The 72,089-nt window shown below is 31.5% G+C and overlaps 2 protein-coding genes across 2 annotated transcripts; both read left to right on the plus strand.

The window, feature by feature from the left end:
* Positions 1–3,975: 3,975 nt before the first annotated feature.
* Positions 3,976–29,768, plus strand: LOC143241748 (uncharacterized). The gene is made up of 10 exons (XM_076484971.1): positions 3,976–4,284; positions 13,745–13,844; positions 16,078–16,230; positions 19,009–19,090; positions 20,580–20,715; positions 22,194–22,240; positions 26,309–26,423; positions 27,736–27,842; positions 28,759–28,861; positions 29,742–29,768. Exons 2-10 carry the CDS (start codon positions 13,787–13,789, stop codon positions 29,766–29,768), a joined length of 828 nt encoding a protein of 275 aa, XP_076341086.1. The 5' UTR covers positions 3,976–4,284; positions 13,745–13,786.
* A 201-nt stretch (positions 29,769–29,969) lies between these two features.
* LOC143241807 (uncharacterized) lies at positions 29,970–50,333 on the plus strand. The gene is made up of 9 exons (XM_076485067.1): positions 29,970–30,346; positions 39,749–39,815; positions 40,210–40,276; positions 43,639–43,712; positions 46,506–46,635; positions 46,970–47,011; positions 48,198–48,245; positions 48,625–48,652; positions 49,531–50,333. Exons 1-9 carry the CDS (start codon positions 30,253–30,255, stop codon positions 50,136–50,138), a joined length of 1,158 nt encoding a protein of 385 aa, XP_076341182.1. The 5' UTR covers positions 29,970–30,252; the 3' UTR covers positions 50,139–50,333.
* The last annotated feature ends 21,756 nt before the right edge of the window (positions 50,334–72,089 follow it).

Raw genomic sequence — 72,089 nt, forward strand, 5'->3', positions numbered from 1 at the left:
TTTGTCTATCAACGGTACATCAACAGTGTTTACAACGATTATAACTTGGAGGTTAGTTCTATTTGTCTATCAACGGTACATCAACAGTGTTTACAACGATTACAACTTGGAGGTTAGTTCTATTTGTCTATCAATGGTACATCAACAGTGTTTACAACGATTACAACTTGGAGGTTAGTTCTATTTGTCTATCAATGGTACATCAACAGTGTTTACAACGATTACAACTTGGAGGTTAGTTCTATTTGTCTATCAACGGTACATCAACAGTGTTTACAACGATTATAACTTGGAGGTTAGTTCTATTTGTCTATCAACGGTACATCAACAGTGTTTACAACGATTATAACTTGGAGGTTAGTTCTATTTGTCTATCAACGGTACATCAACAGTGTTTACAACGATTATAACTTGGAGGTTAGTTCTATTTGTCTATCAACGGTACATCAACAGTGTTTACAACGATTATAACTTGCATGGTTAGTTCTATTTGTCTATCAACGGTACATCAACAGTGTTTACAACGATTATAACTTGGAGGTTAGTTCTATTTGTCTATCAACGGTACATCAACAGTGTTTACAACGATTATAACTTGGAGGTTAGTTCTATTTGTCTATCAACGGTACATCAACAGTGTTTACAACGATTATAACTTGGAGGTTAGTTCTATTTGTCTATCAACGGTACATCAACAGTGTTTACAACGATTATAACTTGGAGGTTAGTTCTATTTGTCTATCAACGGTACATCAACAGTGTTTACAACGATTATAACTTGGAGGTTAGTTCTATTTGTCTATCAACGGTACATCAACAGTGTTTACAACGATTATAACTTAGAGGTTAGTTCTGTTTGTCTATCAACGGTACATCAACAGTGTTTACAACGATTATAACTTGCATGGTTAGTTCTATTTGTCTTTCAACGGTACATCAACAGTGTTTACAACGATTATAACTTGCATGGTTAGTTCTATTTGTCTTTCAACGGTACATCAACAGTGTTTACAACGATTATAACTTGGAGGTTAGTTCTATTTGTCTATCAACGGTACATCAACAGTGTTTACAACGATTATAACTTGGAGGTTAGTTCTATTTGTCTATCAACGGTACATCAACAGTGTTTACAACGATTATAACTTGGTTCTATTTGGGTTAGTTCTATTTGTCTATCAACGGTACATCAACAGTGTTTACAACGATTATAACTTGGAGGTTAGTTCTATTTGTCTATCAACGGTACATCAACAGTGTTTACAACGATTATAACTTGGAGGTTAGTTCTATTTGTCTATCAACGGTACATCAACAGTGTTTACAACGATTATAACTTGCATGGTTAGTTCTATTTGTCTATCAACGGTACATCAACAGTGTTTACAACGATTATAACTTGGAGGTTAGTTCTATTTGTCTATCAACGGTACATCAACAGTGTTTACAACGATTATAACTTGCATGGTTAGTTCTATTTGTCTATCAACGGTACATCAACAGTGTTTACAACGATTATAACTTGGAGGTTAGTTCTATTTGTCTATCAATGGTACATCAACAGTGTTTACAACGATTATAACTTGTAGGTTAGTTCTATTTGTCTATCAACGGTACATCAACAGTGTTTACAATGATTATAACTTTGAGGTTAGTTCTATTTGTCTATCAATGGTACATCAACAGTGTTTACAACTTGGAGGTTAGTTCTATTTGTCTATCAACGGTACATCAACAGTGTTTACAACGATTATAACTTGGAGGTTAGTTCTATTTGTCTATCAACGGTACATCAACAGTGTTTACAACGATTATAACTTGGAGGTTAGTTCTATTTGTCTATCAACGGTACATCAACAGTGTTTACAACGATTATAACTTGGAGGTTAGTTTTATTTGTCTTTCAACGGTACATCAACAGTGTTTACAACGATTATAACTTGGAGGTTAGTTCTATTTGTCTATCAACGGTACATCAACAGTGTTTACACCGATTATAACATGCATGGTTACTTCTATTTGTCTATCAACGGTACATCAACAGTGTTTACAACGATTATAACATGCATGGTTAGTTCTATTTCTCTTTCAACGGTACATCAACAGTGTTTACAACGATTATAACTTGGAGGTTAGTTCTATTTGTCTATCAACGGTACATCAACAGTGTTTACAACGATTATAACTTGGAGGTTAGTTCTATTTGTCTATCAACGGTACATCAACAGTGTTTACAACGATTATAACTTGGAGGTTAGTTCTATTTGTCTATCAACGGTACATCAACAGTGTTTACAACGATTACAACTTGGAGGTTAGTTCTATTTGTCTATCAATGGTACATCAACAGTGTTTACAACGATTACAACTTGGAGGTTAGTTCTATTTGTCTATCAATGGTACATCAACAGTGTTTACAACGATTACAACTTGGAGGTTAGTTCTATTTGTCTATCAACGGTACATCAACAGTGTTTACAACGATTATAACTTGGAGGTTAGTTCTATTTGTCTATCAACGGTACATCAACAGTGTTTACAACGATTATAACTTGGAGGTTAGTTCTATTTGTCTATCAACGGTACATCAACAGTGTTTACAACGATTATAACTTGGAGGTTAGTTCTATTTGTCTATCAACGGTACATCAACAGTGTTTACAACGATTATAACTTGCATGGTTAGTTCTATTTGTCTATCAACGGTACATCAACAGTGTTTACAACGATTATAACTTGGAGGTTAGTTCTATTTGTCTATCAACGGTACATCAACAGTGTTTACAACGATTATAACTTGGAGGTTAGTTCTATTTGTCTATCAACGGTACATCAACAGTGTTTACAACGATTATAACTTGGAGGTTAGTTCTATTTGTCTATCAACGGTACATCAACAGTGTTTACAACGATTATAACTTGGAGGTTAGTTCTATTTGTCTATCAACGGTACATCAACAGTGTTTACAACGATTATAACTTGGAGGTTAGTTCTATTTGTCTATCAACGGTACATCAACAGTGTTTACAACGATTATAACTTAGAGGTTAGTTCTGTTTGTCTATCAACGGTACATCAACAGTGTTTACAACGATTATAACTTTGAGGTTAGTTCTATTTGTCTATCAACGGTACATCAACAGTGTTTACAACGATTATAACTTGCATGGTTAGTTCTATTTGTCTTTCAACGGTACATCAACAGTGTTTACAACGATTATAACTTGCATGGTTAGTTCTATTTGTCTTTCAACGGTACATCAACAGTGTTTACAACGATTATAACTTGGAGGTTAGTTCTATTTGTCTATCAACGGTACATCAACAGTGTTTACAACGATTATAACTTGGAGGTTAGTTCTATTTGTCTATCAACGGTACATCAACAGTGTTTACAACGATTATAACTTGGAGGTTAGTTTTATTTGTCTATCAACGGTACATCAACAGTGTTTACAACGATTATAACTTGGAGGTTAGTTCTATTTGTCTATCAACGGTACATCAACAGTGTTTACAACGATTATAACTTGGAGGTTAGTTCTATTTGTCTATCAACGGTACATCAACAGTGTTTACAACGATTATAACTTGCATGGTTAGTTCTATTTGTCTATCAACGGTACATCAACAGTGTTTACAACGATTATAACTTGGAGGTTAGTTCTATTTGTCTATCAACGGTACATCAACAGTGTTTACAACGATTATAACTTGCATGGTTAGTTCTATTTGTCTATCAACGGTACATCAACAGTGTTTACAACGATTATAACTTGGAGGTTAGTTCTATTTGTCTATCAATGGTACATCAACAGTGTTTACAACGATTATAACTTGTAGGTTAGTTCTATTTGTCTATCAACGGTACATCAACAGTGTTTACAATGATTATAACTTTGAGGTTAGTTCTATTTGTCTATCAATGGTACATCAACAGTGTTTACAACTTGGAGGTTAGTTCTAGGAGAAATAAGAGTGCACAAGGGAACAGAAGGTTGTAAACATATATGTAAAAGACGAATGATATGTTAGTGAGAAATTAAAACGTATAGTTTCTGTTTATAGAAGAAAACCGTAAAATTAAAAATCACCATATTGTGTTAATTGATTCTGTACAACTTCATGAAATTTAATATGACTATAAGGTAATAAATCGTATATAAGTAAATAATTTTGTGATATCAAAGATCTTTATTAACCAGAATATCTGATTTCAACAGGTGATAGTGGACATCGTTTCTGTTCTACTAGATCATCCCCGTCTCGTTCACAAACAAAGTGTGAGTACATTAATACACTGATGTTCAGAGACAAAGTGTGAGTATATTAATACACTGATGTTCAGAGACAAAGTGTGAGTACATTAATACACTGATGTTCAGAGACAGACTGTGAGTACATTAAAACACTGATATTCAGAGACAGACAGTGAGTACATTAAAACACTGATGTTCAGAGACAGACTGTGAGTACATTAATACACTGGTGTTCAGAGACAAAGTGTGAGTACATTAATACACTGATATTCAGAGATAGACTGTGAGGACATTAAAACACTGATGTTCAGAGACAGACTGTGAGTACATTAAAACACTGATATTCAGAGACAGACTGTGAGTACATTAAAACACTGATGTTCAGAGACAGACTGTGAGTACATTAAAACACTGATGTTCAGAGACAAAGTGTGAGTACATTAAAACACTGATGTTCAGAGACAAAGTGTGAGTACATTAATACACTGATATTCAGAGACAGACTGTGAGTACATTAATACACTGATGTTCAGAGACAGGCTGTGAGGACATTAAAACACTGATGTTCAGAGACAAAGTGTGAGTACATTAATACACTGACCTTCAGAGACAAAGTGTGAGTACATTAATACACTGATATTCACAGACAGACTGTGAGTACATTAAAACACTGATGTTCAGAGACAAAGTGTGAGTACATTAATACACTGATGTTCAGAGACAGGCTGTGAGGACATTAAAACACTGATGTTCAGAGACAAAGTGTGAGTACATTAATACACTGATGTTCAGAGACAGTCTGTGAGTACAATAATACACTGATGTTCAGAGACAAAGTGTGAGTACATTAATACACTGATGTTCAGAGACAGACTGTGAGTACATTAAAACACTGATGTTCAGAGACAGTCTGTGAGTACATTAATACACTGATCTTCAGAGACAAAGTGTGAGTACATTAATACACTGATGTTCAGAGACAGACTGTGAGTACATTAATACACTGATATTCATAGACAGACTGTGAGTACATTAAAACACTGATGTTCAGAGACAAAGTGTGAGTACATTAATACACTGATGTTCAGAGACAGGCTGTGAGGACATTAAAACACTGATGTTCAGAGACAAAGTGTGAGTACATTAATACACTGATGTTCAGAGACAGTCTGTGAGTACATTAAAACACTGATCTTCAGAGACAAAGTGTGAGTACATTAAAACACTGATGTTCAGAGACAGACTGTGAGTACATTAAAACACTGATGTTCAGAGACAGACTGTGAGTACATTAAAACACTGATGTTCAGAGACAGACTGTGAGTACATTAAAACACTGATGTTCAGAGACAGACTGTGAGTACATTAAAACACTGATGTTCAGAGACAAAGTGTGAGTACATTAAAACACTGATGTTCAGAGACAGACTGTGAGGACATTAAAACACTGATGTTCAGAGACAGACTGTGAGTACATTAAAACACTGATATTCAGAGACAGACTGTGAGTACATTAAAACACTGATGTTCAGAGACAGACTGTGAGTACATTAACACACTGATGTTCAGAGACAGTCTGTGAGTACATTAATACACTGATCTTCAGAGACAAAGTGTGAGTACATTAATACACTGATCTTCAGAGACAAAGTGTGAGTACATTAATACACTGATGTTCAGAGACAAAGTGTGAGTACATTAATACACTGATGTTCAGAGACAGGCTGTGAGGACATTAAAACTGATGTTCAGAGACAAAGTGTGAGTACATTAATACACTGATGTTCAGAGACAGTCTGTGAGTACAATAATACACTGATGTTCAGAGACAAAGTGTGAGTACATTAATACACTGATGTTCAGAGACAGTCTGTGAGTACATTAATACACTGATGTTCAGAGACAGACTGTGAGTACATTAATACACTGATGTTCAGAGACAGACTGTGAGTACATTAATACACTGATGTTCAGAGACAGACTGTGAGTACATTAATACACTGATGTTCAGAGACAGACTGTGAGTACATTAATACACTGATGTTCAGAGACAGACTGTGAGTACATTAAAACAATGATGTTCAGAGACAGACTGTGAGTACATTAATACACTGATGTTCAGAGACAAAGTGTGAGTACATTAAAACACTGATGTTCAGAGACAGACTGTGAGTATATTAATACACTGATGTTCAGAGACAGACTGTGAGTACATTAATACACTGATGTTCAGAGACAGACTGTGAGTACATTAAAACACTGATGTTCAGATACAGACTGTGAGTACATTAAAACACTGATGTTCAGAGACAAAGTGTGAGTACATTAAAACACTGATGTTCAGAGACAGACTGTGAGTACATTAAAACACTGATGTTCAGAGACAGACTGTGAGTACATTAAAACACTGATGTTCAGAGACAAAGTGTGAGTACATTAAAACACTGATGTTCAGAGACAGACTGTGAGTACATTAATACACTGATGTTCAGAGACAGACTGTGAGTACATTAAAACACTGATGTTCAGAGACAGACTGTGAGTACATTAAAACACTGATGTTCAGAGACAAAGTGTGAGTACATTAAAACACTGATGTTCAGAGACAGACTGTGAGTACATTAATACACTGATGTTCAGAGACAGACTGTGAGTACATTAAAACACTGATGTTCAGAGACAAAGTGTGAGTACATTAAAACACTGATGTTCAAAGACAGACTGTGAGTACATTAAAACACTGATGTTCAGAGACAAAGTGTGAGTACATTAATACACTGATGTTCAAAGACAGACTGTGAGTACATTAATACACTGATGTTCAGAAACAGAATGTGAGTACATTAAAACACTGATGTTCAGAGACAAAGTGTGAGTACATTAAAACACTGACGTTCAGAGACAGACTATGAGTACATTAAAACACTGATGTTTGTAAAATCTGCATGATTTCTTCACATTCTTTTCATTTCATTTATCACAGTAATGAATCCACTCCGTTGATGTAGTTTTAAAAAGCTCATGTTTCTCCTCTAGTATAATAAAACAATAATCTGTTTTAACCACCAGATGAGAACCTCTAGTATAATAAAACAATAATCTGTTTTAATCACCACATGAGAACCGCTAGTATAATAAAACAATAATCTGTTTTAATCACCAGATGTTTCTCCTCTAGTATAATAAAACAATAATCTGTTTTAATCACCAGGTGTTTCTCCTCTAGTATAATAAAACAATAATCTGTTTTAATCACCAGATGTTTCTCCTCTAGTATAATAAAACAATAATCTGTTTTAACCACAAGATGTTTCTACTCTGGTATAATAAAACAATAATCTGTTTTAACCACAAGATGTTTCTCCTATAGTATAATAAAACAATAATCTGTTTTAATCACCAGACGTTTCTTCTTTAGTATAATAAAACAATAATCTGTTTTAACCACCAGATGAGAACCTCTAGTATAATGAAACAATAATCTGTTTTAATCACCAGGTGTTTCTCCTCTAGAATAATAAAACAATAATCTGTTTTAAGCACCAGTTGTTTCTCCTCCAGTATAATCAAACAATAATCTGTTTTAATCACCAGATGTTTCTCCTCTAGTATAATAAAACAATAATCTGTTTTAACCACAAGATGTTTCTACTCTAGTATAATAAAAAAATAATCTGTTTTAACCACCAGATGAGAACCTGTAGTATAATAAAACAATAATCTGTTTTAACCACAAGATATTTCTACACTGGTATAATAAAACAATAATCTGTTTTAACCACAAGATATTTCTACACTGGTATAATAAAACAATAATCTGTTTTAACCACCAGATGAGAACCTCTAGTATAATGAAACAATATTCTGTTTTAATCACCAGATGTTTCTCCTCTAGTATAATAAAACAATAATCTGTTTGAACCACAAGATGTTTCTGCTCTAGTATAATAAAACAATAATCTGTTTTAACCACAAGATGTTTCTACTCTAGTATAATAAAACAATAATCTGTTTTAACCACCAGATGTTTCTCCTCTAGTATAATAAAACAATAATCTGTTTTAATCACCAGGTGTTTCTCCTCTAGTATAATAAAACAATAATCTGTTTTAACCACAAGATGTTTCTACTCTGGTATAATAAAACAATAATCTGTTTAACCACAAGATGTTTCTACTCTGGTATAATAAAACAATAATCTGTTTTAACCACCAGATGAGAACCTCTAGTATAATGAAACAATATTCTGTTTTAATAACCAGATGTTTCTCCTCTAGTATAATAAAACAATAATCTGTTTTAATCACCAGTTATTTCTCCTCCAGTATAATAAAAGAATAATCTGTTTTAATCCCCAGATGAGAACCTCTAGTATAATAAAACAATAATCTGTTTTAACCACCAGATGAGAACCTCTAGTATAATAAAACAATAATATGTTTTAATCACCAGATGTTTCTCCTCTAGTATAATAAAACAATAATCTGTTTTAATCACCAGATATTTCTCCTCTAGTATAATAAAACAATAATCTGTTTTAACCACCAGATGAGAACCTCTAGTATAATAAAACAATAATCTGTTTTAATCACCAGATGTTTCTACTCTGGTATAAAAAAACAATAATCTGTTTTAATCACCAGATGTTTATTCTCTAGTATAATAAAACAATAATCTGTTTTAACCACCAGATGAGAACCTCTAGTATAATAAAACAATAATCTGCTTTAACCACAAGATGTTTCTACACTGGTATAATAAAACAATAATCTGTTTTAACCACCAGATGAGAACCTCTAGTATAATGAAACAATATTCTGTTTTAATCACCAGGTGTTTCTCCTCTAGTATAATAAAACAATAATCTGTTTTAATCACCAGGTGTTTCTCTTCTAGTATAATAAAACAATAATCTGTTTTAAGCACCAGTTGTTTCTCCTCTAGTATAATAAAACAATAATCTGTTTTAAGCACCAGTTGTTTCTCCTCCAGTATAATAAAACAATAATCTGTTTTAATCACCAGATGTTTCTCTTCTAGTGTAATAAAAGAATAATCTGTTTTAATCACCAGATGTTTCTCTTCTAGTGTAATAAAACAATAATCTGTTTTAACCACAAGATGAGAACCTCTAGTATAATAAAACAATATTCTGTTTTAATCACCAGATGTTTCTCCTCTAGTATAATAAAAGAATAATCTGTTTTAACCACAAGTTGTTTCTACTCTAGTATAATAAAACAATAATCTGTTTTAACCACCAGATGTTTCTCCTCTAGTATAATAAAACAATAATCTGTTTTAACCACAAGATGTTTCTACTCTAGTATAATAAAACAATAATCTGTTTTAACCACCAGATGAGAACCTCTAGTATAATAAAACAATAATCTGCTTTAACCACAAGATGTTTCTACACTGGTATAATAAAACAATAATCTGTTTTAACCACCAGATGAGAACCTCTAGTATAATAAAACAATAATCTGTTTTAATCACCAGATGTTTCTACTCTGGTATAAAAAAACAATAATCTGTTTTAATCACCAGATGTTTATTCTCTAGTATAATAAAACAATAATCTGTTTTAACTACAAGATGTTTCTACTCTAGTATAATAAAACAATAATCTGTTTTAACCACCAGATGAGAACCTCTAGTATAATAAAACAATAATCTGTTTTAACCACCAGATGAGAACCTCTAGTATAATAAAACAATAATCTGCTTTAACCACAAGATGTTTCTACACTGGTATAATAAAACAATAATCTGTTTTAACCACCAGATGAGAACCTCTAGTATAATGAAACAATAATCTGTTTTAATCACCAGATGTTTCTCTTCTAGTATAATAAAACAATAATCTGTTTTAAGCACCAGTTGTTTCTCCTCTAGTATAATAAAACAATAATCTGTTTTAAGCACCAGTTGTTTCTCCTCCAGTATAATAAAACAATAATCTGTTTTAATCACCAGATGTTTCTCTTCTAGTGTAATAAAACAATAATCTGTTTTAACCACAAGATGAGAACCTCTAGTATAATAAAACAATATTCTGTTTTAATCACCAGATGTTTCTCCTCTAGTATAATAAAAGAATAATCTGTTTTAACCACAAGTTGTTTCTACTCTAGTATAATAAAACAATAATCTGTTTTAACCACCAGATGTTTCTCCTCTAGTATAATAAAACAATAATCTGTTTTAACCACAAGATGTTTCTACTCTAGTATAATAAAACAATAATCTGTTTTAACCACCAGATGAGAACTTCTAGTATAATAAAACAATAATCTGCTTTAACCACAAGATGTTTCTACACTGGTATAATAAAACAATAATCTGTTTTAACCACCAGATGAGAACCTCTAGTATAATGAAACAATATTCTGTTTTAATCACCAGGTGTTTCTCCTCTAGTATAATAAAACAGAAATCTTTTTTAATCACCAGGTGTTTCTCCTCTAGTATAATAAAACAATAATCTGTTTTAAGCACCAGTTGTTTCTTCTCTAGTATAATAAAACAATAATCTGTTTTAAGCACCAGTTGTTTCTCCTCCAGGATAATAAAACAATAATCTGTTTTAATCACCAGGTGTTTCTCCTCTAGTATAATAAAACAATAATCTGTTTTAACCACAAGATGTCTCTACTCTGGTATAATAAAACAATAATCTGTATTAACCACCAGATGAGAACCTCTAGTATAATGAAACAATATTCTGTTTTAATAACCAGATGTTTCTCCTCTAGTATAATAAAACAGAAATCTTTTTTAATCACCAGGTGTTTCTCCTCTAGTATAATAAAACAATAATCTGTTTTAAGCACCAGTTGTTTCTTCTCTAGTATAATAAAACAATAATCTGTTTTAATCACCAGGTGTTTCTCCTCTAGTATAATAAAACAATAATCTGTTTTAAGCACCAGTTGTTTCTCCTCAAGTATAATAAAACAATAATCTGTTTTAATCACCAGATGAGAACCTCTAGTATAATAAAAGAATAATCTGTTTTAAGCACCAGTTGTTTCTCCTCTAGTATAATAAAACAATAATCTGTTTTAAGCACCAGTTGTTTCTCATCTAGTATAATAAAACAATAATCCGTTTTAATCACCAGTTGTTTCTCCTCCAGTATAATAAAACAATATTCTGTTTTAATCACCAGATGTTTCTCCTCTAGTATAATAAAACAATAATCTGTTTTAACCACAAGATGTTTCTACTCTAGTATAATAAAACAATAATCTGTTTTAACCACCAGATGTTTCTGCTCTAGTATAATAAAACAATAATCTGTTTTAATCACCAGATATTTCTCCTCTTGTATAACAAAACAATAATCTGTTTTAACCACAAGATGAGAACCTCTATTATAATGAAACAATATTCTGTTTTAATCACCAGGTGTTTCTCCTCTAGTATAATAAAACAATAATCTGTTTTAATCACCAGGTGTTTCTCCTCTAGTATAATAAAACAATAATCTGTTTTAAGCACCAGTTGTTTCTCCTCCAGTATAATAAAACAATAATCTGTTTTAATCACCAGATGTTTCTCCTCTAGTATAATAAAACAATAATCTGTTTTAAGCACCAGTTGTTTCTCCTCTAGTATAATAAAACAATAATCTGTTTTAACCACCAGATGAGAACCTCTAGTATAATAAAACAATAATCTGTTTTAACCACCAGATGAGAACCTCTAGTATAATAAAACAATAATCTGTTTTAATCACCAGATGTTTCTTCTCTAGTATAATAAAACAATAATCTGTTTTAAGCACCAGTTGTTTCTCCTCCAGTATAATAAAACAATAATCTGTTTTAAGCACCAGTTGTTTCTCTTCCAGTATAATAAAAGAATAATCTGTTTTAATCACCAGATGTTTCTCCTCTAGTATAATAAAACAATAATCTGTTTTAACCACAAGATGAGAACCTCTAGTATAATAAAACAATATTCTGTTTTAATCACCAGATGTTTCTCCTCTAGTATAATAAAACAATAATCTGTTTTAACCACATATTGTTTCTACTCTTGTATAATAAAAGAATAATCTGTTTTAACCACAAGATGATAACCTCTAGTATAATAAAAGAATATTCTGTTTTAATCACCAGATGTTTCTCCTCTAGTATAATAAAACAATAATCTGTTTTAACCACCAGATGTTTCTCCTCTAGTATAATAAAACAATAATCTGTTTTAATCACCAGGTGTTTCTCCTCTAGTATAATAAAACAATATTCTGTTTTAATCACCAGATGTTTCTCCTCTAGTATAATAAAACAATAATCTGTTTTAACCACAAGTTGTTTCTACTCTAGTATTATAAAACAATAATCTGTTTTAACCACAAGATGTTTCTACTCTGGTATAATGAAACAATATTCTGTTTTAATAACCAGATGTTTCTCCTCTAGTATAATAAAACAATAATCTGTTTTAATCACCAGGTGTTTCTCCTCTAGTATAATAAAACAATAATCTGTTTTAATCACCAGTTGTTTCTCCTCCAGTATAATAAAAGAATAATCTGTTTTAATCACCAGATGAGAACCTCTAGTATAATAAAACAATAATCTGTTTTAACCACCAGATGAGAACCTCTAGTATAATGAAACAATAATCTGTTTTAACCACCAGATGAGAACCTCTAGTATAATGAAACAATAATCTGTTTTAATCACCAGGTGTTTCTCCTCTAGTATAATAAAACAATATTCTGTTTTAATCACCAGATGTTTCTCCTCTAGTATAATAAAACAATAATCTGTTTTATCCACAAGTTGTTTCTACTCTAGTATTATAAAACAATAATCTGTTTTAACCACAAGATGTTTCTACTCTGGTATAATGAAACAATATTCTGTTTTAATAACCAGATGTTTCTCCTCTAGTATAATAAAACAATAATCTGTTTTAATCACCAGGTGTTTCTCCTCTAGTATAATAAAACAATAATCTGTTTTAATCACCAGATGCGAACCTCTAGTATAATAAAACAATAATCTGTTTTAATCACCAGGTGTTTCTCCTCTAGTATAATATAACAATAATCTGTTTTAAGCACCAGTTGTTTCTCCTCCAGTATAATAAAACAATAATCTGTTTTAATCACCAGATGAGAACCTCTAGTATAATAAAAGAATAATCTGTTTTAATCACCAGATGAGAACCTCTAGTATAATAAAAGAATAATCTGTTTTAATCACCAGATGAGAACCTCTAGTATAATAAAACAATAATCTGTTTTAAGCACCAGTTGTTTCTCCTCTAGTATAATAAAACAATAATCTGTTTTAAGCACCCGTTGTTTCTCCTCTAGTATAATAAAACAATAATCTGTTTTAACCACCAGATGAGAACCTCTAGTATAATAAAAGAATAATCTGTTTTAAGCATCAGTTGTTTCTCCTCTAGTATAATAAAAGAATAATCTGTTTTAATCACCAGGTGTTTCTCCTCTTTTCAGTATTTCGTCCACATTCATGAACTTCTTCTGAATCATGGTTTGATGAAAGGTTCTTTCACAACAGCTGGTGAAACTCTAGTGTTTGCCAGAAAATCCCTGGGTGAGTAAGTTAAGTGAAACTATTCAGTTTATTGATAAAACTGTAGTGTTTGTCACAGGTGTCCTGTATGAGTAAGTTAGCTCATACTATCCAGTTTATTAATAAAACTATAGTGTTTGTCAGAGGTGTACTGTATGAGTAAGTTAGCGGACACTATCCAGTTTATTAATAAAACTATAGTGTTTGTCACAGGTGACCTGTATGAGTAAGTTAGCGGACACTATCCAATTTATAAATAAAACTGTAGTGTTTGTCAGAGGTGTACTGTATGAGTAAGTTAGCTGACACTATCCAGTTTATTAATAAAACTGTAGTGTTTGTCAGAGCTGTCCTGTATGAGTAGGGTAGCTGACACTATCCAGTTTATTAATAAAACTGTAGTGTTTGTCAGAGGTGTCCTGTATGAGTAAGTTAGCTGACACTATCCAGTTTATTAATAAAACTGTAGTGTTTGTCAGAGGTATCCTGTATGAGTAAGTTAGCTGACACTATCCAGTTTATTAATAAAACTGTAGTGTTTGTCAGAGGTGTCCTGTATGAGTAAGTTAGCTGACACTATCCAGTTTATTAATAAAACTGTAGTGTTTGTCAGAGGTGTCCTGTATGAGTAAGTTAGCTGACACTATCCAGTTTATTAATAAAACTGTAGTGTTTGTCAGAGGTGTCCTGTATGAGTAAGTTAGCTGACACTATCCAGTTTATTAATAAAACTATAGTGTTTGTCAGAGGTGTCCTGTATGAGTAAGTTAGCTGACACTATCCAGTTTATTAATAAAACTGTAGTGTTTGTCAGAGGTGTCCTGTATGAGTAGGGTAGCTGACACTATCCAGTTTATTAATAAAACTGTAGTGTTTGTCAGAGGTGTCCTGTATGAGTAAGTTAGCTGACACTATCCAGTTTATTAATAAAACTATAGTGTTTGTCAGAGGTGTCCTGTATGTGTAAGTTAGCTGACACTATCCAGTTTATTAATAAAACTATAGTGTTTGTCAGAGCTGTCCTGTATGAGTAGGGTAGTTGACACTATCCAGTTTATTGATAAAACTGTAGTGTTTGTCAGAGGTGTCCTGTATGAGTAAGTTAGCTGACACTATCTAGTTTATTAATAAAACTATAGTGTTTGTCAGAGCTGTCCTGTATGTGTAAGTTAGCTGACTCTATCCAGTTTATTAATAAAACTATAGTGTTTGTCAGAGGTGTCCTGTATGTGTAAGTTAGCTGCACTATACAGTTTATTGTAGCAGTGTTTTACGTAGCCGGTGTTGTAATGATATCAGGTAATATATTCAGTGGTAGAGTCAACTAAGATTTACATGTACCATTTTATTTTCTATGTAACCTCTTCTATGCCCTTATTGTTTTACCATAGGAGGTAATAATTATTCATTACGGTAAAGTTTCCTAGTGTGTTTTATTACAGTAAATTGTTTCCTGAAGGTTCTTTGTGAGACCCTGTAACAGCATGCTTACAGTAATGAGTTTGTTATGGTATTTTCTGAGGTCCTGTAACAGCATGCTTACAGTAATGAGTTTGTTATGGTACTTTCTGAGGTCCTGTAACAGCATGATTACAGTAATGAGTTTGTTATGGTACTTTCTGAGGTCCTGTAACAGCATGATTACAGTAATGAGTTTGTTATGGTACTTTCTGAGGTCCTGTAACAGCATGATTACAGTAATGAGTTTGTTATGGTACTTTCTGAGGTCCTGTAACAGCATGCTTACAGTAATGAGTTTCTCATGGTACTTACTGATACTTGTATTTTTGATATTTGTATTGTACTTGTGTTACGTGTATTTTATTTGTGATACTTGTATTGTACTTGTGTTACTTGTATTGTATTTGTGTTACTTGTATTGTGTTTAACAGCTACATAAATACCTAACATTGTAGTTACATACATATGATAATCGAACTTTGTTAGAGGTAGTAAATCAGACAAAAACCATTTGCAAAAGTTGGGAGAAATGTTAAAAATCCACAGCCAGGTGATACAAAAACTGGCATTTTGTTCATTGTAGAAAGTGTCTTAGTTGTCTTGCAACATTCAAAACCTTTAAGTTGTATTCACATTAAGTAACTTTATGTTTACCTGGAATGTATAATTGAATTGTTTTGAGATTAACATGTGTAGTTTACAATATTGGTGTCTTTCAGGCTTTTCTAACAAAACCTACTGAGTATCTAATGCTTTTCTATTTCATTTGATTGCAACACTTTCTTTATTACAGTTCTTGAAATTAAACGAGTCATAGGAGTCTCCAGACATGTTCTTACATTTTCCAGTCTTGAAGCAAACCACCAAAATAACAGGACGTCTGAGTGGTTGAACAATAAGCTCAGTATTACCTTCAACACACAACATCTAAGGCCTTTAAAAAATAGTATGACCTTTCTGAAAACTTTTAATATAGAATTACTAGATTGTTGGGTAAAACATGCCCACAGAGCTTGTATTACAACCACAGGTTTTACAGCAAAGGCACTGTATTTCACACCGACATTACAGGTGACACCATGGTGATACTAAATGAAATATTATGAAACTTATAACTGTTTGTTTTTCACTCAGTTCTGTAACTTTAGATGTTAATTTAATGTTCGAAAGCTTACTAACCCATGTGTTAAAAAACAAAAGTAATACTCAATATTAAAACCAGGTAATGCTGGGATGATGCACATTAGATACAGTCGAAATTAAAACTAGGTAATGCTGGAATGATACACATTAGATACAGTTGAAATTAAAACTAATTAATGCTGGAATGATCCACATTAAACACAGTCGAAATTAAAACTAGGTAATGCTGTAATGATTCACGTTAGATACAGTCGAAATTAAAACGAGGTAATGCTGGAATGATACACATTAGACACAGTCGAAATTAAAACTAACTAACATTCCAGCTAACTAGCTAGTATGGTACGTATTAGATATAATCGAAATTAGTTAAGCACAAATCTACATAGTAGGCTATGTTTGCTCTGCCTATCACAGGTATCAAAACCTATTTCTAGCATTGTAAATCCTCAGAAGAACACCAAATTGATGTTTAAAATAATGGAAGGATTCAAAGTTTCTTCTACCTCACCTGAATGAAACTGTAAATAAATATTTATCTATAAATGTAATGTTTGTAACTATTTATTCTATTTTATTCTCTTTTAACTTGCTGTAAAACCAAAGTTATTTGGTGTTGTGGTATTCACTATTAATTTTTTGATGTGTGTTATTTTTTGGTTGTACTCTGTAATATTCATTTGAATAACAGTGCTTCATATATATATCATGTTTTGTTTAACATCTATTTGAATACCAGTACTTTATACATATATTATGTTTTATTTAACATCGATTTGAATACCAGTTCTTTATACATATATTATGTTTTGTTAACGTCCATTTGAATACCAGTACTTTATACATATATTATGTTTTGTTAACGTCCATTTGAATACCAGTACTTTATACATATATTATGTTTTGTTTAACGTCCATTTGAACACCAGTACTTTATACATATATTATGTTTTGTTTAACGTCCAGTTGAATACCAGTACTTTATACATATATTATGTTTTGTTTAACGTCCATTTGAATACCAGTACTTTATACATATATTATGTTTTGTTTAACGTCCATTTGAACACCAGTACTTTATACATATATTATGTTTTGTTTAACGTCCATTTGAATACCAGTACTTTATACATATATTATGTTTTGTTTAACGTCCATTTGAATACCAGTACTTTATACATATATTATGTTTTGTTTAACGTCCATTTGAATACCAGTACTTTATACATATATTATGTTTTGTTTAACGTCCATTTGAATACCAGTACTTTATACATATATTATGTTTTGTTTAACGTCCATTTGAATACCAGTACTTTATACATATATTATGTTTTGTTTAACGTCCATTTGAATACCAGTACTTTATACATATATTATGTTTTGCTTAACGTCCATTTGAATACCAGTACTTTATACATATATTATGTTTTGTTTAACGTCCATTTGAATACCAGTACTTTATACATATATTATGTTTTGTTTAACGTCCATTTGAATACCAGTACTTTATACATATATTATGTTTTGCTTAACGTCCATTTGAATACCAGTACTTTATACATATATTATGTTTTGCTTAACGTCCATTTGAATACCAGTACTTTATACATATATTATGTTTTGTTTAACGTCCAGTTGAATACCAGTACTTTATACATATATTATGTTTTGTTTAACGTCCATTTGAATACCAGTACTTTATACATATATTATGTTTTGCTTAACGTCCATTTGAATACCAGTACTTTATACATATATTATGTTTTGTTTAACGTCCATTTGAATACCAGTACTTTATACATATATTATGTTTTGTTTAACGTCCATTTGAATACCAGTACTTTATACATATATTATGTTTTGCTTAACGTCCATTTGAATACCAGTACTTTATACATATATTATGTTTTGCTTAACGTCCATTTGAATACCAGTACTTTATACATATATTATGTTTTGTTTAACGTCCAGTTGAATACCAGTACTTTATACATATATTATGTTTTGTTTAACGTCCAGTTGAATACCAGTACTTTATACATATATTATGTTTTGTTTAACGTCCAGTTGAATACCAGTACTTTATACATATATTATGTTTTGTTTAACGTCCATTTGAATACCAGTACTTTATACATATATTATGTTTTGTTTAACGTCCATTTGAATACCAGTACTTTATACATATATTATGTTTTGTTTAACGTCCATTTGAATACCAGTACTTTATACATATATTATGTTTTGTTTAACGTCCATTTGAATACCAGTACTTTATACATATATTATGTTTTGCTTAACGTCCATTTGAATACCAGTACTTTATACATATATTATGTTTTGCTTAACGTCCATTTGAATACCAGTACTTTATACATATATTATGTTTTGCTTAACGTCCATTTGAATACCAGTAGTTTATACATATATTATGTTTTGTTTAACGTCCATTTGAATACCAGTACTTTATACATATATTATGTTTTGTTTAACGTCCATTTGAATACCAGTAGTTTATGTTGTTTGGAATTCTTTCTTTCCCAGTCACGTTTATTGAATATTCATCTTTTCCTCACAGTGAAAGATAATGTAACTGTAGCTGCTGTGTTCTACAGAAATATGACATACTTTCTTCCAACCAGAGTCCAGACCTTAAGAAAGTAAGATTTTTGTATACTAATTGAACGTTTTCTGTTTTATATTTTCAGAAATTCTTTTGTAATAAAGTAGAATGTATAATTATGAGTTTAAAATAAATATTGTGTTCACTCACCGAGATATATAATTCTAGAAGTTTTAAGGATATAAATAGTTTTAGTTGTACTGTAATAAATCCGTTATTTTATTATGTTGTAAACAGTACTCAGTGCTTACAATTGTTACAGTAAAGTGACACTACGAACTGTTAAAACATAAATATGACACTACCAATTATTTAAACAGTAACATGACACTATGAACTGTTAAAACATAAATATGACACTACCAAGTATTTAAACAGTAACGTGACACTATTGTTATCACAGTGTATTAACTGTAACAGTACACTGCCATTATCATGGTGTATCAACTGTAACATGACACTATCAACTTCTTAAACAGGAACATGAAACTGTCTTTATTAAAGTGTATCATTTGTAACATGACACTATATTTATCACAGTGTATCAACTGTAACATGACTCTATCGTTATCACACTATATCAACTGTAACATGACACTATCTTCATCACAGCGTATCAACTGTAACATGACACTATCTTTATCACAGTGTATCAACTGTAACATGACACTATCTTTATCACAGTGTATCAACTGTAACATGACACTGTCTTTATCACAGTGTATCAACTGTAACATGACTCAATCGTTTTCACACTATATCAACTGTAACATGACACTATCGTTATCACACTATATCAACTGTAACATGACACTATCTTTATCACACTATATCAACTGTAACATGACACTATCTTTATCACAGCGTATCAACTGTAACATGACACTATCTTTATCACAGCGTATCAACTGTAACATGACACTATCTTTATCACAGTGTATGAACTGTAAGAGAACACTATCTTTATTACAGTATTCAAATAGTAACTTGACACTACCAATTGTTTAAACTGTGACATGACACTGTCTTTATCACAGTGTATCAATTGTAACATGGGACTATCTTTATTACAGCATTTCAACTGTAATGTGACACTATTTTTATTACAGTGTATCAACTCTCATATAGCATTATCTTTAACACTGTGTATCAGATGTGTAATCCAAGTTTGACCCTAAAGAAAAAATGTCCACCTTTCAAAAGCACCTGGTTTATAGTGTTTGGTATCAAGACATATTGAACCTATAAATTTTTCTGACATCATGAACACTACAAATATATCTTTATAGCCTGATCTCAGTTTACCACAGGTTATAAATTTCAATATTTATTTTGTATCTTTCTTGTATTAAAATAAATAATAAACTGCAAACATTGTTATGATCTCACAAGAGCTGATTAATATGTTCAAAAATTATGTGTTTGTTTCTTTATTTCTGTTGAAAAGTTGTTTATAAAGTAGGAAAATTATGTGAGTTGAGATCTGTGTATTAAATTGTGAACTAAAAAATGATACTGTTTAGCAGAATAGAAGACCAAGCAACACATGAACCATTTTCACAAGTAGTGGGTGTAGCCATGATGATGGGAAGGAATTTCAAAAAACCTGAAGCTGGTAGTGTGAAGTTACAGTTAAGTCTTCAGCCTAAGAAAGAGGTTCTGGTATGTGGATTAATGTGAAGCTAAGCCTAATAAGGAGATTCTGGTATGTTGATTAATGTGTAGCTAAGCCTAATAAGAAGGCTCTGGTATGTGGAATAATGTGTAGCTAAGCCTAATAAAAAGATTCTGGTATGTGGATTAATGTATAGCTAATTCTTCATTTCCTATAAAATATTTTTCATGTGTTTTATCATAAGAATGTAGTGCATTAATCAGTATAACAAGGATATCTAACATACGCATGAATCAAGAAATAGCAAATAATAGGGTTTGTTGGTTAAACTTTGTTTAGCAGGGCTTGACCTCTAAAATGTAAATTGTTCATGCCTTTTTAATTTGTATCTATGCAGAGATATTCTAATTAATATCAGAATGATGTAAGACATAAGTTGTTCATGAGAAATGAACAAGGTTTAGGTAAGTACAAAAACATTATTTCTTCACTTGTACTGAATGGTGAGAACAAGAACAGTTTTTTTGTTCACTTGCTAATGAATGGTGAGAACAAGAACAGTTTTCTGTTCACTTGATAATGACTGGTGAGGACAAGAATAGTTTTCTGTTCACTTATTAATGAATGGTGAGGGCAATAATAGTTTTCTGTTCACTTGCTAATGAATGGTGAGAACAAGAACAGTTTTCTGTTCACTTGATAATGAATGGTGAGGACAAGAATAGTTTTCTGTTCGCTTGCTAATGAATGGTGAGGACAAGAATAGTTTTCTGTTCGCTTGCTAATGAATGGTGAGGACAAGAATAGTTTTCTGTTCGCTTGCTAATGAATGGTGAGGACAAGAATAGTTATCTGTTCGCTTGTTAATGAATGGTGAGAAAAAGAATAGTTTTCTGTTCGCTTGTTAATGAATGGTGAGAACAAGAGCAGTTTTCTGCTCACTTGTTAATGAATGGTGAGAACAAGAACAGTTTTCTGTTCGCTTGTAAATGAATGGTGAGAACAAGAATAGTTTTCTGTTCACTTGTTAATGAATGGTGAGAACAAGAACAGTTTTCTGTTCAATTGCTAATGAATGCTTCACAGAAAACTGTAGACAAAGTACAAACGTTTTGTGGAAAAGGGACTGTCAGATATGTTCTAAAACCAATATTTTAATTTAATATTCGGTAATATACGTAATTTAGAATAAATAGAAACGTTAGCAGTATTTTAGTTATTCGTCAATGCTTTGCATAACTTTCATTCAGTGTTAGCACAAGATTGGTCGGTATACCTTCATCAAATAAAACTGAAACTACAGCTTACAAATGTGTTAAAAGGTATTTGTGTCCAATTCTGAGAGGTGGCTGAAAAAAGTGAATTTCAAGAATAATTTTCTTACAGTTTTTACAATCATAATAAATTAGTCAAGTATTCTGTACTATACGCTGTGTCAGTAACACTCAAATAAGAGTAAACATGAACAAATAGTAAATCTATTTTAGTTTTGCATTCACACTAACATAAATATCTATTATTACAGGGATCAGCTCATAACATCACATGTGGACGAATTGATTATTCACAAAAGTGAGTAAAAAGTTTTAACAAGTTTCAGAACCTGACTTAGATCAGAGCTACTACCAGCCTTATTTACTTGTTGTGGTTATGACATACATACCTGTAACCAGTCTTCTTTATGTGGTGTGGTCATTAAGTATATATCTGTAACCAGCCTTACTTACATGTTGTGGTTATGAGATACATATCTGTAACCAGTCTTCTTTACGTGGTGTGGTTATTAAGTATATATCTGTAACCAGCCTTACTTACATGTTGTGGTTATGAGATACATATCTGTAACCAGTCTTCTTTACGTGGTGTGGTTATTAAGTATATATCTCCACCAGTCTTCTTTATGTGGTGTGGTTATTAAGTATATATCTCCACCAGTCTTCTTTATGTGGTGTGGTCATTAAGTATATATCTGTAACCAGTCTTCTTTATGTGGTGTGGTTATTAAGTGTATATCTGTAACCAGTCTTCTTATTGTGGTGTGGTCATTAAGTACATATCTGTAACCAGTTTCCTTTTTGTGGTGTGGTTATTAAGTATATATCTGTAATCAGTCTTTTTTACGTGGTGTGGTTATTAAGTATATATCTCTAACAAGTCTTCTTTATGTGGTGTGGATATTAAGTATATATCTGTAACCAGTCTTCTTTATCTGGTGTGGTTATTAAGTATATATCTGTAACCAGTCTTCTTTATGTGGTGTGGTTATTAAGTATATATCTCCAACCAGTCTTCTTATTGTGGTGTGGTCATTAAGTATATATCTGTAATCAGTCTTCATTATGTGGTGTGGTTATTATGTATATATCTGTAACCAGTCTTCTTTATGTGGTGTGGTTATTAAGTGTATATCTCCAACCAGTCTTCTTTATGTGGTGTGGTGATTAAGTATATATCTGTAACCAGCCTTACATACATGTTGTGGTTATGAGATACATATCTGTAACCAGTCTTCTTTACGTGGTGTGGTTATTAAGTATATATCTGTAACCAGCCTTACTTAATTGTTGTGGTTATGAGATACATATCTGTAACCAGTCTTCTTTACGTGGTGTGGTTATTAAGTATATATCTGTAACCAGCCTTACTTACATGTTGTGGTTATGAGATACATATCTGTAACCAGTCTTCTTTACGTGGTGTGGTTATTAAGTATATATCTCCACCAGTCTTCTTTATGTGGTGTGGTTATTAAGTATATATCTCCACCAGTCTTCTTTATGTGGTGTGGTCATTAAGTATATATCTGTAACCAGTCTTCTTTATGTGGTGTGGTTATTAAGTGTATATCTGTAACCAGTCTTCTTATTGTGGTGTGGTCATTAAGTACATATCTGTAACCAGATTCCTTTTTGTGGTGTGGTTATTAAGTATATATCTGTAATCAGTCTTTTTTACGTGGTGTGGTTATTAAGAATATATCTCTAACAAGTCTTCTTTATGTGGTGTGGATATTAAGTATATATCTGTAACCAGTCTTCTTTATGTGGTGTGGTCATTAAGTATATATCTGTAACCAGCCTTACTTACATGTTGTGGTTATGAGATACATATCTGTAACCAGTCTTCTTTACGTGGTGTGGTTATTAAGTATATATCTGTAACCAGCCTTACTTACATGTTGTGGTTATGAGATACATATCTGTAACCAGTCTTCTTTACGTGGTGTGGTTATTAAGTATATATCTGTAACCAGCCTTACTTACATGTTGTGGTTATGAGATACATATCTGTAACCAGTCTTCTTTACGTGGTGTGGTTATTAAGTATATATCTCCACCAGTCTTCTTTACGTGGTGTGGTTATTAAGTATATATCTCCACCAGTCTTCTTTATGTGGTGTGGTTATTAAGTATATATCTCCACCAGTCTTCTTTATGTGGTGTGGTCATTAAGTATATATCTGTAACCAGTCTTCTTTATGTGGTGTGGTTATTAAGTGTATATCTGTAACCAGTCTTCTTATTGTGGTGTGGTCATTAAGTACATATCTGTAACCAGTTTCCTTTTTGTGGTGTGGTTATTAAGTATATATCTGTAATCAGTCTTTTTTACGTGGTGTGGTTATTAAGTATATATCTCTAACAAGTCTTCTTTATGTGGTGTGGATATTAAGTATATATCTGTAACCAGTCTTCTTTATGTGGTGTGGTTATTAAGTATATATCTCCAACCAGTCTTCTTATTGTGGTGTGGTCATTAAGTATATATTTGTAATCAGTCTTCATTATGTGGTGTGGTTATTATGTATATATCTGTAACCAGTCTTCTTTATGTGGTGTGGTTATTAAGTGTATATCTCCAACCAGTCTTCTTTATGTGGTGTGGTGATTAAGTATATATCTGTAACCAGCCTTACTTACATGTTGTGGTTATGAGATACATATCTGTAACCAGTCTTCCTTATGTGGTGTGGTCATTAAGTATATATCTGTAACCAGCCTTACTTACATGTTGTGGTTATGAGATACATATCTGTAACCAGTCTTCTTTATGTGGTGTGGTTATTAAGTATATATCTGTAACCAGTCTTTTCTAAGTGGTGTGGTTATTAAGTACATATCTGTAACCAGTCTTCTTTATGTGGTGTGGTCATTAAGTATATATCTGTAACCAGTCTTCTGGTTTTTGTGGTGTGGTTACTAAGTATATATCTGTAATCAGTCTTCTTCATCTGGTGTGGTCATTAAGTATATATCTGTGACCAGTCTTCTTTACGTGGTGCGGTTATTAAGTATATATCTGTAACAAGTCTTCTTTATCTAATGTGGTTATTAAGTATATATCTGTAACCAGTCTTCTTTATGTGCTGTGGTTATTAAATATATATCTGTAACCATCTTCTTTATTGATGTGGTTATTAAGTATATATCTGTAACCAGTCTTCTTTAAGTGGTGTGGTTATTTAGTATATATCTGTAAGCAGTCTTCTTTAAGTGGTGTGGTTATTTAGTATATATCTGTAAGCAGTCTTCTTTAAGTGGTGTGGTTATTTAGTATATATCTGTAACCAGTTTTCTTTACCTTGTGTGGTTATTAAGTATATATCTGTAATCAGTCTTTTTTACGTGGTGTGGTTAAGTATATATCTGTAACCAGTCTTCTGGTTTTTGTGGTGTGGTTACTAAGTATATATCTGTAATCAGTCTTCTTCATCTGGTGTGGTTATTAAGTATATATCTGTAATCAGTCTTCTTTATCTGGTGTGGTCATTAAGTATATATCTGTAACCAGTCTTCTTTATGTGGTGTGGTTATTAAGTATATATCTGTGACCAGTCTTCTTTATGTGGTGTGGTTATTAAGTATATATCTGTAACAAGTCTTCTTTATGTGCTGTGGTTATTAAGTATATATCTGTAACCAGTCTTCTTTATGTGCTGTGGTTATTAAGTATATATCTGTAAGCAGTCTTCTTTAAGTGGTGTGGTTATTTAGTATATATCTGTAAGCAGTCTTCTTTAAGTGGTGTGGTTATTTAGTATATATCTGTAACCAGTCTTCGTTATCTCGTGTGGTTATTAAGTATATATCTGTAACCACTCTTGTTTATGTGGTGTGATTATTAAGTATATATCTGTAATCAGTCTTCTTTATCTGGTGTGGTCATTAAGTATATATCTGTAACCAGTCTTCTTTATGTGCTGTGGTTATTAAGCATATATTTGTAACCAGTCTACTTTATGTAGTGTGGTCATTAAATATATATCTGTAACCATCCTTATTTACTTGTTGTGGTTATGACATACATGCCTGTAACCAGTATTTTTTACCTGGTATGGTCATTAAGTATACATCTGTAACTAGTCTTCTTTATGTGGTGTGGTTATTAAGTATATATCTGTAACCAGTCTTCTTTATGTGGTGTGGTTATTAATATATTCATTCAGTAATAACACAGCATTTTTAAAATAAGTAGCACATGGATGAAACAAACTATAGCTATCAACTTACTTTAATATTTTTCATTCTTGTTTTAATTAGTGATGTATGTATAATAAAAATAATTCATTATTACTATTATAACTGTTACTGGTACTGTTACTGGTGTAAATAATCATCATAACTTTATTTTTCAATTTAGGAAATTAGAGTATGACCTTGACCACTGTGATAAAATTATCTTTGGGAAACAGGTGGTGTGTGTTTGTGACCGGGTCGGAACCTTCATCTTAGTGCTCTCTTCCTTTCTAGAAACAGTAAGCTCAAATCTTTTGCACGATGCCCTTAAATAGTAACTATAAAATATAAGATTCACATTTCAACTATTATTATTTTATTCCAATATCATTTCGGGTCGATAAAATTATTGAAAATTTGAGTCTTCAATGTTGTTTAGGTATTTTGTAATGGAATAATTATGAATATATCATCCAGGTTGGTGTTGGGAAATGAATTAAACCTTTACTCAATAAATTAGAAGATGGTGTTATATATTTATGTTGGTAATTACTAAAACCTCCACTCAATAAATTAGAACATGATGTTTATATTTATGTTTGGTAGTTACTAAAACCTCCACTCAATAAATTAGAACATAGTGCTTATATTTATGTTGGTAATTACTAAAACCTTCACTCAATAAATTAGAACATGATGTTTATATTTATGTTGGTAGTTACTAAAACCTCCACTCAATAAATTAGAACATGATGTTTATATTTATGTTGGTAGTTACTAAAACCTCCACTCAATAAATTAGAACATGATGTTTATATTTATGTTGGTGGTTACTAAAACTTCCATTCAATAAATTAGAACATGATGTTTATATTTATGTTGGTAGTTACTAAAACCTCCACTCAATAAATTAGAACACGATGTTTATATTTATGTTGGTGGTTACTAAAACCTCCTCTCAATAAATTAGAACATAATGTTTATATTTATGTTGGTAGTTACTAAAACCTTCACTCAAGAAATTAGAACATGATGTTTATATTTATGTTTGGTAGTTACTAAAACCTCCACTCAATAAATTAGAACATAGTGCTTATATTTATGTTGGTAGTTACTAAAACTTCCATTCAATAAATTAGAACATAATGTTTATATTTATGTTGGTAGTTACTAAAACCTCCCCTCAATAAATTAGAACATGATGTTTATATTTATGTTCGTAGTTACTAAAACCTCCACTCAAGAAATTAGAACATGATGTTTATATTTATGTTGGTAGTTACTAAAACCTCCACTCAATAAATTATAACATGATGTTTATTTTTATGTTGGTGTTTGCTGAAACCTCCACTCAATAAATTAGAACATGATAATATATATTTATGTTGGTGTTGAGAAGTTAAGTTTTTTGGTCATGAAAGTTCTTGTTGAGTGAATATTGTGAACTGAGAGGTTTGATGTTTTTATAATCTTATCTTCAGAACATAAAATGTGTTTGTTACTTTGACAGTGGTAATACTTGCAAGAAGTAACAATGTTTCTTTATAAAGTAACCTAACAAAAAATTATTCAATAATAGTAAAGTTTTTGTACGTTATATGACTGTTTCAGACCAAAGGAGATACTCTCAAAGGTTTTGACAAGGTTACTGGAACTGGATGTATTGGTTGTATTAGTTTATTGTCCTTCACTCTCTCTCAACTTGTCATGTGCTGGAAGTAAGTACCACGTTCTGTGAGTCCAAGGTTTGAACCAAGAAATTACTCAAGTTAGTTATATAAATGTGAGGAGAGCATTGCTTCTTTTAAACATATGAAAACAGAACAATATGCCACATGTGAATGAAAAAAAGATATAGAATCAAATCAGTAACATAAGTTGTTACTAGTATTATTGTTTAAATTAATAATCTAAATTTGTGACTGTATTATTGTTTAGAGTAATAATTTAAAATCGTGACTGTATTATTGTTTAGATTAATAATTTAAATTTGTGACTGTATTATTGTTTGGATTAATAATTGAAATTTGTGACTGTATTATTGTTTGGATTAATAATCTAAATTTGTGACTGTATTATTGTTTGGATTAACAATCTAAATTTGTGACTGTATTATTGTTTAGATTAATAATTGAAATTTGTGACTGATTTGTTGCAGTGCTTATATTCATCCGTTAAAATAAAATAAACTTATTTTTATTATTGTCCAAACTGGAACAATCTTTATTGCCAACAATTCTTTACATGCAAAGAAACATCTACGGTAAGGGGTGTATGTAGTTATGGAGATTTAAAGAAATTTGTTTTTGAAATTTAGTAATTATAGTGTTGTTTGTTAGAGTACTTAGAAACACAGAACTGAAATGAACATGATTTTGATGGTAAATAAGTTACTTTTGTGTGAGTAATTTAGATACACATTATTATAGGGAATATTGCTCTGTTATGAATGACGTATAAGACACAAATGTGCCCATTTTGGGCACTGAGTTGTGTAGTAACGATTCTGAGTGTGCATCTTTACACTTCTAATGAAAGTTCTGTAGAGTAATAAGTTCCTGGGTAAAAAGTGTGAAGTCGAACAGTTTTTTTTACATGTTTGTGACTTCCACCAAGCCTTTTCTTCTCCTTTAGGCAGACAAATGGAGTCATTACAGTTCTTAAAGTACAATTTACTTCTACAATGATTGGATTTTATAGTATATTCCTAAGAGCCTTGTTCGGATCTTTGTCACAGGTAAGTATTTATAACATCAGACCCATTTTCATTTGTGAGATTAAAGATCGACACATCTTGTGTGAAGCACAATCAGCATGTTAATGTTATGGGGGCATGTACCCCGTAAAATTGTAAAAAAAAATAGATTGTGTGAGATTAAATCTGAAATCAAATTTCCATGAAATATAGTTTAAACAGTTGCATGCCTGTTAATAAAAAATCCACAAACATCCAATGAAAAGCCAACAAATGACCATTCTGTTCTAACACTGCAAGGAGAGTTAGGCTTAAGTCAACATAAATATGGAGAGTTAAGCTTAAGTCAACATAAATATGCATGTCTTATTACAGTAAAGTGTTGTATTATCTATATACAGAGTAATTATTAATGATTAACTTATACTATTAATTTAAACAGTTCCGTACAATAATAGTATATTAACCATTTCAATCACCTGCTATCATTTACCTACACGTATGCATTACTGAAATAATATATTAACACACTATTCTTCTGGGATGCTTTTCTGTAAATAACTTCCATACAGTTTCAGAGTTGATAGTAGTGTCATTATGATTATATATTAAAGCTAAAGCACTCCTTAAACCATACCCGTGTACATGTGTGATAATGACAGAATTTACTTAACTGATTTACAAAATAAAAATTTACATCCGATCTTTTAAATTTTTGTTTCATTTGCTGCAGTGACGTAAATTATTTGTTAGAAGAAACTGAAGACGAATGAAATGTTGTTCTCCACCATTGTGTTTCTACACCATGCACCCTAGTTTTGTTATGAGTAATGTGTCCAAACAACACCATGCACCCTAGTTTTATTATGAGTAATGTGCCCAAACAACATAAGAAAGAAAAACTTATTATTCTCTACTCTAGGAGACTATTTCAGAAAATGATTTTTAAACATCATGCCTAATGACCATGAACTTGTATGTGTGACAACCAGGGACTAAGTTCAACCTAATTGACCTATTATGCAGTCTGTAAATTATTGCTACTTTGATAAAATACAGTTTCATTCAATAACACAAGGTTATGTTATTCTTAAATCAGGTTATATATAAAGGTGCATTATAAGTAAAGGTCCTTAATATATAAGATCATTTCTTAAATCACGTTGTAAGTAAAGGCCATTAGGCTGAAAATAAAGATTAACTTATGATTCTACACTTTGTTAAAAATTAAAGGCATGGAGTTATTCAAAAACCAAATGTTTAACAGTACAGTCAATATTCACGTCATACATAGTAATATAATACATTGAGAGTTACCACAACCACACAAATTTGTATTCCTACTAAATAACAAAAAGTATTTTCTTCTGTTCTAGAATTATTATACTTTGGTAGCTTCGGTGTTAACATTCTTTCTCTTGAGTGCATTTTGTATGCTGCTGTGTATTGTTCTGATGGTGTACTTAGAGTGTGTTAAAGTACAAAGTGTTGACCAGCTCAAGCTAAGGATCGTGGTCATCAGTTGGGGTAAGTAGAAACTGACAGTAAACATTAGTTAAATAGTTCTATATCACTGGTGATTATTGTTAATTTGAAACCATTAAATTCACAACATTCAGAAATAAGATCAAAGTAAGATAAACATCATTGTTAGCTCGACTTCTTTCTTAGTAATAATAGACAAAACCATTCCAAACATTCATATAGAAATGTAGTATCCCTCACCACATATATAAATGTATTGTTGTATATGTATACGGAGACATTCTTGTATTCATACAGCTACTGTAGCATGTTAGTCAATGTATATTGTTGTATTTATATAGTGACTGTAGCATGGTAGTCAATGTATATTGTTGTATTTATATAGCTACTGTAGCATGGTAGTCAATGTATATTGTTGTATTTATATAGCTACTGTAGCATGGTAGCCAATGTATATTGTTGTATTTATATAGCTACTGTAGCATGGTAGTATATGTATATTATTGTATTAATACATATATTGTTGTATGATAGTATATGTATAAAGTTGTATTAATACATATATTGTTGAATGGTAGTATATGTATGTTGTATTGATACAGCTACTGTTATATGATAGTATATATATATTGTATTGATACAGTTACTGTTATATGATAGTATATGTATCTTGTATTGATACAGCTACTGTTCTATATTAGTATATATATATTGTATTGATACAGCTACTGTTCTATGATAGTATATATATATTGTATTGATACAGCTACTGTTGTATGATAGTATATATATATTGTATTGATACAGTTACTGTTATATGATAGTATATGTATCTTGTATTGATACAGTTACTGTTCTATGATAGTATATGCATGTTGTATTGATACAGTTACTGTTCTATGATAGTATATGTATGTTGTATTGATACAGTTACTGTTCTATGATAGTATATGTATGTTGTATTGATACAGCTACTGTTGTATGATAGTATATGTATGTTGTATTGATACAGCTACTGTTATATGATAGTATATGTATGTTGTATTGATACAGTTACTGTTCTATGATAGTACATATATGTTGTATTGATACAGTTACTGTTCTATGATAGTACATATATGTTGTATTGATACAGCTACTGTTGTATGATAGTACATATATGTTGTATTGATACAGCTACTGTTCTATGATAGTATATATATGTTGTATTGATACAGTTACTGTTCTATGATAGTATATGTATGTTGTATTGATACAGCTACTGTTATATGATAGTATATGTATCTTATATTGATACAGTTACTGTTCTATAATAGTATATATATATATTGTATTGATACAGCTACTGTTCTATGATAGTATATGTATATTGTATTGATACAGCTACTGTTATATGATAGTATATGTATGTTGTATTGATACAGTTACTGTTCATTGATAGTATATACATGTTGTATTGATACAGTTACTGTTCTATGATAGTATATACATGTTGTATTGATTCGGTTACTGTTCTATATTAGTATGTATATATTGTATTGATACAGCTACTGTTATATGATAGTATATGTATGTTGTATTGATACAGCTACTGTTATATGATAGTATATGTATGTTGTATTGGTACAGCTAATGTTCTATGATAGTATATGTATCTTGTATTGATACAGCTACTGTTATATGATAGTATATGTATGTTGTATTGGTACAGCTACTGTTCTATGATAGTATATGTATCTTGTATTGATACAGCTACTGTTATATGATAGTATATGTATGTTGTATTGGTACAGCTACTGTTCTATGATAGTATATGTATCTTGTATTGGAACAGCTACTGTTCTATGATAGTATATGTATCTTGTATTGATACAGTTACTGTTCTATGATAGTATATACATGTTGTATTGATACAGTTACTGTTCTATGATAGTATATGTATGTTGTATTGGTACAGCTACTGTTCTATGATAGTATATGTATGTTGTATTGGTACAGCTACTGTTCTATGATAGTATATCTATCTTGTATTGGAACAGCTACTGTTCTATGATAGTATATGTATCTTGTATTGGAACAGTTACTGTTCTATGATAGCATATGTATCTTGTATTGATACAGTTACTGTTCTATGATAGTATATGTATCTTGTATTGGTACAGCTACTGTTCTATGATAGTATATGTATCTTGTATTGATACAGTTACTGTTCTATGATAGTATATACATGTTGTATTGATACAGTTACTGTTCTATGATAGTATATGTATCTTGTATTGATACAGTTACTGTTCTATGATAGTATATGTATGTTGTATTGGTACAGCTACTGTTCTATGATAGTATATGTATCTTGTATTGATACAGCTACTGTTATATGATAGTATATGTATCTTGTATTGGAACAGCTACTGTTCTATGATAGTATATGTATCTTGTATTGATACAGTTACTGTTCTATGATAGTATATTTATCTTGTATTGGTACAGCTACTGTTCTATGATAGTATATGTATCTTGTATTGGTACAGCTACTGTTATATGATAGTATATGTATGTTGTATTGGTACAGCTACTGTTCTATGATAGTATATCTATCTTGTATTGGAACAGCTACTGTTCTATGATAGCATATGTATCTTGTATTGATACAGTTACTGTTCTATGATAGCATATGTATCTTGTATTGATACAGTTACTGTTCTATGATAGTATATGTATCTTGTATTGGTACAGCTACTGTTCTATGATAGTATATGTATCTTGTATTGATACAGTTACTGTTCTATGATAGTATATACATGTTGTATTGATACAGTTACTGTTCTATGATAGTATATGTATGTTGTATTGGTACAGCTACTGTTCTATGATAGTATATGTATGTTGTATTGGTACAGCTACTGTTCTATGATAGTATATGTATCTTGTATTGATACAGTTACTGTTCTATGATAGTATATATATATTGTATTGATACAGTTACTGTTCTATATTAGTATATATATATTGTATTGATACAGCAACTGTTATATGATAGTATATGTATGTTGTATTGGTACAGCTACTGTTCTATGATAGTATATGTATCTTGTATTGGAACAGCTACTGTTCTATGATAGTATATGTATCTTGTATTGATACAGTTACTGTTCTATGATAGTATATGTATCTTGTATTGGTACAGCTACTGTTCTATGATAGTATATGTATCTTGTATTGATACAGCTACTGTTATATGATAGTATATATATGTTGTATTGGTACAGCTACTGTTCTATGATAGTATATGTATGTTGTATTGGTACAGCTACTGTTCTATGATAATATATGTATCTTGTATTGGAACAGCTACTGTGCTATGATAGTATATGTATCTTGTATTGATACAGTTACTGTTCTATGATAGTATATTTATCTTGTATTGGTACAGCTACTGTTCTATGATAGTATATGTATCTTGTATTGGTACAGCTACTGTTATATGATAGTATATGTATGTTGTATTGATACAGCTACTGTTATATGATAGTATATGTATGTTGTATTGATACAGCTACTGTTATATGATAGTATATGTATGTTGTATTGGTACAGCTACTGTTCTATGATAGTATATGTATCTTGTATTGATACAGTTACTGTTCTATGATAGTATATGTATCTTGTATTGGTACAGCTACTGTTCTATGATAGTACATATATGTTGTATTGATACAGCTACTGTTGTATGATAATACATATATGTTGTATTGATACAGCTACTGTTCTATGATAGTATATATATGTTGTATTGATACAGTTACTGTTCTATGATAGTATATGTATGTTGTATTGATACAGCTACTGTTATATGATAGTATATGTATCTTATATTGATACAGTTACTGTTCTATGATAGTATATGTATCTTGTATTGATACAGTTACTGTTCTATGATAGTACATGCATGTTGTATTGATACAGTTACTGTTATATGATAGTATATGTATGTTGTATTGATACAGCTACTGTTATATGATAGTATATGTATGTTGTATTGATACAGTTACTGTTCTATGATAGTACATATATGTTGTATTGATACAGCTACTGTTGTATGATAGTACATATATATTGTATTGATACAGCTACTGTTCTATATTAGTATATATATATTGTATTGATACAGCTACTGTTCTATGATAGTATATATATATTGTATTGATACAGCTACTGTTCTATGATAGTATATATATATTGTATTGATACAGTTACTGTTCTATGATAGTATATGTATCTTGTATTGATACAGTTACTGTTCTATGATAGTACATGCATGTTGTATTGATACAGTTACTGTTATATGATAGTATATGTATGTTGTATTGATTCAGCTACTGTTATATGATAGTATATGTATGTTGTATTGATACAGTTACTGTTCTATGATAGTACATATATGTTGTATTGATACAGCTACTGTTGTATGATAGTAGATATATGTTGTATTGATACAGCTACTGTTCTATGATAGTATGTATATGTTGTATTGATACAGCTACTGTTCTATGATAGTATATGTATCTTATATTGATACAGTTACTGTTCTATATTAGTATATATATATTGTATTGATACAGTTACTGTTCTATATTAGTATATATATATTGTATTGATACAGCTACTGTTCTATGATAGTATATGTATATTGTATTGATACAGCTACTGTTATATGATAGTATATGTATGTTGTATTGATACAGTTACTGTTCTATATTAGTATATATATATTGTATTGATACAGCTACTGTTCTATATTAGTATATATATATTGTATTGATACAGCTACTGTTCTATGATAGTATATATATATTGTATTGATACAGTTACTGTTCTATGATAGTATATGCATGTTGTATTGATACAGTTACTGTTCTATGATAGTATATGTATGTTGTATTGATACAGCTACTGTTATATGATAGTATATGTATGTTGTATTGATACAGTTACTGTTCTATGATAGTATATGTATGTTGTATTGATACAGCTACTGTTCTATGATAGTATATGTATATTGTATTGATACAGCTACTGTTATATGATAGTATATGTATGTTGTATTGATACAGTTACTGTTCATTGATAGTATATACATGTTGTATTGATACAGTTACTGTTCTATGATAGTATATACATGTTGTATTGATTCGGTTACTGTTCTATATTAGTATGTATATATTGTATTGATACAGCTACTGTTATATGATAGTATATGTATGTTGTATTGATACAGCTACTGTTATATGATAGTATATGTATGTTGTATTGGTACAGCTAATGTTCTATGATAGTATATGTATCTTGCATTGATACAGCTACTGTTATATGATAGTATATGTATGTTGTATTGGTACAGCTACTGTTCTATGATAGTATATGTATCTTGTATTGATACAGCTACTGTTATATGATAGTATATATATGTTGTATTGGTACAGCTACTGTTCTATGATAGTATATGTATCTTGTATTGGAACAGCTACTGTTCTATGATAGTATATGTATCTTGTATTGATACAGTTACTGTTCTATGATAGTATATTTATCTTGTATTGGTACAGCTACTGTTCTATGATAGTATATGTATCTTGTATTGGTACAGCTACTGTTATATGATAGTATATGTATGTTGTATTGGTACAGCTACTGTTCTATGATAGTATATACATGTTGTATTGATACAGTTACTGTTCTATGATAGTATATACATGTTGTATTGATACAGTTACTGTTCTATGATAGTATATGTATCTTGTATTGATACAGCTACTGTTATATGATAGTATATGTATCTTGTATTGATACAGTTACTGTTCTATGATAGTATATACATGTTGTATTGATACAGTTACTGTTCTATGATAGTATATGTATCTTGTATTGATACAGTTACTGTTCTATGATAGTATATCTATCTTGTATTGGAACAGCTACTGTTCTATGATAGCATATGTATCTTGTATTGATACAGTTACTGTTCTATGATAGTATATGTATCTTGTATTGGTACAGCTACTGTTCTATGATAGTATATGTATCTTGTATTGATACAGTTACTGTTCTATGATAGTATATACATGTTGTATTGATACAGTTACTGTTCTATGATAGTATATGTATCTTGTATTGATACAGTTACTGTTCTATGATAGTATATGTATCTTGTATTGATACAGTTACTGTTCTATGATAGTATATGTATGTTGTATTGGTACAGCTACTGTTCTATGATAGTATATGTATCTTGTATTGATACAGCTACTGTTATATGATAGTATATGTATCTTGTATTGGAACAGCTACTGTTCTATGATAGTATATGTATCTTGTATTGATACAGTTACTGTTCTATGATAGTATATTTATCTTGTATTGGTACAGCTACTGTTCTATGATAGTATATGTATCTTGTATTGGTACAGCTACTGTTATATGATAGTATATGTATGTTGTATTGGAACAGCTACTGTTCTATGATAGCATATGTATCTTGTATTGATACAGTTACTGTTCTATGATAGTATATGTATCTTGTATTGGTACAGCTACTGTTCTATGATAGTATATGTATCTTGTATTGATACAGTTACTGTTCTATGATAGTATATACATGTTGTATTGATACAGTTACTGTTCTATGATAGTATATGTATGTTGTATTGGTACAGCTACTGTTCTATGATAGTATATGTATGTTGTATTGGTACAGCTACTGTTCTATGATAGTATATGTATCTTGTATTGATACAGTTACTGTTCTATGATAGTATATATATATTGTATTGATACAGTTACTGTTCTATATTAGTATATATATATTGTATTGATACAGCAACTGTTATATGATAGTATATGTATGTTGTATTGGTACAGCTACTGTTCTATTATAGTATATGTATCTTGTATTGGAACAGCTACTGTTCTATGATAGTATATGTATCTTGTATTGATACAGTTACTGTTCTATGATAGTATATGTATCTTGTATTGGTACAGCTACTGTTCTATGATAGTATATGTATCTTGTATTGATAGAGCTACTGTTATATGATAGTATATGTATGTTGTATTGATAGAGCTACTGTTATATGATAGTATATGTATGTTGTATTGGTACAGCTACTGTTCTATGATAGTATATGTATCTTGTATTGGAACAGCTACTGTGCTATGATAGTATATGTATCTTGTATTGATACAGTTACTGTTCTATGATAGTATATTTATCTTGTATTGGTACAGCTACTGTTCTATGATAGTATATGTATCTTGTATTGGTACAGCTACTGTTATATGATAGTATATGTATGTTGTATTGATACAGCTACTGTTATATGATAGTATATGTATGTTGTATTGGTACAGCTACTGTTCTATGATAGTATATGTATCTTGTATTGGAACAGCTACTGTTCTATGATAGTATATGTATCTTGTATTGATACAGTTACTGTTCTATGATAGTATATGTATCTTGTATTGGTACAGCTACTGTTCTATGATGGTATATTCATGTATTGATACAGTTACTGTTCTATGATAGTATATGTATGTTGTATTGATAGAGTTACTGTTCTATGATAGTATATATATATTGTATTGATACAGCTACTGTTCTATGATAGTATATATATATTGTATTGATACAGCTACTGTTCTATGATAGTATATATATATTGTATTGATACAGTTACTGTTCTATGATAGTATATGTATCTTGTATTGATACAGTTACTGTTCTATGATAGTACATGCATGTTGTATTGATACAGTTACTGTTATATGATAGTATATGTATGTTGTATTGATACAGTTACTGTTCTATGATAGTACATGCATGTTGTATTGATACAGCTACTGTTGTATGATAGTACATATATGTTGTATTGATACAGCTACTGTTCTATGATAGTATGTATATGTTGTATTGATACAGCTACTGTTCTATGATAGTATATATATGTTGTATTGATACAGTTACTGTTCTATGATAGTATATGTATGTTGTATTGATACAGCTACTGTTATATGATAGTATATGTATCTTATATTGATACAGTTACTGTTCTATATTAGTATATATATATTGTATTGATACAGCTACTGTTCTATGATAGTATATGTATATTGTATTGATACAGCTACTGTTATATGATAGTATATGTATGTTGTATTGATACAGTTACTGTTCTATATTAGTATATATATATTGTATTGATACAGCTACTGTTCTATATTAGTATATATATATTGTATTGATACAGCTACTGTTATATGATAGTATATGTATGTTGTATTGATACAGTTACTGTTCTATATTAGTATATATATATTGTATTGATACAGCTACTGTTCTATATTAGTATATATATATTGTATTGATACAGCTACTGTTCTATGATAGTATATATATATTGTATTGATACAGTTACTGTTCTATGATAGTATATGCATGTTGTATTGATACAGTTACTGTTCTATGATAGTATATGCATGTTGTATTGATACAGCTACTGTTATATGATAGTATATGTATGTTGTATTGATACAGTTACTGTTCTATGATAGTATATGTATGTTGTATTGATACAGCTACTGTTATATGATAGTATATGTATGTTGTATTGAAACAGTTACTGTTCTATGATAGTACATATATGTTGTATTGATACAGCTACTGTTGTATGATAGTACATATATGTTGTATTGATACAGCTACTGTTCTATGATAGTACATATATGTTGTATTGATACAGCTACTGTTCTATTATAGTATATATATGTTGTATTGATACAGTTACTGTTCTATGATAGTATATGTATGTTGTATTGATACAGCTACTGTTATATGATAGTATATGTATCTTATATTGATACAGTTACTGTTCTATATTAGTATATATATATTGTATTGATACAGCTACTGTTCTATGATAGTATATGTATATTGTATTGATACAGCTACTGTAATATGATAGTATATGTATGTTGTATTGATACAGCTACTGTTCTATGATAGTACATGTATGTTGTATTGATACAGCTACTGTTCTATGATAGTACGTGTATGTTGTATTGATACAGCTGCTGTTGTATGATTGTATATGTATGTTGTTGTATTGATACAGCTACTGTTCTATGATAGTATATGTATGTTGTTGTTTAGATAGATCTAGTGTTGTATGATAGTATATGTATGTTGTTGTATTGATAGATCTAGTGTTGTATGACAGTATATGTATGTTGTTGTATTGATAGATCTAGTGTTGTATGACACTATATATATGTTGTTGTATTGATAGATCTAGTGTTGTATTACAGTATATGTATGTTGTTGTATTGATAGATGTACTGTTATATGGTGGTATATAATGTTAAGAATATATGTTATTGACACAGTTGTTCCAGCAAGTATTGTTGTAGCTACACTGGTTGTTCAAGCCCTTAAAGGATTTCATTTTCAGAGGTAGGCAGATAAACTCATCAGCTGACACATTCTAGGATTTAGTAAAATGTTACATTTTTCAGATATATTTTATAAAAATCCAGTATTTGTGTTAGTAATTTTTATGCACGTGATAAAACATAAGTTAAATGGTTTTAAAGTTTTTCTTTGTTATCCTGTCTTACCAAGGTTTTAGCTAGTCTTACGACTACTACAATTTAAAAACTCAATACTTCATTTCTTAAATGCTGGGGAGAAACCCACTTGCCAAAATAAATGCTTCATTGATATATTAAGTTCTTTTACTTGGATAAATTTTATCAAACAATTATTGATATCAAGGTCTTTCAGTGTTTTTATTACACTTAAATTTTGGTCGAGTAATTCATTAAAGTTGTATAAACAACAATTTCAGGTGGTGGCTAACAATAGGAACAACACCTTTTTACACTGTAACCACATCAACAACTGTTATTTTTACAGTAAGTACAATCTCAGTAATATTTTTCATCTTTCTAAAATAAAAGCAAGTAAAATTCATGTGGTGTTCCCACCGTATATTGTTTTTCTCTTTTTCATTGTAATTTCAGAAAAATATTTCTTGACTTTGAAGTTGGTCATGTTTTTTATTTTGTGATATTATAATAAGAATATTGTATAATGAAGTGACTGAAGGTATCACAAGACAGCTGGTACAGGTATTAAAACATTTATATTGATAATATTGTATACTGAAGTGACTGAAGTTATCACAAGATGGCTGGAATGGGAATTAAAATATTTATCATGAGAATATTGTATAGTGAAGTGACTGAAGTTATCACAAGACGGCTGGAATGGGAATTAAAACCTTTATAATGAGAATATTGTATAGTGAAGTGACTGAAGGTATCACAAGATGGCTGGAATGGGAATTAAAATATTTATCATGAGAATATTGTATAGTGAAGTGACTGAAGTTATCACAAGACGGCTGGAATGGGAATTAAAACCTTTATAATGAGAATATTGTATAGTGAAGTGACTGAAGGTATCACAAGATGGCTGGTTCGGGTATTAAAACATTTATCATGAGAATATTGTATAGTGAAGTGACTGAAGGTATCACAAGACGGCTAGTATGGGTATTAAAACATTTATTGAAATAGAGGAAAACATTAGCCTTTGTTAATCTGAAGATAACGTACGAAGGTTGAAACGCTGTTCTCTACTTTATTTTAATAAAGGTTTTAATATCCATACCAGCCTTCTTGAGATTCATTTTTACTTCAAATGAGTTTCTCCTCATCACAAAATGATTGAACCTCTGTTGTAGTGTTCAAAGCACAAAGTTACCTAACATGTTAGATGTATAAGATAATAAAGTGTTTAATTTGTAACAGTCTTAACATGTTAGATGGATTAGATAATAAAGTGTTTAATTTGTAATAGTCTTAACATGTTAGATGTATAAGATAATAAAGTGTCTAATTTGTAACAGTCTTAACATGTTAGATGTATAAGATAATAAAGTGTTTAATTTGTAACAGTCTTAACATGTTAGATGTATAAGATAATAAAGTGTTTAATTTGTAACAGTCTTAACATGTTAGATGTATAAGATAATAAAGTGTTTAATTTGTAACAGTCTTAACATGTTAGATGTATAAGATAATAAAGTGTTTAATTTGTAACAGTCTTAACATGTTAGATGTATAAGATAATAAAGTGTTTAATTTGTAACAGTCTTAACATGTTAGATGTATAAGATAATAGTGTTTAATTTGTAACAGTCTTAACATGTTAGATGGATTAGATAATAAAGTGTTTAATTTCTAACAGTCTTAACATGTTAGATGGATTAGATAATAAAGTGTTTAATTTGTAACAGTCTTAACATGTTAGATGTATAAGATAATAAAGTGTTTAATTTCTAACAGTCTTAACATGTTAGATGGATTAGATAATAAAGTGTTTCATTTGTAACAGTCTTAACATGTTAGATGTATAAGATAATAAAGTGTTTAATTTCTAACAGTCTTAACACGTTAGATGTATAAGATAATAAAGTGTTTAATTTCTAACAGTCTTAACATGTTAGATGTATAAGATGATAAAGTGTTTAATTTGTAACAGTCTTAACATGTTAGATGGATTAGATAATAAAGTGTTTAATTTGTAACAGTCTTAACATGTTAGATGTATAAGATAATAAAGTGTTTAATTTGTAACAGTCTTAACATGTTAGATGTATAAGATAATAAAGTGTTTAATTTGTAACAGTCTTAACATGTTAGATGTATAAGATAATAGTGTTTAATTTGTAACAGTCTTAACATGTTAGATGGATTAGATAATAAAGTGTTTAATTTGTAACAGTCTTAACATGTTAGATGTATAAGATAATAAAGTGTCTAATTTGTAATAGTCTTAACATGTTAGATGTATAAGATAATAAAGTGTTTAATTTGTAACAGTCTTAACATGTTAGATGGATTAGATAATAGTGTTTAATTTGTAACAGTCTTAACATGTTAGATGGATTAGATAATAAAGTGTTTAATTTGTAACAGTCTTAACATGTTAGATGTATAAGATAATAAAGTGTTTAATTTCTAACAGTCTTAACATGTTAGATGGATTAGATAATAAAGTGTTTAATTTGTAACAGTCTTAACATGTTAGATGTATAAGATAATAAAGTGTTTAATTTCTAACAGTCTTAACATGTTAGATGGATTAGATAATAAAGTGTTTAATTTGTAACAGTCTTAACATGTTAGATGTATAAGATAATAAAGTGTTTAATTTCTAACAGTCTTAACATGTTAGATGTATAAGATAATAAAGTGTTTAATTTCTAACAGTCTTAACATGTTAGATGTATAAGATAATAAAGTGTTTAATTTCTAACAGTCTTAACATGTTAGATGTATAAGATGATAAAGTGTTTAATTTGTAATAGTCTTAACATGTTAGATGTATAAGATAATAAAGTGTCTAATTTGTAATAGTCTTAACATGTTAGATGTATAAGATAATAAAGTGTTTAATTTGTAATAGTCTTAACATGTTAGATGTATAAGATGATAAAGTGTTTAATTTGTAACAGTCTTAACATGTTAGATGTATAAGATAATAAAGTGTCTAATTTGTAATAGTCTTAACATGTTAGATGTATAAGATGATAAAGTGTTTAATTTGTAATAGTCTTAACATGTTAGATGTATAAGATGATAAAGTGTTTAATTTGTAACAGTCTTAACATGTTAGATGTATAAGATAATAAAGTGTTTAATTTGTAACAGTCTTAACATGTTAGATGTATAAGATGATAAAGTGTTTAATTTGTAACAGTCTTAACATGTTAGATGTATAAGATGATAAAGTGTTTAATTTGTAACAGTCTTAACATGTTAGATGTATAAGATGATAAAGTGTTTACTTTGTAACAGTCTTAACATGTTAGATGTATAAGATAATAAAGTGTTAAATTTGTAATAGTCTTAACATGTTAGATGGATTAGATAATAAAGTGTTTAATTTGTAATAGTCTTAACATGTTAGATGTATAAGATGATAAAGTGTTTAATTTGTAATAGTCTTAACATGTTAGATGTATAAGATGATAAAGTGTTTAATTTGTAATAGTCTTCACATGTTAGATGCATAAGATAATAAAGTGTTTAATTTGCAATATTGACCTTTGGAACGATAATCAGCTTTAAAACTTTCTAGTAATACTCAAAAACTTATAAACATTTATGTATGAAATTTGTTTTAATAGGCTGTTATGAATAATCCCAAAATTCCTGTATTTCAATTCAAAAGTTACTTATCTCAAGGTAATTTAAACATTTTCCAGCTACACTTTATACTGTTTATGATGTTGAAAACAAAGTTGAAAGAACGACAAAAATTAGATTTAAACCCCAGAAGGTAAGTTATTTTCAGCTATTCACATTAGCTCTAAATCATAGCTCAGTATTGAACACAAATAATACTAGTTCTTGTAGCTCAGTGTTGACTGGAGGATTACACAAAAACAATACTAATTCTTGTAGCTCAGTGTTCACTGGAGGATTACACAAAATCATTACCAGTTCTTGTAGCTGAGTGTTGACTGGAGGATTACACAAAATAATACTAGTTCTTGTAGCTCAGTGTTGACTGGAGGATTACACAAAAATAATACTAGTTTTTGTAGATCAGTGTTGACTGGAGGAATACACAAAAATAATACTAGTTCTTGTAGCTGAGTGTTCACTGGAGGATTACACAAAAATAATACTAGTTTTTGCAGCTCAGTGTTGACTGGAGGAATACACAAAAATAATACTAGTTCTTGTAGCTGAGTGTTCACTGGAGGATTACACAAAAATAATACTAGTTTTTGTAGCTGAGTGTTTACTGGAGGAATACACAAAAATAATACTAGTTCTTGTAGCTGAGTGTTCACTGGAGGATTACAGAAAAATAATACTAGTTTTTGTAGCTGAGTGTTTAATGGAGGAATACACAAAAATAATACTAGTTCTTGTAGCTGAGTGTTCACTGGAGGATTACACAAAAACAATACTAGTTCTTGTAGCTGAGTGTTCACTGGAGGATTACACAAAAATAATACTAGTTCTTGTTGTCTGAATATTGACTGTAGGATTACGTAAAAACAATACTAGTTCTTGTAGCTGAGTGTTCACTGGAGAATTACATAAAAACAATACTAGTTCTTGTAGCTGAGTGTTCACTGGAGAATTACACAAAAATAATACTAGTTTTTGAAGCTGAGTGTTCACTGGAAGATTACACAAAAATAATACTAGTTTTTGTAGCTGAGTGTTCACTGGAGGATTACACAAAAACAATACTAGTTCTTGTAGCTGAGTGTTCATTGGAGGATTACACAAAAATAATACTAGTTCTTGTTGTCTGAATATTGACTGTAGGATGACGTAAAAACATACTAATTCTTGTAGCTCCATGTTGTCTGTAGGTTTACATAAAAACAGTTCTAGTTCTTGTAGATGAATGTTGACAGTAACAAGGATTACATAAAATCATTACTCGTTCCTGTAGCTTAGTGTTGACTACGGGATTACACAAAAAATAATACTACTTCTTGTATCTGAGTGTTGACTGTAAGATTACGTAAAAACAACACTAGTTCTTGTAGCTGAGTGTTACCTGGAGAATTACACTAAAATAATACTAGTTCTTGTATATGAGTGTTGACTGGTGGATTACATAAAAACATTACTAGTTCTTGTAGCTGAGTGTTGACTGGTGGATTACATAAAAACATTACTAGTTCTTGTAGCTGAGTGTTGACTGGAGGATAACATTAAAACTATAGTAGTTCTTGTAGCTGAGTGCTTACTGGAAGATCAGAGAAAAGTAATACTAGTTTTTGTAGTCTGAGTATTGACTGTAGGATTACATAAAAACAATACTATTCTTGTAGCAGAGTACTGACTGGAGTATTACACAAAAATAATTCTAGTTCTTGTAGCTGAGTGTTGGCTATTGGATTACAGAAAAACAATACTAGTTCTTGTAGCTGAGTGTTGGGTATTGAATTACACAAAAACAATTCTAGTTCTTGTTACAGAATTTCTTAGTTTTAAAAATTTTCATAAATGTATTTTTTGTGTTTTGTTTTGATTTAATATGTTGGTTTTTATCTTTTAAAAACATAAAAGAATGCTGAAATAGCATTAGGTTTATTGTTTATGTAGAATGGTTAATGTATATATAAACTTATAACCAGATGCACCTACACCAGGGCTTCGGATAGGTAAGTTACACCTGGTGCAAATAACTGTGGCCTGTGCCCCTGGTGGGCCTGTACAGAAGTAAATATCTTGTATATATACAATATTTAAACGTCTTCCTTATTTCTCTTTTTAAATAAATATTAAATATTTAGATACTAGTGCTGTGTTTTGGTGATTCTTGCAAGGGCAGATATATCTGATCAGTTTCTCTTGTGGTCCCTTGAGAAGGGAAATACAATATATTTGATCGATTTCTCTCCTGGACCCTGTTACATATAGTGTATTATTGGTTTGTTTGTTTAGAAGTTCCTCACATGGCTTTTCAAGAGTTATTTGCAAATAGGTGTCCCTAATTTTAAACAGATATATTTGAGGGAGAGCAGTTATTCAAGATCACTAATTGGCAACTTTTGGTCCACTTTTCCCTGACTAAATAGTGGATTTTGACTGTTACCCTTCTAGTGTATGGAACATATTTTTGTGATGCCAACTTTCGACTATATATCATTAAAAGACTTAACCAATAACAGTATATATTTACTGTAACAAATAGGGTATATAAAACTGCCTTATTTTCTTTATAAGTTTGAACGTATCAGATATTTATCTCCTGCTTCAAGTTACCTGCCTATATTTCGGTTTTGAACATAACAAGTAAAACGTATGGTGTTCAAAATATGAGTTAGACTGTAAACCAGGTAAGTTTTGAAGGCTTAAAATGCTAATAAAAAGGACATTGTTAACTGTAGTGGCCACAACATAGCCCATTTCATAGCGCTTAAAAACTAATAAACAACAGAGAAACAAACATTTGTAAATATTTTAAAGAACTAATTATTTTTACTTGTGATTTAGTTTTAAAACAAAAAAAAACTTAGTTTTCTTCTCAACGTTTTGTATTTATCCTAGTAGTTCTGACCCTAACTGAGTGACTTCTAAATCTCCATAATGATTTCAGGAAAGAGCTGGTAAATCGTTCGACTGTCATTTTACTGTCATTACTTCTGGCAACTTCCTCGAGCATATTGTATGTCAATAATGAGGACATTACTTCAAGATATTACTTTGCACTGTCGTCAACATTTTTAGTAAGTGTACGTCACTACTGGAAACGGATATGTAAGAATATTTCAAGACCTAGTTACTGTTAACTATATTTTTGTGTAAAAATAATTATTGATTAATGGTAATGTTGCTTGGTAAAATACTCATGTCCTAAAAATCATTGTTCTGTGAAAACACCAAAATCACTTTGTGTACATTAATATTATCATTAGTATCTTATTCAGATTAAGGATACTGCATTGTATTAACTTTATTTACCAGATGATGGATACTATATTTAATTATATCAATATCTTAAGTGATTGATTTAAGTATCAAATCTGTCTTCTAAATAAATATCTTCAACTTATGTTTCAGGGAACACTCTGCTTATTTCTCTTTGTTGCTTATGATAAAAATGTAAGTATTAAACCATTGTTACTTGTTGTCATGAATTGATAGAGACAAGGTACTAGTACCATACAGTATCAGCTTAAGGGCTTTAAACCATTGTTACTTGTTACTATGAATTGATAGAGACAAGGTACTAGTACCATACAGTATCAGCTTAAGGGCTTTAAACCATTGTTACTTGTTACTATGAATTGATAGAGACAAGGCACTAGTACCATACAGTATCAGCTTAAGAGCTTTAAACCATTGTTACTTGTTACTATGAATTGATAAAGACAAGGCACTAGTACCATACAGTATCAGCTTAAGAGCTTTAAACCATTGTTACTTGTTACTATGAATTGATAGAGACAAGGCACTAGTACCATACAGTATCAGCTTAAGAGCTTTAAACCATTGTTACTTGTTGTCATGAATTGATAGAGACAAGGTACTAGTACCATATAGTATCAAATTTAAACCATTGTTATTTGTTGTCATGAATTGATAGAGACAAGGTACTAGTACCATATAGTATCAGGTTTAAACCATTGTTATTTGTTGTCATGAACTGATAGAGGCAAGGCACTAGTACCATACAATATGAGGTTTAAACCATTGTTACTTGTCATGAGTAGATAGAGACAAGGTACAAGTACCATACAGTATCAGGTTTAAACCATTTTTATTTGTTGTCATGAACTGATAGAAACAAGATACTAGTACCATATAGTATCAGCTTTAAACCATTGTTACTTGTTGTCACGAATTGATAGAGACAAGGTACTAGTACCACACAATATGAGGTTTAAATCATTGCTACTTGTTGTCATGAGTTGACAGAGACAAGGTACCAGTACCATACAGTGTTATACCATTGTTACTTGTTGTCGTGAACTGATAGAAATCAGATACATGTGAATACAATATCATCTTAATTTGATAATTTTGTTAAGTTCAGATGTAACCTTTACTAAATATATTATCAATAAATTCTTATCAAATCAAGTATGCAGAGAAGTAAGTATATAACTTAGTAATACAAATGTTAAGTTGTCAGTTAATATCATTGAGAGATCTCTTGGCTTGTTTTGTAAGAACTTCTCTTACATTGAAACCAAGACAATTTTGTTCTATTTTAACCACTGTGTAACTGTGTCTTGTGTAACATAAAGAATCGAACAATTTCGCTGTTGTTCATTTTGGTTTTTAGTGTCGTCACAACGGATTCTGTAGACGAAGTCACAGAGAAACTGGGCAGGTAGATTAGTTTTACTATAAAAACTATCTACAGAAAACTAGAAAACACCACAGTAAGGTTTTGAGTTATGTTCAATCATATGAAATAATTATTTTAGGAGAAAAGGGGACATAATTGCAAACTGCAAATGTTACTATAATAGCTGGTAACTTATTTTTAAATATTTAATATCTTATGGTCACAGATAAGATGAAAACCAAGTGATAACTTTGAGCTATAATATTCAAATTAGAGAAAACTAAATATAAGTACTGAAAGTGTAATTATGAAAGAAAAATTAAAGTTGAAATGTTACCTGTGAAATGATGTAATGTTTTTGTGATTTTTGTTTGGAAGTTAGTGTGTTATACTTACAGTGAAAACTCTTATTCTATTTTAGAAACGTCAAACGAGTAATACTTTTAAGAGTAAGTATAATATTTCCATGTTTAGTAAATCTCAAGACGGTTAAAGAAAGACATTGAAGTGGATGCAGTTTTTATTACTGCATACACAGTTTTGAAACATTGGATAATTTTTTATCATAGTTGAAATGTTGTGTTTTTATGTCTACTTTTCTATTACTGTTGAAATGCTCTGTTTATCAGATATTTAATTTCTTTCTGTCTACTTTGCTGTTTCTTGTTGAAAAATTAAAGATCTGAGATACAACCAGTGGGGCCTCAATATCATAGATGTGTGTTAATGACTTGTGTTCACTGTCAGTTATTAACTAAACACCGAACTGTCATTCTTCCATAATGACTTGTGTTCACTGTCAGTTATTAACTAAACACCGAGCTGTCATTCTTCTGTAGAACAAGGAACACAACGTTTTTCATATTTTGTATAGTAATCAGTCATTGAGTAGAATGGGGTACGATTGTTCATGTTTTAATTTAAAATATTTTAATGTTTCAGATAGTTTGTTTTTTAAGAATTCCTAATCATTCCAGAAAAGTGTTACCTTACTTATCTATCCATTACAATAAAGTGTTACCTTATGTAACCATCTCAATATAGTGTTACCTTATCTGACTATCTTAGTAAAGTGTTTCCTTATCTAGCTTTACCAGTAAAGTGTTACCTTATGTAACCATCTCAGTAAAGTGTTACCTTATCTAACTATACCAGTAAAGTGTTACTTTATCAAACTATACCAGTAAAGTGTTACCTTATCTAACCATCCCAGTAAAGTGTCACAATATTAACAATGTATTTCTTATATCTTACATTATTGTCAGTATTATTAGATAGAATGTATTTCAGAAACATTGATAATAACTAAAATATTTGTTTTCTTCAGTGTATGTTAGACCAGAAGTTAACTGTAACCGACATCACAACTTGGACATGACTGATTGCCTTCAGAAGCGTGCGGAACGAATCAATCGAATGCGTTCTGAAATAGAGAGGGCAGAAAAAGAAAAGCAGGTCAAACCTTACAATCATACAAAGGTCACGGGTTTACCAAATCTATACATTAGTAAAGCAGACGAGGAAATGACACAGTCTCATCACCCCGTAAAGAGTTACCAAGGTTTTGATGACATTTTGTGTTTTGAGAGGCAAGAGACAGAAGTTACTCCAGTAGACAGCCGCTGTCATGGTAATGACATTGTTCATCTGAAACTAGGAAACAGCCAGAAACAAATAACACTCAGTATCTCCGAAGATACGCTCGTCTCCAGTGACTCTGGTATCCTAGGAGGTATGAACTCCTTGTTTGAGTTCAACAAAATTGGCCATCCTTGCTCCGACTCAACAAACCTGGAGCATGAATTTACTTGTGTCCACTTAGACCAAGCTGTCCCTACTTGTAATGATGTCTTCACTTCTTGTGGAAGTGTGTCTGCTACTGAAAACCTTGATGTCAACAGAGAAGACAAGGACAAAAATTCTTCAAGTTTGTAAAATGGTCCTCATCCAGAAGTAAGTGTGAACACTGAAAAGACCAGAAGACATCTTAGATTCAGTTCAGACTGAGGAACTTTCTTTAGAAGAAGCTGTCTTTTCCTAATAAACTCAGTAAATTCTTTGCCCATTTCTTGCCGTAAAAAGTCATTCTATATACATAGCATCCTGTAGTTCAATGTATGATATTTATGTTGAGCATGAGTCAAATGATTTTTAATGTTCCTTTTATTGAGTTTCGTTAATAAAGGTGTTACAAGTATAGTTTTCATGTTGTGATATGGAGTGCCTCATTTCAGGGATTTTCTACAAAACTATTACTGTTAATTACAGTAACGTCTGAAGTTTGTACTAAAGTAAAAAGAAATCCAGTTTCAATACAGAGTTATTTCAGCTCAGATGATACAGAGTTATATCAGCTCAGATGATACAGAGTTATAACAGCTCAGATGATACAAAGTTATAACAGCTCAGATGATACAGAGTTATATCAGCTCAGATGATACAAAGTTATATCAGCTCAGATGATACAGAGTTATAACAGCTAAGATGATACAAAGTTATATCAGCTCAGATGATACAGAGTTATGTCAACTAAGTTAATATAGAGTTATATCAGCTCAGCTAATACAGAGTTATACCGAGTCAGTTAATACAGAATTATATCAAGTCAGTTAATACAGAGTTATAACAATTCATTTAATACACAATTATATCAACCTAGATAATGCAGAGTTATATCAAGTCACTTAATACAGAGTTATATCATCAACTTCGTTAATACAGAATTATATTGTCAGTTAATATAGAGTTATATCAACTGAGTTAATACAGAGTTATATGAAGTCACTAATGCAGTTATATTTATTCACTTAATACAGAATTACAGTCGTGTGAAAAAGTTAGAACACCCTATGAAAACCTGTGTATTTTTGTAACATGTTTGGATATATAGATATTTAATCTCAATTTCAACAATACTGAGAGATTATAGGAATATAACTAAACAATTAAAACTGAATAAAAGACTTTTCAAGATCTTCTATAAATGTACTTCTACAAAAATGCATATTCTAACTGAGGTAAAAGTTAGGACATCCTACCCCCTAATAGCTAGTGTTACCCCCTTTGGCTGAAATAACTGCAGTGAGACGCTTCTTGTTGCTATCTACCAGTCTCTGACATCGGTCTGAAGAAAGTTTGCCCCACTTCTGAATGCAGAATTCTTTCAGCTGTGAGATGTTTGAGAGGTTTCTTGCATGTACAGCCCGTTTTAAGTCACCCCACAGCATCTCAATGGGATTAAGATCTGGACTTTGACTCGGCCATTCCAGGACTCTCCATTTCTTAGTTTTCAGCCAGTCCTTGGTGGATTTACTGATATGTTTTGGGTCATTGTCGTGTTGCATGGTCCAGTTCCGCTTCAGCTTTAATTTTCTTACAGATGGTCTCACATGATCCTCAAGCACTCTCTGATACACAGTACAATTCATGGTGGATTCCATGATTCTGAGCTGTTCAGGTCCTGTTGCAGCAAAGCAGCCCCAAACCATGACACTTCCACCTCCATGCTTCACAGTTGGTATGAGGTTCTTTTACTGGAATGCTGTATTTAGTTTATGCCAAACATGTGCTCTGTTCTGGTATCCAAATAATTCAATTTTCGATTCATCTGTCCAAAGAACATTATTTCAGAAGACCTGGTCTTTGTCTACATTCTCTCTGGCAAACTTCAGTCTGGGCTTAATGTTTCTCTTAGAGAGCAAAGGTTTCCTCCTTGCACACCTCTCATGCAAGTTAAACTTGTGCAGTCTATTTCTGATTGTAGAAACATGCACCTTCACATCAACAGTAGCCAGAGCCTGCTGTAGGTCCCGTGATGACATGTTAGGATGTTTGGAGACCTCTTTTAGCATCTTGCAGTCTGCTCTTTGGGTGAACTTGCTTGAACGACCAGAACTGGGTATGTTGGCAGTTGTTTTGAAAGCCCTCCACTTGACTATTTTCCAGACAGTGGAATGGCTTATTTCAAAATCCTTTGGGATCTTTTTAAATCCCTTACCAGACTCATAAGCTACTACAATTTTCTTTCTGAAGGCCTCAGACATCTCTTTTGCTCTCACCATGGTGCTCACTCTCACTTCAACAGTCAGGAGCACACCAAACTAAATGTATGAGGTTTAAATAGGGCAAGCCTCATTCAAAATACTGAGTAACGATCTTCTAATCATGTGCACCTGGTGTGATAGACCTGTGTGTGAGTTGAGCCATTTTAAGTGGGAATAAATGTGGGGGTGTCCTAACTTTTTCCTCAGTTAGAATACATATTTTTGTAGAATTACATTTACAGAAGATCTTGAAAAGTCTTTTCTTCAGTTTTAATTGTTTAGTTATATTCCTATAATCTTTCAGTATTGTTAAAATTGAGATTAAATATCTATATATCCAAAATTGTTACAAAAATACACAGGCTTTCATAGGGTGTCCTAACTTTTTCAAGTCAGTTAGTACAGAGTTATATCAAGTAAGTTGATGTAGAGTTATATCTAGTCACTTAATACAGAGTTATATCAAGTCTTAATAAAGAGTTATATGAGCTCAACTAGTACAGAGTTACATCAACTCAGTAAATACAGAGTTATATGAAGCCAGTTAATACAGACTTATATCAGCCCAGCTAGTACAGAGTTATATCAATTCAGTTAATAGAAAGTTATATCAACTCAGTTAATAGAGAGTTATATCAGTTCAGCTATTACAGAATTATATCAAGTCAGTCAACACTGATTAAAACCAACTCAGTTAATACAGAATTATATCATTAACTTAGTTAACACGGAGTTATATGAAGTCAGTTAATACAGAATTATATCATCTCAATAATACAGAGTTATGTCAAATCGCGTAACACTATTGTTGTGTTTCAACATCAAATCTCATGAGTTTTGAAACGGAGTTATGTGATATCTGGAAAGAGTTGTGTGATATAATGAAAGAGGTGAGTTATGTGATATCTCGAAACAGTTGTGTGATATGATGAAACAATTATGTGATATTTTTGTGTTTCTATATTTTAAGTAGGAACCGACGTTAACCTTAAATTCTCCAGAAACACCTCAAAACAGTATCTTAAACAGCTCTTGCAAAGTATTTCCACACAAACTATCAACATAATTTCACAGAAAAGAAATATAAAAACAACTTCACACAAAAATATTAATTCTATAACTAACTTAAAACAAGACAACAAGATCAACATTCTAAAGGCAGATAAAGGCAATGATATAGTTGTAGTGAACACAAATGAATACATTCAATAAGTGAACAACATCTAATCAGATTAAAAATACTAAACACATATCCAACAAAAACACATGAAAACCGGTTAAACAAAATACTACTACAAATGAAAAAATCAACACAATCTCAAAAATCCATAACTGTACGGCAACTCCAAACCTCACAAACCCAATTGTCCACTGTGACCCATAATGCCAACCTATGAATCATTTAACTACAACCTTAGTAAATATATAGCGTGGGCATTTTCTAAACATGTAACATCAGCTGGTTCCATTTAAAGACTTTTAACTTTAAATATACTCTTAATCAACTAAATCATAAAGCCTTAATGGCCAGTTTGATGTAATCTTCCTCTTCACAGAAGTCCCAACAACTGAAGCCTGCAAGATAGCTTTAGAACTTTATATCCACGACACCAACCCATTGATACACATCTCCAGCAACTAATTAACAACCCTTATAGTATTTACTACCACCAAAACTAACTTTAGGTTCAATAACCAAAACTACCTACAAACAAATGGCCTAAGTATGGGCAACCCAGTATCACCAGTTCTAGCCAATATTTTTATGACACAAGTTGAAACACAAGCAATTAACACAGCATTACACCCACCACTATACTGGTACAGATATGTAGATGACACGATTGCTGGATTCACATTTACAGAACACACACTTAGTTTTTCAATCACGTTAACTCTATACATCTCAACATTAACTTCACATGTGAACACGAAGAAAGTAACCAAATAGCATTTCTTAACCTCAATATCACTAGAACTGATACACAATTCAAAACAGAAAAATCACCCATACTGGATTATACATTCCCTGGGACTCAGCACATGAAACAAAACAAAAACTGAACATGCTAAGAAAACAAACACAACCACAAAACTATGTTCACCTAATAAAATTAATGATGAAATCAACAAGAGAAAACTTCATCAATAAGTTTTCTCAAGAAACCGTGGAAAACATTATACGCACACACCTAGACCAACAACAATAAATCCCAAGGTACAACAAACTACAAAACTTTATACCTCTGTATAAAGTGACAAAACTGACATCAGTGACAAAATAACCAGCATTTGAAAAAAACTCAAACACAACATTCCAGTTACTACCAAGTTTATTCAAAAACCAGGCACAAAACTGAGGTCTATGCAATGTAAAAACTACACTGACAAACACCACACCAACATTATTTATAAATACAATGTGATAACTGCCACGACTTATATATTGGAGAAACAAGTAGAAAAATGAAACTAGATTCAAAGAATGAAAAAAATACCATCAAACGTTTTTGAACACTGCAAATCAAATAAACACAACATAACAATTAGAAATAGCTAGATATTAAGTAGGGAAACAAATATATACAAACGCAAAATTAAAGAGGCCTTACTTATACAGCAACTAAAACCAAAATTAAACCAATATAAAGGAATAACTTTAAACCTACACAAATTAATAACGTAACGTCGAACTGCAACGCCCCCTATAATACCGTTCCTTGTTATACTTATGTCCGTAAGACTCGTATCTGTTAAGAGTAGCATTCAAACTCTCTCTTTCTTAACCTGAAAATGACCTAAAAAGGTATAAAGGTTGTTCTCTCCCTATCAATAAAAGTGTTAATACCATACCAGCTGTTCTGAGATACACTTTTATTTCAAGTATTAATACCATACCAGCTGTTCTGAGATACACTTTTATTTCAAGTATTAATACCCATACCAGCTGTTCTGAGACACACTTTTATTTCAAGTGTTAATACCATACCAGCTGTTCTGGGATACACTTTTATTTCAAGTATTAATACCCATATCAGCTGTTCTGAGACACACTTTTATTTCAAGTGTTAATACCATACCAGCTGTTCTGGGATACACTTTTATTTCAAGTGTTAATACCATACCAGCTGTTCTGAGATACACTTTTATTTCAAGTGTTAATACCCATACCAGCTGTTCTGAGATACACTTTTATTTCAAGTGTTAATACCATACCAGCTGTTCTGGGATACACTTTTATTTCAAGTGTTAATACCATACCAGCTGTTCTGAGATACACTTTTATTTCAAGTATTAATACCCATATCAGCTGTTCTGAGACACACTTTTATTTCAAGTGTTAATACCATACCAGCTGTTCTGGGATACACTTTTATTTCAAGTATTAATACCCATATCAGCTGTTCTGAGACACACTTTTATTTCAAGTGTTAATACCATACCAGCTGTTCTGGGATACACTTTTATTTCAAGTGTTAATACCATACCAGCTGTTCTGAGATACACTTTTATTTCAAGTGTTAATACCATACCAGCTGTTCTGAGATACACTTTTATTTCAAGTGTTAATACCATACCAGCTGTTCTGGGATACATTTTTATTTCAAGTATTAATACCCATATCAGCTGTTCTGAGACACACTTTTATTTCAAGTGTTAATACCCATACCAGCTGTTCTGAGATACACTTTTATTTCAAGTGTTAATACCCATACCAGCTGTTCTGAGATACACTTTTATTTCAAGTGTTAATACCCATACCAGCTGTTCTGAGATACACTTTTATTTCAAGTATTAATACCCATATCAGCTGTTCTGAGACACACTTTTATTTCAAGTGTTAATACCATACCAGCTGTTCTGAGATACACTTTTATTTCAAGTGTTAATACCCATACCAGCTGTTCTGGGATACACTTTTATTTCAAGTGTTAATACCATACCAGCTGTTCTGAGATACACTTTTATTTCAAGTGTTAATACCCATACCAGCTGTTCTGGGATACACTTTTATTTCAAGTGTTAATACCATACCAGCTGTTCTGAGATACACTTTTATTTCAAGGATTAATACCCATACCAGCTGTTCTGAGATACACTTTTATTTCAAGTGTTAATTCCTATACCAGCTGTTCTGAGATACACTTTTATTTCAAGTATTAATACCCATACCAGCTGTTCTGAGATACACTTTTATTTCAAGTGTTAATACCATACCAGCTGTTCTGAGATACACTTTTATTTCAAGTGTTAATACCATACCAGCTGTTCTGAGATACACTTTTATTTCAAGTATTAATACCCATACCAGCTGTTCTGAGATACACTTTTATTTCAAGTATTATTACCATACCAGCTGTTCTGAGATACACTTTTATTTCAAGTATTAATACCCATATCAGCTGTTCTGAGATACACTTTTATTTCAAGTATTAATACCATACCAGCTGTTCTGAGATACACTTTTATTTCAAGTATTAATACCCATATCAGCTGTTCTGAGATACACTTTTATTTCAAGTGCATTTTTCGTCATCAATAGTTCACTGTTTATGTAAATAAAACTATTGATTTGTTGAAGTTTACTGTTTATACATTCAAAACTACCAATTCGTTGACGTTCACTGTTTATGTAGACAAAACTACTAACTTGTTGACGTTCACTGTTTATGTAGACAAAACTACTAACTTGTTGACGTTCACTGTTTATGTATACAAAACTACTGATTCATTGACGTTTACTGTTTATGTAGACAAAACTACTAACTTGTTGACGTTCACTGTTTATGTATACAAAACTACTGATTCATTGACGTTTACTGTTTATGTCTTAGTTTCAACTCCAACCGGAATTATAACACCCAGCTTTCTCTCAGGTTTATTTAGCATCTTCTGTGTTTGAATTTAAGGTTTTTAAATTTTATCCATACATTTGTGTCAGCTGATCTTCCCCCACAAATTAAAATAACTTTATTTTCAAACTGCTGCTTAAAATCTTGAAACAGTATGATAGAGTTTTAGTGGTAGGACTAATGGTCAGATTAGTGTCCACACATCATCCTTTCTCGTACTTCCTTTTGACGATGGTAGGACTAAAGGTTACAAATATAAATTTTATCAGGGTAAAGGTCAACTTTAGCTGAGACAGTTCTATTTCTCTTACAGGGTGGTTGACCTTTGGAATGGGATGCCACAGATATGGTTGTAACAGAACATTTAATGGAAGGTTTGATAAACATGTGTCGTAAAGTGGATGAAACAGTTTAAATCTATCAGTACATCCCTTGTTTACTTTAACTCTTATGTTAATTTCCAAATCAGATAAAAAGTCTGGCTCTATCTAACAGCGTATGGACAAAACAATATTTTTTATGCTATCAGATACAGTGAGAATAAGGAACCACACAAAATAAAATGTGATTTGTTTAATTTTTTTTTTAAAACACGATACAATTCGTTATCGGTCGTATTTACAATTTATTGATACTGTTAAACGATATATAAACAACAAATATTGGACTATTTGTTTGTACTTCGTGTAAGTACGCATGAAAGTCTCTAGTTGTGATCCTGGGTTATGATTAGGTTTTAGTTTCGTTTTGATGTTTCTCTCTTCGCCACTCCCTCTACAAAATTACAGCTCTAGTGTTTAGCTGACCGATGCTTTTCAGATAAGTAGTTTGTTAAGATAAATAACAAAAGGTTGCTGTGAAATAAACAAGGTTTTGCTTTAATCAACTTTATAACGACAAATCTTTCTTCGTGTTTTTTTGTTGTTCTTGTTAGAAAATAAAAAAAACTCTGAACAAAATGTATTATTTTATTAAGGGTTACGTTTCTAGGGTAATCCTTTTTAATGATTTACAGAACAAAACATTAATCTCTTTAAGTAAGTATATATAAACAAAATATTTCTACGTCATGAATCTGATTATTATATAACTCTATTTTTAAAGAAGCAATATCCTCTAAAACCTGTACGTGTTTTTTGTGAACACAAAAGAGTACTGCCAGTGAAAGAAGCCGCAATATTATATTGTTATGCAAGCTCCTTAAATTATTTTAATATAAACAGAATACAACAGATGGCAATGAAGTCGTAAATCTACTCTGACGTAGACGGAACTGGAATAGAAAAACATTACCAACGATTGTACTCTTACTATCATCAACCGAATTATATTGGTGATGAAGTTTCCCAGAGAGAATTGTAAGTACTTAAGTAACAACAGACAATATAAATGTTTACTTTTACGTATATAATAATAAAGCATATTGTACTTTACCGCCCACTGGTGGCTCAGCAGTAAGTCTGACTTAACAGAGTTTTGGGTACTTGTGATAAGCGATAGTTGTGCTTAACAAGAAACAAACAGAATGATATTGTTAGTCCATTGTTGTGCTTAACAAGAAACAAACAGAATGATATTGTTAGTCCATTGTTGTGCTTAACAAGAAACAAACAGAATGATATTGTTAGCACATTGTTGTGCTTAACAAGAAACAAACAGAATGATATTGTTAGCACATTGTTGTGCTTAACAAGAAACAAACAGAATAATATTGTTAGTCCATTGTTGTGCTTAACAAGAAACAAACAGAATGATATTGTTAGCCCGTTGTTGTGCTTAACAACAAACAAACAGAATGATATTGTTAGTCCATTGTTGTGCTTAACAAGAAACAAACAGAATGATATTGTTAGTCCGTTGTTGTGCTTAACAACAAACAAAGAGAATGATATTGTTAGTCCATTGTTGTGCTTAACAACAAACAAACAGAATGATATTGTTAGCCCGTTGTTGTGCTTAACAACAAACAAAGAGAATGATATTCTTAGCCCATGGTTGTGCTTAACAACAAACAAACAGAATGATATTGTTAGCCCATTGTTGTGCTTAACAACAAACAAACAGAATGATATTCTTAGCCCGTTGTTGTGCTTAACAACAAACAAACAGAATGATATTGTTAGTCCATTGTTGTGCTTAACAACAAACAAACAGAATGATATTGTTAGCCCGTTGTTGTGCTTAACAACAAACAAACAGAATGATATTGTTAGCCCGTTGTTGTGCTTAACAACAAACAAAGAGAATGATATTCTTAGCCCATGGTTGTGCTTAACAACAAACAAACAGAATGATATTGTTAGCCCGTTGTTGTGCTTAACAACAAACAAAGAGAATGATATTCTTAGCCCATGGTTGTGCTTAACAACAAACAAACAGAATGATATTGTTAGTCCATTGTTGTGCTTAACAACAAACAAAGAGAATGATATTCTTAGCCCATGATTGTGCTTAACAACAAACAAACAGAATCATATTGTTAGCACATTGTTGTGCTTAACAACAAACAAACAGACAAATGTGTTTTCTAACTTTAACATATTACTTTAGTTCCTTTAATAACATTGATTAGAGAAAATCTACATTCACAATATATCTGTTAATAATATAATAACTTTAGTATGTCCTGTATCTATAATAAAATAATAATGGTTGTATAGCCTGTATCTGTTAATAATAGAATAACTTTATTATACTCTGTATCTGTTAATAATATAATAACTTTTGTATACCCTGTATGTATAATAATATAACAACGGTTGTATACCCTGTATCTGTTAATCATATAATAACATCAGTATACCATGTATCTGTTAATAATATAATAACTTTTGTATACCCTGTATTAGTTAATAATATAATAACTTTTGTATACCCTGTATCTGTTAATAATATAATTACCCTGTATTTGTTAATAATATAATAACTTGAGTATACCCTATATACTTTAATAATATAATAACCCTGTATGTGTTAACAACACAGTACCTTTTACAAACTATCAAATTTAAAGAATGTTGATCGATTGAAGTATCAGTTCTAATTAAACTCATGTGTTATAAGTCCAGCTTACGGACTGCCAGAATGTTCTAGGAAAACTACCACAAATATATTCTCACTGGTTCTAAGAAGGTAGCTGTATTGATCTGATATATAATTAATTATGCACGTGGTTCTAAGAAGGCAGCTGTATTGATCTGACATATAATTAATTGCTGGTTCTAAGAAGATAGCTGTATTGATCTGATATATAATTAATTATTAACGTGGTTCTAAGAAGGCAGCTGTATTGATCTGACATATAATTAATTACTGGTTCTAAAAAGGTAGCTGTATTGATCCGATATATAATTAATTATGCACGTGGTTCTAAGAAGGCAGCTGTATTGATCTGATATATAATTAATTACCGGTTCTGAAAAGGTAGCTGTATTGATCTGATATATAATTAGTTACTGGTTCTAAGAAGGTAGCTGCATTGATCTGATATATAATTAGTTACTGGTTCTAAGAAGGCAGCTGTATTGATCTGATATATAATTAATTACTGGTTCTAAGAAGGTAGCTGTATGGTTCTGATATATAATTAATTACGCACGTGGTTCTAGGAAGGCAGCTGTATTGATCTGATATATAATTAATTACTGGTTCTAAAAAGGTGCTGTATTGATCTGATATATAATTAATTACTGGTTCTAAGAAGGTAGCTGTATTGATCTAATATATAATTAATTACTGGTTCTAAGAAGGCAGCTGTATTGATGTGACATATAATTAATTACTGGTACTAAGAAGGTAGCTGTATTGATCTGATATATAATTAATTACTGGTTCTAAGAAGGCAGCTGTATTGATCTGATATATAATTAATTACTGGTTTTAAGAAGGCAGCTGTATTGATCTGATATATAATTAATTACTGGTTCTAAGAAGGTAGCTGTATTGATCTGATATATAATTAATTACTGGTTCTAAGAAGGTAGCAGTATTGATCTGATATATAATTAATTACGCACGTGGAAGTTAAGGGATGAGTCATTTTAGTTCATTAACGGTCAAAAAATATTGATTTTCACATTTATAAAATTAATTCATTTTCTCTTTCTCATATGTCGAAGAAAATTATTACTCAAGTCTTGTCCACAGTCCCATATTGTAAGTAAATATCTAAGCCTACTGATGATAGAAAGTGTGTGTCATTTCTCATTAGTTCGTTTGCTGTAACAGTGAACTCCGCACTTCGAGGGCGTGCTGCACGGGATTGATGGTTTATTCAGAAATAATAGACCAATAAATGTTGGTGGTTTCTGTTGACTAGCGGTCTGTCAATACAACAGATTCTAAGTCCAAGAATGTTTCCTGTTAGAACTTCTGCTCTGAGTTATGTATATGGAGAAATTTAAGGTAAGTTAATGTAACTGAAGTTAAAAACAGCTGGATTGTTTAAACTCTGACTTGTTCAAGAAAACTCCAGGCCGTAATGTTAACTTCATCTTTGTTATTTAACCCTAAAATAGGCTAGAATTACTTCAGTCTACTCTAGGACATAATGACGTCATCAGGACGCTCGAGTCGCAATATGCGGATTGGGGGATCGAGTCCTGTCACCGAAATACTCACCCTTTCATCTGTTGGAGTGTTATAATGTTACATTCAATCCCAATATTTTACACGGTACTGTGTATTTACCTACTGTTAGAATGGTATGACGAATGAAGATAAATATATGAAACAAATCTTTAAGGACCATTGACAACCTGCCCTCCCTTACAGAAAGTACAGGCAGCGACCCCTTACGTTCACTTTTTGAATATGTCGATAAATTTTATGTGCTTTAAAAACACTTGAACCTCAACTACTATTTAAAGGTACTTTAATATTTTCATAAAAGCGAATAAAATAATTGACGATAGTATAATTATGGTCGCTAGCTTTCTACTCAAACAATAGTAAATCAATAAATCACTTGCAATCATAATTATTGAAACTTATCAGGAGGAACGAGTTGTCTCCATGGTTACTTGACAACTGACATTCGAGAACAGTAAAAGTGTTTGCCAGCAAGGCGATAAACTTGGTACTGGCGTTTCATGCAAGCTGATGTACTGTCGACACTGAAAATACAGTTAAGCCTACTAAGAAAGTTCTAATGATTTCCTTAAAATGACTTAGAATGAAATTAACATCTGTTGTTTTTGTTTCGTAGTAGTTTATTTTTATCTGTACTTGATGAAATAGTGAGGTACATATTTCGGGTCCTTCGTCATGATTAGCTATTGTATATTTCGGGTCCTTCGTCATGATTAGCTATTGTTAGAACCGAGACTGAAAATTGAGACATGGTTCTACGAGTATCGGCTGCTTAAAGCTTCACAACTTAAACTGAAGGCCACGAACCATTATTTTGATATTAATGGAACAAAGTTTTGTTTTTGACTTTGAATTTTCGCGCTAAGCTACTCGAGGGCTATCTGTGCTAGCCGTCCCTAATTTAGCAGTGTAAGACTAGAGGGAAGGTAACTAGTCATCACCACCCACCGCCAATTCTTGGGCTACTCTTTTACCAACGAATAGTGGGATTAACCGTGACATAATAACGCCCCCACGACTGAAAGGGCGAGCATGTTTGGCGCGACGGGGATGCGAATCCCCGACCCTCGAATCACGAGTCGAGTGATTACAGGTAATATAAATGTTCAAGTTGGCCTGTCAGTGTGAACAAAAACTAAACGACAGATATCTGTGAAGTTTGGTTTTGCTCGTTTCTAAAATAACAAAACTTTTGTAAAATTCAGAGTTAAAAACGTAAAACGTAATTCTTAAGTTAAAACAAAAGAAAATCTAACTTTTTTTTTCTAAATATCATTCATCTTCTGATGTGTACGAGTGAATCAGTGGTAAATTTAAGGCTCCCAACTCACAAATCCAGGTTTCGATTACTTGAGGTTACACTACCACATATCTTCATAATATCACATTTTATCTTTCACTGCGTCAAGACATGTCGATTGTGTTTTTTCTTTGTAGTATAATAGCACAAAGAATACTATCTTTTATGATCTTTCATAATGACTTGCGACAGAAGAAAGCCCAAATTATTTACTACAGCCTCCACTAGAGAAGTACAAGTGATGTGTTACACATGCAGAACATATCTTATATAAACACAAAACAATTCAACTCTTAGATACACATGAAGAAAGTATCTTATGTAAACAGAAGAACTGTCTTACTCAAGTGTCTTAGTTAGATATGTAGAAAGTGTCTTCTGTAAACAGAAGAACTGTCTTACTCAAGTGTCTTCTGTAAACAGAAGAACTGTCTTACTCAAATGTCTTAGTTAGATATGTAGAAAGTGTCTTATGTAAACAGAAGAACTGTCTTACTCAAGTGTCTTAGTTAGATATGTAGAAAGTGTCTTCTGTAAACAGAAGAACTGTCTTACTCAAGTGTCTTCTGTAAACAGAAGAACTGTCTTACTCAAATGTCTTAGTTAGATATGTAGAAAGTGTCTTATGTAAACAGAAGAACTGTCTTACTCAAGTGTCTTAGTTAGATATGTAGAAAGTGTCTTATGTAAACAGAAGAACTGTCTTACTCAAGTGTCTTAGTTAGACATGTAGAAAGTGTCTTATGTAAACAGAAGAACTGTCTTACTCAAGTGTCTTAGTTAGATATGTAGAAAGTATCTCATGTAAACAGAAGAACTGTCTTACTCAAGTGTCTTAGTTAGATATGTAGAAAGTATCTTATGTAAACAGAAGAACTGTCTTACTCAAGTGTCTTAGTTAGACATGTAGAAAGTGTCTTATGTAAACAGAAGAACTGTCTTACTCAAGTGTCTTAGTTAGATATGTAGAAAGTGTCTCATGTAAACAGAAGAACTGTCTTACTTAAGTGTCTTAGTTAGACATGTAGAAAGTGTCTTATGTAAACAGAAGAACTGTCTTACTTAAGTGTCTTAAGACATGTAGAAAGTGTCTTATGTAAACAGAAGAACTGTCTTACTCAAGTGTCTTAGTTAGATATGTAGAAAGTATCTTCTGTAAACAGAAGAACTGTCTTACTCAAGTGTCTTAGTTAGACATGTAGAAAGTATCTCATGTAAACAGAAGAACTGTCTTACTCAAGTGTCTTAGTTAGATATGTAGAAAGTATCTTCTGTAAACAGAAGAACTGTCTTACTCAAGTGTCTTAGTTTGACATGTAGAAAGTGTCTTATGTAAACAGAAGAACTGTCTTACTCAAGTGTCTTAGTTAGACATGTAGAAAGTGTCTTATGTAAACAGAAGAACTGTCTTACTCAAGTGTCTTAGTTAGATATGTAGAAAGTGTCTCATGTAAACAGAAGAACTGTCTTACTTAAGTGTCTTAGTTAGACATGTAGAAAGTGTCTTATGTAAACAGAAGAACTGTCTTACTTAAGTGTCTTAAGACATGTAGAAAGTGTCTTATGTAAACAGAAGAACTGTCTTACTCAAGTGTCTTAGTTAGATATGTAGAAAGTATCTTCTGTAAACAGAAGAACTGTCTTACTCAAGTGTCTTAGTTAGACATGTAGAAAGTATCTCATGTAAACAGAAGAACTGTCTTACTCAAGTGTCTTAGTTAGATATGTAGAAAGTGTCTTATGTAAACAGAAGAACTGTCTTACTCAAGTGTCTTAGTTAGATATGTAGAAAGTATCTCATGTAAACAGAACAACTGTCTTACTCAAGTGTCTTAGTTAGACATGTAGAAAGTATCTCATGTAAACAGAAGAACTGTCTTACTTAAGTGTCTTAGTTAGACATGTAGAAAGTGTCTCATGTAAACAGAAGAACTGTCTTACTTAAGTGTCTTAAGACATGTAGAAAGTGTCTTATGTAAACAGAAGAACTGTCTTACTCAAGTGTCTTAGTTAGACATGTAGAAAGTATCTCATGTAAACAGAAGAACTGTCTTACTTAAGTGTCTTAAGACATGTAGAAAGTATCTTACGTAAAGAACAATCGTTTTACTCAAGTGTCTTAGTTTGATTTAGGCTAATATTTCAGAACATGTGGGGATCGTGTAGCTTGAAGTGCCGCCTAACGAAGGAAAACGTTAAATCGTATTAGTGGAGTGACACAGTCATCGCTTCTTCATTGATCTATAGAGGTTGTTCACCCAGAATACAAGTGGTTAATTAATTATTTGTGTTTGGAAAAAACTTCTGACACTGATTTCAGTAGCTGCTGACTAGACTATACGCAGCTGTTGATCAGAAAGTCGTTACGTTCAGACACTTGGACTTCCGAAAATTACATGATTCGGCTATTGTCTGTTTTATAAACATTCGTCTAGATTTTATATTAGCTAAATACATGTATTAATAAGTAACTTCTGTATGTGTTCACTTTTGTCTCTGTGACGTTCGTTCAATAAGACATTACAATATTTCATAATTTTTTACATTACGTTGCTGTGTGATGGTATCTTTAGTTAACCGACTGTTCATAACGTGTTTATCTTTCAACTTATACTTGTTACCAGAAAGGTTTTGGTAAGAAAAACAAACTTTCGAAAACTTTAATAAGCTGCTCGTTAGCTCCAAAAGTAGAACGACATCATCGAAAGTTTGTTCCGCCAAAATGACGTCTTAAATAAAGTAATTAAAGAAGTTTTAATTAACACTTGACTTGAAACTGATGACACGTAATGTTGAGAGCCACTGGAGGCTCCCGTTTCACGTAATTCGAGAGCCACTGAAGGCTCCCGTTTCACGTGATGTCGAGAGCCACTGGAGGCTCACGTTTCACGTAATGTCGAGAGCCACTGAAGGCTCACGTTTCACGTAATTCGAGAGCCACTGAAGGCTTCCGTTTCACGTAATGTCGAGAGCCACTGGAGGCTCACGTTTCACGTAATGTCGAGAGCCACTGAAGGCTCACGTTTCACCTAACGTCGAGAGCCACTGAAGGCTCACGTTTCACGTAATGTCGAGAGCCACTGAGGGCTTAGTACATAACGTCCTCTTCCATTTATCTAGATTCCAGTTTTAGTACATAACGTCCTCTTCCATTTGTCTAGAGTCCAGTTTTAGTACATAACGTCCTCTTCCATTTATCAAAAGTCCAGTTTTAGTACATAACGTCCTCTTCCATTTATCAAAAGTCCAGTTTTAGTACATAACGTCCTTTTTCATTTATCAAAAGTCCAGTTTTAGTACATAACGTCCTCTTCCATTTATCAAAAGTCCAGTTTTAGTACATAACGTCCTCTTCCATTTATCAATAGTCCAGTTTTAGTACATAACGTCCTCTTCCATTTATCTAGAGTCCAGTTTTAGTATATAACGTCCTCTTCCATTTATCTAGAGTCCAGTTTTAGTACATAACGTCCTCTTCCATTGATCAAAAGTCCAGTTTTAGTACATAACGTCCTCTTCCATTTATCAAAAGTCCAGTTTTAGTACATAACGTCCTCTTCCATTTATCAAAAGTCCAGTTTTAGTACATAACGTTCTTTTTCATTTATCAAAAGTCCAGTTTTAGTACATAACGTCCTCTTCCATTTAGTAAGAGTCCAGTTTTAGTACATAACGTCCTCTTCCATTTATCAAAAGTCCAGTTTTAGTACATAACGTCCTCTTCCATTTGTCTAGAGTCCAGTTTTAGTACATAACGTCCTCTTCCATTTATCAAAGTCCAGTTTTAGTACATAACGTCCTCTTCCATTTGTCTAGAGTCCAGTTTTAGTACATAACGTCCTCTTCCATTTATCAAAAGTCCAGTTTTAGTACATAACGTCCTCTTCCATTTGTCTAGAGTCCAGTTTTAGTACATAACGTCCTCTTCCATTTACCAAAAGTCCAGTTTTAGTACATAACGTCCTCTTCCATTTGTCTAGAGTCCAGTTTTAGTACATAACGTCCTCTTCCATTTATCAAAGTCCAGTTTTAGTACATAACGTCCTCTTCCATTTATCAAAGTCCAGTTTTAGTACATAACGTCCTCTTCCATTTGTCTAGAGTCCAGTTTTAGTACATAACGTCCTCTTCCATTTATCTAGAGTCCAGTTTTAGTACATAACGTCATCTTCCATTTATCTAGAGTCCAGTTTTAGTACATAACGTCCTCTTCCATTTATCAAAAGTCCAGTTTTAGTACATAACGTCCTCTTCCATTTATCTAGATTCCAGTTTTAGTACATAACGTCCTCTTCCATTTGTCTAGAGTCCAGTTTTAGTACATAACGTCCTCTTCCATTTATTAAAAGTCCAGTTTTAGTACATAACGTCCTCTTCCATTTATCTAGAGTCCAGTTTTAGTACATAACGTCCTCTTCTATTTGTCAAAAGTCCAGTTTTAGTACATAACGTCCTCTTCCGTTTATCAAAAGTCCAGTTTTAGTACATAACGTCCTCTTCCATTTATCAATAGTCCAGTTTTAGTACTTTAGCAAATTTCATCTTTACAATATCTGGTGATCAAAGTAAAAGTTGTTTTTTAACTGCTACTGTATATATGGATTCTTTTCTATCATTTGGTACATGGTAACTTATCTCATACTTGAGATCAGTAGCAGTCTTCCTTCTGTCCTGAACGTTACATAAACAAAGACACCTAACATCAGTATCACTGAGTTTAGGTGTTCTGTCTCTTTCTGTCCTATTTCCAATCCTACCTGTCTCAGTCTCACAATCTAGTGTGTACTCAAGTGTTTGTGGAGCATTTCAAGTCTGAAGAACTTTGTCAGAGAGTTCAACTAGCATCAGGTCGTTAAAACAAAATTTAATATATGATGTTAAATGTTATTTTTTATCAAGATTTATTTGGGGAATGATATTAAATTGAATTATTTGTAACATATACTGATACCATATGCTAGCTTTTTTTTTCATACAACTGAGACACTGCATGAGAGTTATTTAAGATCCTAAATTTGATCAGTATATTCATTGAAACAGAACCATTGTAACATACCCTTGGTTCGAGTATATTAGAATGATAAGTGTTCTCATCCTGGTTCGTTCAACTGTCAACATGGATCAGTGAAACATTCTCAAAGTGTTGAAATTTACGTTCTGTAATGACGTGGAAGAATTAGCCCCATAATAATTACAGAATGTTCTAACAGTTTTCCACATTACTGTGTTAACAGTAACGTCGCCATATTTAACCAAATATATTTCTGTTCGATCCTTAAATAAAACATTTATCTCGGTTAATTAATATATGCCCCCTCAAACTCGCACACAGCTATAATTACAACAATAAGTTCAAGACATATCGTGTTATTATATCAAGACATATCGTGTTATTATATCAAGACATATCGTGTTATTATATCAAGACATATCGTGTTATTATATCAAGACATGTCGTGTTATTATATTAATTTATTCTAAAGTCTGAGAAGTAAAATACAGTGGAAGAAAAATTAGAGAAACGGTAAGACCGAATAATTCTACAATGTGTCTCTTCAAGCAAAGAACTTCAGATGTGTTAGAGAAACGGTAAGACCGAATAATTCTGCAATGTGTCTCTTCAAGCAAAGAACTTCAGATGTGTTAGAGAAACGGTAAGACCGAATAATTCTACAATGTGTCTCTTCAAGCAAAGAACTTCAGATGTGTTAGAGAAACGGTAAGACCGAATAATTCTGCAATGTGTCTCTTCAAGCAAAGAACTTCAGATGTGTTAGAGAAACGGTAAGACCGAATAATTCTACAATGTGTCTCTTCAAGCAAAGAACTTCAGATGTGTTAGAGAAACGGTAAGACCGAATAATTCTGCAATGTGTCTCTTCAAGCAAAGAACTTCAGATGTGTTAGAGAAACGGTAAGACCGAATAATTCTACAATGTGTCTCTTCAAGCAAAGAACTTCAGATGTGTTAGAGAAACGGTAAGACCGAATAATTCTGCAATGTGTCTCTTCAAGCAAAGAACTTCAGATGTGTTAGAGAAACGGTAAGACCGAATAATTCTACAATGTGTCTCTTCAAGCAAAGAACTTCAGATGTGTTAGAGAAACGGTAAGACCGAATAATTCTACAATGTGTCTCTTCAAGCAAAGAACTTCAGATGTGTTAGAGAAACGGTAAGACCGAATAATTCTACAATGTGTGTCTTCAAGCAAAGAACTTCAGATGTGTATCACAGCGACATAAGACACATGACTATGGTCTGTTTTTTTATTTTGCAATGAGAGCTTATGTGTGTAGTATCGGTACAGAAACAAGTCATGTAACTTCACATGTCAGTTCTCGTGACAGCTCAAACACTCTTGGTTCATGTTTTATTTTTCTACGTGCGCGAATATGGAAAATTTGAATGCGAGGACAAAAGTGGAATACTGGAAAACCCAGTAAAAACTTTAGAAATCCTAAACAAACATCACAGACGTATACATTTAGAAATGAGAAAGATAGACAGATAGAAAGGGATGTACAGATAGGTTAAGGGAGGTAAAATGGACGGAATGATAGAATTTCTTCACCGACAAGAATAATCACTGTTATTCCGTTTCCAATAGCAACTACTTATTCGTGATGAACATCTAAAAGTATTACAGTTTAAGCCTTTTTACAACTCAAGCACAAGGACAAAGAGCCAATCACGTTGTCGAAAGTATAAACGTCACTTGGCGAATACGTAACGTCACCATGTGACCAAATCGAATGTGTTGGCTTAGCTTAACTCAGTTCAACATTTTAAAACACGAGCACTCGTAACGTTTCAGTGAGCTCTGGTACCTGAAAAAACTAGAAACCAAAGAACCTCTGACCTGGTAAGTTATCTCGAACTCTATGACTTGAATATTTCTGTAACATTAAAAATAAAGCGTTAAAATAACTAAGTTAACCCTAAAATAAACTGTTTCATTCTAATATTCAAATTAGAATTTTAAAATTCCGGACAACTACAGCGTAACTCTGAGAAACTGTGTAAGGTAACATCCGTTACTTAAGAAAATATTGACATAAAACTATATTCATCCACTTTCCAAATTCAAGATGTCATTATCATAAGTTGTGCTCTAAAATATAACGGTAACATTACTACAGGGTGGCCCGTAAGTCCCTACCCATCCTTATGTTATTATGTTATATTCAATAATACTAATGATGAGTTGAAGGCAGCTGTTACCGCGGCATTTGGAACAATAACCCTGCTATGTTGAGGAAAATGTCTCACAGAACATGGCGTTGTATAATATTACGCAGCGAGAATGAGGGACAGCACACATATACACTGGATACATAAGATATATGAATGGGTAGAAACTTACGCGCCACCCTGTAGTTTTAGAAATAATCTCAAAGCTCTCTGGCCATATCCATCCCTAATACTGAGGTGGCAGACTAGAGAGAAAGCGTCTAGTTCACAGCACCCACCGTCAACTCTTGAAATTATCTTGTCTCAATGAGTGATGATAATTTTATGTCACACCTCGGACTCAAAGCACGGAGTAAGGTTTTGCGGCAATGCAAAATAATATTTGAAAATAAAACTGTCAAACTCACACCTTAAGACGGGAAAATATCCAACACAGTAACCGATGTGTTTTGTGACGTAACCTCACGAGGTTACCTACGTCACACCAAACTGTGTGATCTTTCTGGTTTTTATAAATTAAGTGGTTTGGGATTGACTCTCGATTAACGTTTCACTTTTATCCTCGAGAATTTTTACATTTTCTACAGAAACGTTGACGTGGAGAACTGAAACCATTAAAAGTAAAAATCAGTTTCTGTGGCGCACAAATCAACAACATAAGTTTTTTTTAAACTAATATGTAATATTTCAGTTTAAAAATAACACACACAACAACAGACAGGATGAAATTCAAAAACATGGCATCTGGAAGTATTTAGACAAATCAGGTGTTAACATACACTAAGACAATAACGTGACGTCTGGAAGTATCTAGACAAATCAGGTGTTAACATACACTAAGACAATAACGTGACGTCTGGAAGTATCTTGACAAATCAGGTGTTAACATACACTAAGACAATAACGTGACGTCTGGAAGTATCTAGACAAATCAGGTGTTAACAGACAATAACGTGACGTCTGGAAGAATCGAGACAAATAAGGTGTTAACAGACAATAACGTGACGTCTGGAAGTATCTAGACAAACCAGGTACTAACAGACAATAACGTGACGTCTGGAAGTATTTAGACACAAAAGGTACTAAAAAACAATAACGTGACGTCTGGAAGTATCTAGACAAATTAGGTACTAACAGACAATAACGTGACGTCTGGAGGTATCTAGACAAATCAGGTGCTAACAGACAATATGTGACGTTTGAAAAATCCAGATAAATCAGGTACTAACAGACAATATGTGACGTTTGGAAGTATCTGGATAAATCAGACAATAACAGACAATACGTGACGTATCAAAGTATCTAGATGAATCAGGTACTAACAGACCTAATGTGAGGTTTGGAAGTATCTAGACAAATCAGGTACTAAAAGACAATATGTGACGTTTGGAAGTATCTAGACAAATTAGGTACTAACAGAGAATACGTGACGTTTGGAAGTATCTAGACAAATTAGGTACTAACAGACAATATGTGACGTTTGGAAGTATCTAGACAAATTAGGTACTAACACAGAATACGTGATGTTTGGAAGTATCCAGACAAATCATGTACTAACAGACAATATGTGACGTTTGAAAGTATCTAGATGAATCAGGTAATAAAAGACAATATTGTGACGTTTGAAAGTATCTAGATAAATCAAACAATAACAGACAATACGTGACGTATCAAAGTATCGAGATGAATTAGGTACTAACAGACAATACGTGACGTTTGGAAGTATCTAGACAAATCAGGTACTAAAAGACAATATCGTGACGTTTGGAAGTATCTAGACAAATCAGGTACTAACATAGAATACGTGACGTTTGGAAGTATCTAGACAAATCAGGTACTAACAGAGAATACGTGACGTTTGGAAGTATCTAGACAAATCAGGTATTGACAGACAATATCGTGACGCT

This window comes from Tachypleus tridentatus, unplaced genomic scaffold (assembly GCF_004210375.1).
Source record: "Tachypleus tridentatus isolate NWPU-2018 unplaced genomic scaffold, ASM421037v1 Hic_cluster_1, whole genome shotgun sequence".
Lineage (NCBI taxonomy): Eukaryota > Metazoa > Arthropoda > Merostomata > Xiphosura > Limulidae > Tachypleus > Tachypleus tridentatus.

Excerpts from the sequence above, each read along its gene's own strand:
- LOC143241748 (XM_076484971.1), top strand. The coding sequence starts at position 13,787 with ATGAAAGGTTCTTTCACAACAGCTGGTGAAACTCTAGTGTTTGCCAGA. Across the intron at positions 27,843-28,758 it reads CAACTTGTCATGTGCTGGAA|GCAGACAAATGGAGTCATTA; the intron begins GTAAGTACCACG and ends CTTCTCCTTTAG. Across the intron at positions 28,862-29,741 it reads TGTTCGGATCTTTGTCACAG|GAGACTATTTCAGAAAATGA; the intron begins GTAAGTATTTAT and ends TCTCTACTCTAG.
- LOC143241807 (XM_076485067.1), top strand. The coding sequence starts at position 30,253 with ATGCTGCTGTGTATTGTTCTGATGGTGTACTTAGAGTGTGTTAAAGTA. Across the intron at positions 39,816-40,209 it reads AAAGGATTTCATTTTCAGAG|GTGGTGGCTAACAATAGGAA; the intron begins GTAGGCAGATAA and ends CAACAATTTCAG. Across the intron at positions 47,012-48,197 it reads TTGTTGCTTATGATAAAAAT|TGTCGTCACAACGGATTCTG; the intron begins GTAAGTATTAAA and ends TTTGGTTTTTAG.